Below are 69,550 nucleotides of genomic sequence, written 5' to 3'. Positions count from 1 at the left end.
GGTCTGAGAACACAGAGGGAAACAAACCCAGCCCTCTCGCTACATGCACAAACACACACCACTCCTGTGACCCCCCAAAATATTCAGCTATTTTCCTCCTACATCAAATTCCATCCAGCACCGATACTGTCTTCCTGGCTCCTGGACGTAGCACAGGCCACAGGCCACAGCTTGAACAGCTGGCTCCCAACAGTCCCTGTTTCAGGCCCAGCCCTGCATCCGGGCCTCTGAAATTTCTCTGACTAGCCACTTGCCAGGGGTCCCACTTGATTAATCTCGGCACAGCGAGATTCAGGGCCACATTTTCCCTGCCTATCATTCAAGGGTGTTTGAAAGGGTCCAAATTAGCAGCTGGTGGAGAGGATCCTGGTGAGCGATGGGAGGGGCCTGGATCGCAGAAGCTGCATCCCTGCGGATTTGCGCTTCATCCTTTTCCTGGCTGTGGATAAGCCCTGCACATCTTCCTGCAAGCTTGTGTGCATCCAGCCTCTGGATGCTGTTCTCTGCTGGGAACCGGGCCCTCAAGCTGTGGGGTTGTATAGAGAGTTTGTTGTACGGGTTTAACTGAAGCGTGGCCGTCGTGTGGGAAGGTAACTGAATGGAAGGATCTGCTCTCTTGGGATGGGATGGAGGTGGGGTGCACAGCAAGGCCTGTCCCGTCTCTTCTTGGCCTCTCTGTGCAGCGTGGTCTTCTGAAGAACGTGGGGAAGGACTCTGAAGTGGAGCACCTCAGGAGACAAAGTAGGTCTGCCAGAGGGGTGTTAGGTGGCAATAGGAGGTGAAGCCAGAGACAGGACAGGGGCAAAAGGCTGAGAGCTGGGTCTGCCCTTCCTTGACGGTCACATTCACAGATATGGATCTGAGTCCAGAGGGCACGTGACTCCAGACTCCTGAGTCACGGACAAAGGGCTGGACCAGGAACACATGATCAGAAATAAAAACAGAGTCAGCTTACTGAGAAGGCACTCTTGACAATGGGAGTGTGCTAGGGAGCCGGGGGCAAAGCATGTGCTCAGCAGGTGTGGGCCACCTGCCACACGGACCCTAGTGGGCGTCTACACCGCATCCGCCTCTCCCACAGCTTTTGCACATTTTGTACATCAAAATGTTTTGCACATGTTGTGTTCTAAGATGTAGCTGGGTGAGGAGCTAGGCTTTCTAGTCTCTCTTGGCAAACTGACTTTGCTCATGTTAATACTCATAGGTTTTCAACTTTCCCTCACCCCCACCCCAGTGCTGGGCTTTACAGTCTCCACTCTTCTGTTGAAGCCCATAAGCCATGTGCTTCCCACAGTGTGCCCTCAGTCACCCGCAGTGTGCCCACAGTCATCCACAGTGTGCCCACAGTCATCACCCACAGTGTGCCCATAGTCACCCACAGTGTGCCCACAGTGTGCCTGCAGCCACCACCCACAGTGTGCCTGCAGTCATCTCCCATTGTGTGCCCACAGTCACCCACAGTGTGTCCGCAGTCACACACAGTGTGCCCACAGCCATCACACAGTATGCCCACAGTCATCACCCACAGTGTGCCCACAGTAACCCACAGTGTGCCCACAGTAACCCACAGTGTGCCCACAGTAACCCACAGTGTGCCCGCAGTCACCCACAGTGTGCCCACAGTCATCACCCACAGTGTGCCCACAGTAACCCACAGTGTGCCTGCAGTCACCCACAGTGTGCCCACAGTAACCCACAGTGTGCCTGCAGTCACCCACAGTGTGCCCACAGTAACCCACAGTGTGCCCACAGTCATCACCCACAGTGTGCCCGCAGTCACCCACAGTGTGCCCGCAGTCACCCACAGTGTGCCCGCAGTCACCCACAGTGTGCCCCCAGTCACCCACAGTGTGCCCACAGTCATCACCCACAGTGTGCCCACAGTAACCCACAGTGTGCCCATAGTCACCCACAGTGTGCCCGCAGTCACCCACAGTGTGCCCGCAGTCACCCACAGTGTGCCCGCAGTCACCCACAGTGTGCTTGCAGTCACCCACAGTGTGTCCGCAGTCACCCACAGTGTGCCCACAGTCATCACCCACAGTGTGCCCGCAGTCACCCACAGTGTGCCCATAGTCATCCACAGTGTGTCCGCAGTCACCCACAGTGTGCCCACAGTCATCACCCACAGTGTGCCCGCAGTCACACACAGTGTGCCCACAGTCATCACACACAGTGTGCCCACAGTCACACACAGTGTGCCCACACTGTGACTGATACAACTTCATTACAAAGACAGGGAGAGGCTGGATTTGACCCTTGATTTTTCTTCAATAATTTAAAAGAAAATTGTGTTTCAGGCAACATTTCGGAAGGGAGGGCAGAAAGACTGTGAAAGTCAGAGGATCAGGGAGTTTGCTGTGAGATGTTGTCTCCTAGTGACGTCAGAAGCTGTACCCATAAAAATTCACAGACAAGACTGTCCATTCGTGAGCTGAACAAGGACAAAGCATCGAACACGCCAAGCTGAATGGGGAAAAAAATCCAGGAGGTCTCAATCCTACACAAGGACTCCAGGTACCCGAGGAAAGCTGAGAGCAGGGAAGGCGGTCGGGCCTCCCCACAGAAGAGAGCGCCAAGTGATTGTCCAGTGCCCAGTGGTCAGCGCAGAAAACATACATACAACTAACACTGTATGGACTTCACAGCTTACATCTGTGAATGCGTGAGTATGTACAAATATGTATATGCATGCAAAAACAATGAAAAGGAAGACCATGAAATTGAAGGAGGCCACGAGGGGTAGGTGGGAGAAACATAATTAAATCGCAAACTCAAAAAATAAACCAAAAGTAAAAATAAGAAAGTTACGTTTGGATTATCATTGTCTTTTCTATGAGAAGGAAAGGTTGGCTTCCTAGTGTGGTCTGTCTGACAGGGCTGAGCACATGCTCTCATGTCCGGACCCTGAAACCTTGCCCACAACTTATTGATTTTCTATGTTACCTTGATGCCTAGAGTGCCAGGGCCAGGCCTTGGGCACCTACCGAGGCTTCACACATAGCTCAGGGTGGGGACCTGTCAGCTGTTCAGGAAGTGTTCAGCTGGTGAAATCCTGGCTGAAAGTTGAAAATACAAATTTATTTTCAAAAGGATAAGGAGAGTGGTCAGCGCCTAGTAAGTGCAATGTTACAGGCACCGCTCCGGGTGCACAGGAAAGAGTCCTTTGGCCAGAAAAGAAGTGTTCAGAGGCCTGGGGGAAGTTGAAGGGAGCAGGGTCAGGAATGAATGCCTGGGGCAGCGGTGGGGTGAGGGCTGGGCTGAGTATGACAACAGCCTAGTGTGCTGTACAACTTAGAAAAAGCCTCCTGGTGAAATCTTAAGGAGGGGCCAAGAAGGGAGTGGCCCCGGGAGGGCTTCCTGTGCGCTGGCCGGAGCTGCTGTCCTGCCCAGAGCATTCTGTCACTCTGTCCCCGGAACCCTTTACTATTACCCAACTAACCCTACAGATGGGAACTAGGGTGGCAGCAGCAGGGGCCATGGAGCGTCTCAGCCCTGTGGTTACTCAGGTCGGCCTCACTTGTGGTCACAAGAACACAGAATTCTGCGGCTGCCTGTCTGAGTGCTCACAAGGCTAGCTGCCCACAAGCCAGTTTCATTTCAAGTTGACCTCCTTACACCCTCCCCCGGCCCCCCCCCCCCCCCGCCCCTGGACTTCTTACCCTTCATTTGCGACAAGTAGTAAGTAGGCTTTTTTTCCTGGCTGTGCCCCAGCCTGGGTGGGGACGTTCCTGGGCTTGGCACTCCCTTTTCTGCCCACTTAACTTTCTTCTTTTTCTCTAACTGATGAAGGTCCCAGGGCAGGGTGGATGGCAGCGGTGGTTGGATGACCCAGGGCCACTGGCCTCCCAGGATCATGGGTCCTGGAAGTCACTGGCCAGGTGCAGTTGTTTTCTGGGGGCGGGGGGGGGGGGGGAAGTGAAACACAGGCATTGGGGGCAGAAAGTCATGACCTGTAGCTCTTGCTGATCCCTGCAGTGCATATACCCTCTGCCTGGAGTGATGCTCCGGCTACATACATCATTCATACTGCGTGTAACCCCCACCCCCTTGGGGTGAGGTGGCATCTGGCAGGGACAGTATGGTACAGTCCCTGGGAAGTGAGGATGTTAAGTATCTCTTTCGAAAGATATAACTGATTTTCTTGTACACTTTTCTAACATGTGGTGCAGAGCTGTAATGGTTTAACAGGGGCTCCGCAACACTGCAAAGATTAGCCATTAGTCCTTGTGGGCTGTGAAAACTGGCTTTAGCTAGATGCCCCCTCCAACTAGGCTGGGAGAAAAATGAGAGACTTGCAAGCCCCAAACTCTAGAGGGCGCCACCTTCATGGCTCTGGCTCCTCTTCCTCCTCCAGATGGTGGGCAGCCTCATCTGAGGCTGCAGGCAACTGTCAACACGCCTAAGAGTCTCTGTAGCATCAGGCTTGAAGGAACAGAGCACGGTCCTGGCTCCCTAGCCCCAGCAGACATGCCGTTTCCTGGCTTGGACCCGTGGGCCCTGGGCCTACCCTAGCCCAGCCCCTGGATGCCTGCCTACCCTGGCGGCCCAGAGCCAGGAAGTCCTCGTGATGCAAAGCTCTTCCCCTCGGAGGTGTGAAATTCTGAGGGCTGGGGTTACCACATCACTGAGATCTGTGCTTGCTCAATGCTCCCCTTGAAGTAAGGAAGAGAGGGTGTCTTCGTCAGGGTTCTATTGCTGGGATGAAACAATGACCAAAAAGCAGGTTGGAGAGGAAAGGGTTTATTTGGCTTATACTTCAGATACAAGGCCTCATTGGAGGAAGTCAGGACAGGAACTCAAGCAGGGCTGGAACCTGGAGGCAGAAGCTGATGCAAAGGCTATGGAAGGGTGCTGCTTACTGGCGTGCTCAGCATGGCTTGCTCAGCCCACTTTCTTATAGAACCCCCAAAAGACCACCAGCTCAGGGATGGCTGAACCTTCCCCCACCCCCTCCAGATCATTAATTGAGAAAATGCCTTACAGCTGGATCTCATGGAGGCAGTTTTTCAACTGAGGCACCTTCCTTTCAGATGACTCTTAACTTGTGTCAAGTTGACACAAAAAACTAGCCGGTACAGAGGGCAGCATCTCCTCTGTGTCTTCCCTCTGCACCTGCCTCTCCATGGCTGCAAGGGTATCAGGCTTGGTCTGCATGGATGTGGCTCCGTCTGGAGTCGTTTCCAATTGAGAAGGGTGAAAAGCAGTGAAAAGCAGAGCAGAAGTTATTCACCAAATGCTAAGTGTGTGCTCCCTCCCCCGCCCCCGCCCCTTGCTCTAGCCCTTTCGGACATGCCAGGTAGTGACCCCCAGCAGTGAGAGAACTCCGGTAATGGGTAAATCTCTGGGTGTGTGTTCCCCTATGTCTGCCCATGAACTATGTACTCACTTCCAAAGGTATGGGTCCTGTCCAGGCCTTGAGAAGCCTGGAGAAAGGGTTCAGGCCCCACACATTCCCCAGGTCCCCAACTGCAGCTGATGCCTCCCTTTCTTCTCAAGCACAGTGGCCTCCATGTTCCTTCCTAGAAGAGCCTTCCCACCCGCAAGGCTCTCTCATCTGAACAGAGAGCATTGTGCTCGTTGGCCTGGGTAGGATGCTGCGGTGCTGGGGAGGGGAGGGGAGGATGGAAGGCGTGTCCAAGGCCGAGTGTGGACAGCTAGAAGAGCCCTCAAACTGAGTGCCGGGGAGAGCTAGAGCCAGTGTACCTGGGGCAAACTCTCACTGCAATGTTCTCTCTCGGCAAGCGGTCTGTTTTTTTTTTTTTTTGCTAGGTTTCCAAGGCCCACCAAGTCGGTTCTCAGCAATCAAAACAGAGCGACTGAAAACTGAAAAGAGGATTATGGGATGGAGGTGAAAAATGTCGCAAAGCCTCCCAACCAAGCAAGCCCGCACTGCTCTCTTCTGTGAACCCAGGGTCCCCATGCAGTGCGTGAGGGCTTCCCGGAGGTGAATCCGCAGTAGGTGACTGACTCCTCGGAGGCTGTTGCTGTGGGTGCCTCTTTACGACACCCTCATCTGAGCTCCTTGCCGTCTCTAGTCCTGGTACTTTGAGGGGTCACTTTCCTTTCAAGGTGAATATATTCCTCTCATCTGAAGATCTAGTTTTAGTCATTTGCCCTCTGCTTATCATAATTGAAAAATGTTTCCTGAGAATTAACATAGAATAGTCAATAAACATAATATCCTCATTTTTGGTTCAGTAGTATTGGGTCCTTGTTGTCTCCTCAAAGTTCTCAGCTTGATGAATTAAAGTCTTGGTGCCTCCTAAGTCATCAGCTAATTTTTCGTCTTGGTTGAAAATTTAATCTCTTTTGCTTTGCTTCCTTGAAAGAAATTTAGGAGACCAGGCAAGCCTAGGGCGCCATCTAGTGGTTGATTTTGAGTATGACCAAATTGAATTGGAATAGAGCTTTGTGTTTACAGGTGAAAATTAGTTGATTTAAAAGTTAAAGTGGCCATTGAGATGGCTCAGCAGATAAAAACACATGCTACCCAAGCCTGGCAGCCACTGACCCCATGAAGCCCCACCCTATGAACACACAATAATCATAAATAAGAATAAAACAATCTGAGTTGAAGAGGAGGGTCTGTGCATCAACATATATAGCTGGTAAGGGTTTGCACCTGAATATTCTCAGGTCATATAAAAAATCAACAGAAACATCAAGGATTTTAAAAGGAGACCATGTGAAAAGCAATATCCAGATGAAAATGAGTCTTTGAGAGCAGTGAACTCTTAACTCTTTGTTTGTTTGTTTGTTTGTTTTTCAAGACAGGGTTTCTCTGTTGTAGCCCTGGCTGTCCTGGAACTCACTCTGTAGACCAGGCTGGCCCCGAACTCACAAAGATCTGCCTGCCTCTGCCTCCCAAGTGCTGGGATTAAAGGTGTGTGCCACCACTACTGTCACCCTGCAGCTCTTTACTCTTTGGAGGTTCTTGAGGGGAAGAGATGGAGGATGGTCCAGGCCCTAAAAGCCCTTTGAGCTGTACCCTGTGAAGAAAAAAACTCAGGCTGGACATGGTGACCCACACCTTAATGCCAGCACTTGGGAAGCAGAGGCGGGAGAGGAGGGTCTCTGAGTTTGAGGCCAGCCTGGTCTACACTGTAAGTTCCAGGGCTACACAGAGAAATCTCATCTCAACCAATGACCCCAGAACCACCAGCAGAAGAAAAAAAGAAAAGAAAGAAAGAAAAAAAAACTCATCCAAAACAAAACAAAAACAAATCCATCAGATGATAAGATTTTATACACTAGAGGGCTTGGTTATACCGTATTTTTTAAATCTTCCCCAGGGAAATGCAAATTCAATTCATAGTGAGGTGCCACCATGTGCACCCAGAAAGGGTAAGATTAAGACCAATAATGGCAAGTCGGGCAAAATGTGGGGCATCAGGTGCTTACACACACACATGCTACTTTGAATAACTGTTCCACATAATCCCCTTCAGGTCAATGGTGTAAGATGGAACCCAGCGCCTCCCACCTGCAAGGCAGGGCTTTGAGCACTGAGCTCCACCCATTCCTGCTCCACAAAATACAGAGTGCCTGTGGTGTGTGTGAGGATGGAACCCAGCACCTCCACCTGCAAGGCAAGCCCCATCTACTGTTAGAACCTTATCTGCATAATATTGTATTTTAAAAGTTAATTAGAGACATATCCTACAGCATAGCGACTTGGTTCCTTGGTATATACTCAGCAAAAATTGTGCACACCTGCCAACTAAGAGCCATAGACCAATTCTGACCTACCAATAGTGGGGACAAGCGACCTGCCCATGAAGAACAGGTATCATAGACAAATTATGGTGTCGATGAAATGAAGTAGCCAACAACAGAACAATCAAACAAAAAAATTGAACCTATATACTGCAAAATTATGAGTAAATTCTAAAAGCTTAAGCTAATCTAAAGAAGTCAAATGTGAAACAACGCGACTGTGCTAACATAGAAAGGTCAAAACGGGGTCAAACATTCTACAGTATTGCACGTCAGGATAACAGTGATCTTAGGGGAAGGAGGTTCCTATGCCCCTTGCTGGGAGGTGGGCATCTCTTCCTTTCCTCACCTGAGGTGACCTCACTGTTGATGTGACTTTTCTCTCTCCCTTGAATTGGGAGGGGTCTCAGGGGTGCCATATGTGTGTGAGCCAACTACTTTGGCTATTTTTATCTCCCATTTATAAACTGTGGGATAGTCCTCCAGGACATGGTTGACAGCAAGCCAGAGGATGGTCTGCGGAGACTCCCACGTGGGGTCTCCACACCGGGGTCTTGAGAGCTGCTAACCTTTTCAGACAATGCACGCCCGACAGGGTTAGTATTTGTTTCTCTATTCATTAGAGAATGCGTTCCTCTGGAATGCTTGATCATCGTAACTTCCCTTCACGCATACTGCCCCCCACTGTATAGGTCTTGCTTACTTACTAACAGAAGACTATTTTCCTTACGGATCTGCATTTATATGGAAATCAGCCTCCTATTAATATTTAATATATGCATTTCCAGAGGAGGGGCCTGACATGTAGGTTGCTTCCGTGCGCTTCAGCAAGAGTTCTCATGGATGTCTTGGCTGATCTTGGGTGGTTGGGTGGTTGGTTGGGCTTTTTTTAGACAGTGTTATCTTTGTGTATCCTTGGCTGTCCTTGACTCTCATTGAAGACCAGGCTAGCCTCGAACTCACAGTGATCCACCTGCCTCTGCCTCCCGAGTGCTGGGGTGAAAGGTGAGTGCTACTATATCCAGCTATTTAATACTTCACTCTGCCAAAAATGCCCCACTGCAGAATCCACTGCAGTGTGAAGAAAAAGATAGACATCACCTTTTGTTGCCCATGGGCAGCTCATTGACATTCCTTAGCAGAGTTCATTAAGGGAGACACCTTGGTGTCATTTAACTGTTTTCCATTTATTGGGCAGGACTGTTCTCATGAGGTTTTCTGATGTCGTCAGTTTGTTTTACTGGCTCATCTATCCTGTACCATGTCTTCATAAGGGAGGCACTTTACCTTGCTCGGTTAAAAGCATTAAGAGCCTCTTGCTTTCCCTACCATTAATCAATGCCAAGATGGATGGGTGCCTCTGGACCTGTTTCCCTAGCAGCAAGAGGCACAATTCCGAGAGTAGATGGTGCCTAGCCAGGGGAAACACAGGGCCTGGCCACGCCTGCCTAATGGAGCAGGAGGAGGCGGCCTGGGGGCTGGGAGTGTGAGAAGCAGAAGGCATACTAGTGTTATTAAACACTTGCTCGGGTGCCAGTCACACTACATAGTCCCTCGGGTAACACTCAGCAGCCTGGTGTGGAAACGCTGGAAAGTGAGGCTAGCCCAAGTTACCACAGAGCCTTAGCCAGGTCTAGCCAGGTCATAGCTACTGCTTTTGCTCTTTCTCTTCCTTCATTTAATTTTTAAAAAATTTATATTTATTTACTTTGGTTTTTGAGATAGGGTTTCTCTGTTTAGTCCTGGCTGTCCTGGACTCCCTTTGTAGACCAGGCTGGCCTTGAACTCACAGGGATCTGCCTGCCTCTGCCTCCCCAAGTGCTGGGATTACAGGCATGCGCCGCTATGTCTGGCTTTTTAATTTTTAAAAAATATTTGTATATTTATTGTGGGGGAGGGCATGCACGCACATGCTACTGTGTACTCGTGGAGGTTGGATGTCAGAGAACATCTTGAAAGAGTCTATTCTTTTCCTCCACCGCGTGGCGTCTGGGGGTTTAATTTAGGTCCCCAGGTTTGGTGGCATATACCTTCATCTACCGAGCCACCTCACCAGACCTCCTTCCCTCTCATATTCATGGATTGTGTTTCTTTTCTTCTCTTTCGTGTCTTTTTGGTTATGATTAATTGTTTTTAGAATTTAGACTAGCCAAAATGCAAGGGGCTTGCTTCCACTAAACTTGGGATAAAAGAGTGCCTGAGGATGCCCATAAGAGCGGAAGGTGATCTGGGTGCTGCAGGGCTCCTTTCTTGGCGGTGCCTGTGAAAACGGGCCGCGCGGGCGGAAGTGGTGGTGGGTGCAGATGACTCCATGTTAACTGATAGCAGAGTGGGCTTAGCCTTCTGCTCTTGCTTCCCAGGAAGTCTCCCCAGGAGGGGCTGAGCTTCCAGGCTGCTCTAGTTACTTTCCTGTTGCTGTGATAAAACACTGTGACCATAGCATCTTACAGGAGGGAGGGCTTTATCTGGGGCTTAGCATCTGAGAGGGTTAGAGTCCAGGATGGCAGGCAGGGTAAAGGCAGCAGGCAAGCTGGAGCTAGAGGCTCACATCTTGAACCACAAGCAAGAAACAGAGGGAGCAAACTTTGAAACCTCAAAGCCCAATCCAGTGATGTACTTCTTCCAGAAAGGCCACACCCCTTAAGTCTTCTCAAAGAGCACCAGCTATTGAACTAACTATTCAAATGCCGGAGACTACAAACCACAGAGGCTGAACGTGGGGTACCGAGAAAGGATAGGGCTCTGGAAGATTCCAACACTGACAGGGGCAGTGAGCGCAGAAGCAGGAACGGGCGTAGGCACAGAACCAGTGTGGTGTTTCCCCTGAGGGCCAGGTCACCAGAGTCAAAGTGGGCGGATCCTATTGGGACTCCCGGAAGCAAGCCTGAGAAGGCTCTGCAGGCCCTGATACAGAAGGTCACAGATAATGCTCTTGGGTACAGACAGCAAAGCCCCAGAGCAGCAGTGTGTGTTCGTGCTTGCTTTCAGGCGTATTATGGAGAGAATGGGGAAGGTACACTTTGGGAGAAGTCATTCAAGAAGCTAACACAGGTGGTTACTTTTGAAAGAGAGGCAGTGGGGGCTGGCGGTGAGATATTGCTGCCTGTGTGCGCGTGCGCGCGCACGTGTGATATTGTCTTGATGTTTGAATCATAGGATGTTTTAATAAAGAAAACTAAGATCTACTCAAAGAACTAAAGTATGTATAAGGGCTTTGCCAGTTGGAAGGGTATTGGCGACCTCATAGGGATTTTTTTTTTTTTTAGCAAATTGAGGCAGATAAATTAGGGTTAAAAGGGGGAGCAGGGGAGGAGGGGAGCAGCCAGAGTCGAACTCAGGGCAGGCACCTAGCTTGCTTTGTTCTTCTTTCAGCCTGCACATGGGAGAGACGAACTAGCTGGATCCTATAGTAAAATTTAATTTTAATTAATTTTAGTTTAGTAGCAAAAGGTGGCCAGTGGCCATTGCGTCAGGCCAGAGCGGTCAGTCCTGGAGCACACTCATTACCCCCAGTGAGCTGGTGCCAGGAGGAGACTCCCATGCTTTTCTAAGTTCTGAACTCATTGACTTACCACTTGTGAGCAAAGATGGAATCATTGTGCTCGAATGCAGACCTTATTATGTAGATGCCTGTAGCCAAATGGCCTGTGTGCAGGCTGAGGATGTATTCGTTGCTGAAGTCCGCCAAGAAATAGGAGGAAGGAGCCGGTGCGGCTATGAGTGGGGTAGTTTAGGTAGATAGGTGGGCTTGGGGGGGCGGGGCTGAGGTAACCTGCAAAACTGAGGTACATGGATAGGGTGGTGGTGGTGGAGGGGGGATGGGGGTGGGGGTGGATGGGGGGTGCACGGGAGGACGAGGACACAACTGTGTCAGTAGGGGTTGTTCCTGATGGGGCACAGTGACAACACAGTGCAGAACGCGGAGTCCACATTCTACCACACAGTGATGTGCCACAGCCGTCTCTAGTCACCGCTCCCCTAGAGACAAGTTATTTTCAGGCTATGACTTAGAGGTGTGGGTGTTCTGAACTGAGCGACTTCTTAAGAATTTTAGGTCCGTCCTTCTCCGTAGGACTGATTAGATCTTGCCCCAGGACATGCTCCTCAATCACAGGCTTTTGGTAGGAGAACAACGAGGGAAGGGAGGCTACAGTAGGGTGTAATTTCTGAGCTGACGGAATGTTCTGGGCTAGGACAACGATGAGTGAGTTATTTGTGAAGCACCCCTCCCCCCATCCTACACGCAGGTTTAAGTTAGAGGTTTTTGAGCCTGTTTGTGATCGAGAAGGCCGGGACGCCTGGGAAACCAAATGGAGGGGTGGCTGTGGAATACTCAGTTTATGCAGGGAAGAGGGAGTTGAGGGGAGCGTACGGGGGGTGGGGGAGGGGGGGGAGACGGGGCTGGGATGCATGGCTTTCGTTAGTTCTCATGAGAGTCCTACAAGTCAGGCAACGGTTCCCTTTTCACCAGTGAAAGCACAGGTCTGGACCACGCCCACTGAACAGGTTTTAAACTCAGGGCAAGTTCTTCCCTGCCTAGAAGCTGATGTGGATGAACTGATGTGGACTACCAGGCAGGCTCTTTGTATGCTGACTTGACACAGGCTAGAGTCACCTGAAAGAAGGGGACCTCAACTGGGAAAAGGCTTCCATCGGAGCAGGTGGTAGGTGACCCTGTGGGCCATTTTATTAATTAGTGATTGATGAGAAGGCCCAGCCCATTGTGGGCAGTGCTGCTCCTGGGCCGGTGGTCCTGGCTTCTATAAGAAAAGCAGGCTGAACAAGCCACGATGAGCAAGCCAGTAAGCAGCATCCCTCCATGGCCTCTGCATCAACTCCTGCATCCAGAGTGTCACTCAGTTTGAGTTCCTGCCTGGTCTTCCCTTAATGAACTGTGACTCAGGGTACGTAAGCCAAATAAACCCTTTCCTCTCCAAGTTGCTTTTTGGTCATGGTCTTTCATTGCAGCAATAGTGTCTAGCCCTAACTATGAGACATATAAAGAGTTTCTTTCCACTCTGAAACTAATCCCCCAGGAGAGAATCTACTTGGACTAAAGTAAATTACCTAGAAGTGTCTGTTGGGGCGTGCACAATCTCTCAACCACTCAATGGAGGGCAGAGGAAGAAGATAATTTGGTACTAAGTTCCATGCTAGGTTTTAATGTGTGCTACTTTTGATCACCTCCCAGGCTCCACACAAGGCATGAATTAATCATTCTCTTGTATAGATGAAAGTGGGCGTGGTCTTACCAGTGCTCATTTGCCTGCATGAAAGCAGGCTGGAATTTGAACTCACTTATAGGTTGGATCCGAACCCACTTCACTAGGCTGTCTCCTGAGTGCCTTACCAATAGTGCTGGAGAAAAAAAAACACAGCTCCTTCGGCAACTTTTATTTACAAAAAGCATCAGCTAGGCTCTAGCCCTTCTGCAACTCTAGAAGAGGTAAGCCTGAGCCTGCTGCGCATCCCCCCCCCTTCACCCACCCCTCCCCACACAGCCGCCCACCAGGCAGGGTTTTACTGTTGCTCCGGGGCAGCCCCCTGCACACCAACGACCCTTTGAGAGCATGAATGAGTTGGGACTGCACTAGATAAATGATAAGGCCAGCCCCAGCTCTAATATGCTCCCAAAGGCTGGGAGCGTGGCTGCTGGAGCCAGACTGTCTGGAATGGGGATGTCAGCTCTGCGCTTATCAGCTAGCCCGAGTGAGCACACGCAATCACTCTCTGCCTCAGTTGCCTCAAGCGCACAATGGGGGTAATCAATCATTGGGAATTTTGGTAGACTTACATTGAGTTAATAGCAATATCCGAAACGCTTTTAGGAACACTTCCAAGCATACACAGTGATGCACACTCAAACTTTATTATATTTCTAAACAGCCAGGCCAGAGTGGGGCCCTGCAAAAAAGAATAGCACGGTCATTGATACACACACCTACCAAAGCAGGGATGAAACCAAGTTCTTCATTAATCCACTGAGTTCAAATATACACAGCTAATACTTTAACAGTGGGAGCAGAGGTTAACGAGCTTTGAAATGACCAAAACCCTGAAGTCGGTGTGAGCTGTTACCCAGTTGCAAGAGAAAGCCAATCATCTTGTTAATGAATCTTTTAGATGTTGTCATGAGTGCTGTCGCGAACCAGCTCAGAGTCACCACTGGGCTCAGAGAGGGGTGATCTCATGTTCCAAGGGTAAGGGCTGTGCAACAGTGTGGAGTGTTCTGGAAAAGCACACTGAACTAGAGAATCATGTGTGCTGCTGCAGTGTCTGTAAGATCACACGTACATCAGTCCTGCTTTGTCTGGAAGACACTGCTTCCTTGGAGTCATCCATTGCCTCTGGATCTTAGAGTCTTTTTGTCTCCTCTTTTGCATAGATCCCTGAGCCCTGAGGGGAGGAGTTTGATTTAAAAAAAATACCATTTAGGGATGAGTTTATTACTATAGCTCTGTAGAACAACTTTACATCTAGGATGGCATTACCTCCAGCAGTTCTTTCATTATTGGTTTTTAAAAAAGCTATCCTGTTTCTCTCTCTCTCTCTTTCTCTCTCTCTCCCCCTCCCTCCCTCTTCCCTCCCTCCCTCCCCCTCCCTCCCCCCTCTCTCACCCTCCCTCCCTCTTTCCCTCTCTCTCTCTCTCCCTCCCTCTTCCCTCCCCCTCCCTCCCCCCTCTCTCCCCCTCCCTCCCTCTCTTTCCCTTCCTCTCCCTCCCTCCTTCCCTCCCTCTGTCTCTCTCTGTTTTCATATGAAGCTGAGGAGTGTGTTTTCACTTTCTGTGGATTGTGATGGGGATCGCACTGAACCAGTACCGTAGATTGCTTTTGACAGGATGGCCGTCTTCACTATATTACTCCTGCTGATCCACGAGCACGGGAGATCTTTCCATCCTCTCATAGCTTCTTCAATTTCATCCCTCAATGTCTTAAAGTTTTTTATTATACAAATCTTTCACTTGCTTGCTTAGAGGTTATCCTAACCTGTTTTTTAGAGACTATTGTGAAAAGTACTGTTTCTCTCATTCTTGGTGTGTTTGCCATTTGTATACAAGAAGGTTGCTCATCCCTGTTGAGGTAATCGGGCAGCTTTGCTGAAAATGTTTATCAGATGTAGCCCTGGCTGTCCTGGAATCATTCTGTAGACCAGGCTGGCTTCGAACTCACAGAGATCTGCCTGCCTCTGCCTGTCAACTGCTGGGATTGAAGGCGTGTGCCACCATGCCTGTCTAAGGCCCTTAACTAGTCAGAATTGTTATTTTGAAGTCCTTGTCTTGTGTGTCAGCTAAACTGCTTTTCTCAGGGCCTGTTGCTATAGGGTTGCTGGCTCCTGGAGATGGCATGTTGCCTTGGGTGATGCTGGCTCCTGGAGATGGCATGTTGCCTTGGGTGATGCTGTGTTTTTGCACTGGGATTTAGGCATCTAGAATTATGACGTATGAGGCGTCTCGTGGTGTAGATAGCTGCTCTTGTCTTTATTGGGTGGGGGCTCCGTTCTTTGGTTGCTGTTGCTCTCTGGATACTAGGCTAGTGTGGTGGCTGTGGGGTCACTGGTAGAGAGTGCTTCGTGGGTTGGCAGGTAACACACAGGAATGGAAACAGGCTAGGAGGAAAGGCCTAGAGAGGCAGCAGGAAGGAGCTACGAGGACTTGGGGCGGGGTCTTCACTGAGAGTCAGAGTCCCCAGGGAGTAGAGGGAGGATGGGAGGGAGGGAGGGCTTCTGAAGGGAGGACTAAACGTGAGTCAGGAGAGACTGGAACTGAGGACAGGAATGATAGTGGAAAACCACCTACCTACCTTTTAGCCCCGTGTAGCCACTGGGGGTCCCGGGCAGAAAATGGTCCTGTGGACCTACAGTTAATACAAGGGAATGGATACAAGCTAAAAGGAAAAGCTGAGGAGGGTGGTGGGAAGTGGTTAGGGGAACCCTTGCGTCTGCACCCCGAGAAGGTGGGGGAGAGCCCCCTGCAGGCAGGCGGGGGGGGGGGGAGGAGGAGGAGTCAGGTAGGACAGGTGTTACCCCCTGTGTCATGGATGAAGAAACTGGAGCACGGAGAAGTCGGCGATTTTGCTCAGTTCTCACTGCTGAGGAGGGAATCAAGATGGGACAGGCCGAGGTTGTTTTGAGTGCGGCTGTCACTGTGTGAACTCACGACAGAAATATGTATGTGGTTTGGGGCAACCTTGTAACTAACTCTAAAATCAACTGCATCTTATCCAGTCACCAACCAAGATGAGGTCAGTTCTGACTTCCTGCATAGTTCTGTGACCTTGCAACGATTTATGCTTTTGTTTTTTTCACCGGGCTCCTGCTCCTTGCAGCATTTCTGAGAAGTTTCATTTCCTTCCTGCTTCGGTGATGGTCCCATTGTAGGTCTGGTCCCTTTTGTTTTGTGTAGCTCTCTCTGAAGACATGGGGGGGGGGCGGGGTGCTGCTGTGACCACTGAGGACCGTAGGGTGTTCACTGTAATACGCAGTTACTTCCTCCTATCAAAGACAAGACCAAGCAAGGATACAACATCCCAGTGGCAAAGCAGAGGCTGGTTAGAGAGGGAAGGCCAGGAGATGCCTTGGTGTCGTTGTTGTGAGGCCTGAAGAGAGGAAGACATGGTAACAGGAGCACAGTAGGACCTTTGTTTGATACTGGTCTGCTGTTCCTTCTCCCCCAGTAACCTTTACCAGCAGCAGCAGAAAAGAAGAAAGAAGAAGAGGAAGAGGAAGAGGAGGGGGGAGGAGGAGGAGGAAGAGGAAGAGGAGGAGGAGGAGGAAGAAGCAGCAGCAGCTGCCACCACCAAATACATATGCAATTCTGCAGAGTGCTACTGAACTATTATTTTCCATTATTTTTGTATGTTGCCTTAAACTTGATCATGATTTCTAACTATGTCAGTCGATACCAGGTCCTTTTCAAGTTACGTCTTACTAGTTCCAACTGCTTGTCCTGTGTGACCTACACTTATTTGCAGCTCTCTCTACAGGACTTTGGGAAAGTCACCTACCCTCTCCTGATGAGGACTCTGCCATATTAGTTCGCAGTGCCATTCCAGGGAGCAACTAAGATAGCGTAAAGCACAGAGCACAGCATCTCAAATGCATAAAGATGAGCAAATACTAGCAGTGATGGACTCCCCCAGGCTAACTTTATCAAGTGGGTCATGTTCTGAAGTCATCCCTGACGGAAGACAAGTATGACCTTCTACATGTAGTCGGGGAGGGTATCATCCAAGATGTCCCCAAACACTGTTTCCTATTCAACTTAACACCCCAGAGCACTGCTGTGCTGTTGCACACCAGGTTTGATGGCAGGAAGGTGGTCTTTAGTTAAAGGACCTTGAAATGGAAGTTATTTACATGTAGTTCCCACAATACTAATGAAATGACCTCTTGAGACACCTCAGTTCCAGTATCATGGTGTCTTAGAGATGCAAAATGCTTCCGGAGCCAATTATACCCTATACCTATTGCCAACACACTGTAAATTACATAATACTTTGTCTTAGGGTTTTTAAAGTATCTCCGTCTTTGCGAAATATACTCACACAAAGCCGCAAAGGGAGAATGGAGTGAACTTGTGTTCTGACAATACTGAAATTGGTGATTAAGAGCCTGAAGGAACAAGAACGTCCCCTGCACCTGGCACAGGTGTTTATTATAACGGGTAAGTGAGCAGTTGGCCAGAGAGAATACATCATATCTCCCCCAGGTTCTCTTCGTGCCCCGAATGACTTCCTAGTCACCATCACAATTCGGAGGCGAGCATCCCTGTAATCCTTTAAGTGACTAACAGGTTTCTCTGGGCAGCACATGGAGGCAGGTGGCAGGAAAGGGGTCCCCCTAAGGAAGCTGAGGGGGCAAGGTGGCCTTTCTTTAAGTCTAGGCTTACTCTCAGGAGGCCTTTGGCATTTTCTATTAAAACAAAACTACTTTCTTACAAGAAACAGCTCAATAATACATTTATGGGAAAACCCAACCCACATACGTTTTGATCTTGTTTATTTCGTGTGGTGCTGAGACTTGAGTCCATGCTTTGTGGAAGGTGGGCAAGCATTTTGCCATTGAGCTCTCCCCCCAGCTCTCATTTGTCTATATTGTCAGCAGTTTGTTAAAATGAAAGCTTAAAAAAAAAAAAACCAAATCAAAACCCCACAAACCAATGTGCAGAAACTGGCAAGTAAAAGACCAATGGAATTTGAAAATGAAACCAGAACAAATGTTTGAAAACCATGTCTGCCGGGACAGAAAAACACGGAGCCATTGGTAACCCTGAGGTATCATCTTGGTGTCCCCTGGGCAATACCCACGGGTGAACTGTGCAGTTTGTAATTTTCTGTAAGTCACATGAATTCCGTTGAACCAGGATGCTGCTCAGAAGATTGTATCTTCTGTAGGTTTCTAAATCTCATAAACATGAAGTGTGTGGGTTATGGTCACAAGACTATAGACTTCCCATTGTTCAGTCTTATTACATTTTACTTGCTTTTTGTTATAACAAGCAAGAATTTAAAAGTACAATCTTTTCATTGGAAGTATGCTTCCATGGCTGCAGTGCGCGTGCGCCATGCAGACTGCTCTGTGGAGACTTGTAAAGAACACCACAGGTGGTTGGATGGGAACTCTTGCTACTCAGATATTTCTGCCCTAGACCCAAAGTTGATAAAGAAAAAAGCCAAAGAAGGAAGTGGTGGTAAAGCGTGCTTAAGTGTCACCAGGGACATCAGCTTCCAAGTGGGAGTCTTGAATTGATATATGCCCTTTCAGCCTTTCAGAGGTACAACGATCTATCCCAGGACATGCAAACTTTTCCTGCTGAGTTCCCACAGTAAAAGCTTAGTGTTTATCACAGCTACGCAACTCTGCCACCACAGCACAAGAGCAGCCATGGCTCTGTAGCTGGATGAGTAAACATTTTCCCAGGGACATGATGGCCCCTGGGACTTGGTGTTCACGTATCTCCACGTTGTGAAGTATCACACTGATTCAAGAGATGCAAAATCCCCTTTTAGCTCTTGGGTCAAACAAAAACAGCTGTAGGCACGATCTGGGCAGGGAGGGTTTTCACCACTGGCCCAGAACGGTTGAGTGGTTAGGCTCTGCTCAGGACTTCTCCACAGTGCTCATCAACCTGGCCCATGGTTGCTTCTGTCCCTTTTACAGGTTTCTGTCAATGGAGGGCATTACAAGTGATGGACACGAAGAGAGAAAGCTTCTTTTACTATTTCATGCTGTCTAGGGTTTTTTTTTTAAAGGCTTATTTCTAAGACACTTCAGAGGGCACTGAAGTTTGAGACTACAAAGCTAGATAAGTGTGTTTTAAGGCCTTCTACCATTAACTAATGAAAAGAGCAAAAATTTAGGAGACTGTACATTTTAAGTTTTTAATAAACCACAAGGCAGAAACAACACTTGATTTACTAATCATATAGGAAATTGCATTTCAAAATTGTAAATACAGTACATATACAAAGAATCTGATCTTCATTACACAGATAAACCCCAGCTTCAAAATCTAAAATCAACCGTATGTAAAATACTTGTTTTTTGGAGGGACATACAGGAGAGTATATACAATTTCTTATACTGTGATATGGCTTATTAAATTACATATTTATTTAGAGAGGCAGGTACTTTCCAAATACAAGGTATCTTCTGGGTAGGAAAGGGGGGCATACTGGCACATTTTAACTCTGTGTTACATTTGTCTCAGGATATTCTCGATTGAACTATTTGAAATGACACTGTCATGCATTTTATCTGGCAAAGTCTCCATAAACATGTACCAAACTTAACAAAAATCAGAAAATGGCTGTTGGTCCCCAACACTCCTTTTGTAACCAGGAACTCACCGACTGGCTTGCCTAAATAGAGACACAGAATACTGAGGAGTTCCCACAATTTCTTCTCTCCAGTTTGCACGCTCCCACTAATATCACAAATATATCTAATTGCAAAATCAAATCCGAAGCCTCGGCTCACAGGATCCATTTAAACTCCTGGAGCTGGAGTTTGCAAATGGAGTTCTGACTTTCCCTCAACACAGTAATGAGATGCCGTGGTCCAAAGATGAACCAAGCCAAATGGTGCTGTATGAAGGAGGCACAGTCTGTAGCTTTAACTTTACTACATACAAGGTAGTCAACAGCAAAAGATGCCTAGAGCTGTACTTCAAAAGGGTCAGATTCTGTAGGAACACCGTATGATGGAGACACGCTTCAGGATCAACATCCTCAAGAGTGCTGACTGGCATTTTGAGAAAGTCAAAGTTGTTCACAGTGGCTGCTCAGTTTATTTCTGTCTCACGCTTTCCTCAGCTCACATGCAGAGATCCTGGGCAGGAGACGATCACTGTGTAAAAACCCTTGTCACCTGGAAACGTATTTCTAAGTCCTGGCTGAACATTCTCTCTGAAAACCGAGAAGCTCGTGTCTACCTGATCCTGACTGCGTCCACTCTGGGAAGGACCTCCCAGAGCCAAATACTGACAGGTATTTGGACAGAATACTGAGCGACGTATGTTCAGGAAACGTGTTAGAGGCTCTGGCAGCCAGCTCACAAGTCGAGCCACTATGCATTGTGGCTCAACAGGTAAAAGGCTGAACTTCACAGATGACTGCTGAGTTAATGCCCTCATCTATGGGTTCTGACAAGTTAAAAAGTGAAATCTACCACTTCTTCCCCCTGTGGACCCAGCGATGCACAAAGTCTAGCTCTTGCTATGAAAGTAAAGCACAGAGACCTCAGGCACACTCACTTTAAGCAGAATACGATAGTTAAGATTTACAGACATTTTCAGTGTCTCTGTCTTTTTTTTTTTTAAACAACCTTTTTCAAATTGACTTTTGGGCTGTTTTGTCAAACAACTTAAGACACAAGTCAGTATGAAAATCCAGATATGCCCACATTATGGTAAAGGGGTGTTTACAAGAAATGAGATCAAATGTCAGGGGAAAATGTTGAATATAAAATGCACATTTTCCCCTTTCTTTGCTAGATACCTAAAGGCCACAAATGTCCAGGCAGCCACTTAAATGCCTATCATTTACTCATATGCTTATCCTTCTTTTATTTAGCTTATATTCTAAAAAAGTTTGAAATTCAAAGTTATAATTTCAAATGGACTCACAATAAAAATTTGGCAAAGTAAACTTTTTTTTCAAAGTAAACTTTGAACTTAACAAACACCTACTGAGTTTTATTAGGTGATCTCAGCTGATTTTTGATCCTATCAATTCCCAACAATCTTTTAGGTAAATCCAGATTTTCGTATTTTAGTTTTACACATCGGGAAAGTCTGCAATAAAAAGACAGAATCTACTTCCCACTCTTCATTTGCACATCATTTGGATTTCTAGGATTTCAATTCACAACTTTTTTGGGACATTGTTACTCCACGCTGATTCTCTAAGGAGCCAAGAGCCACATAAAGTGTCTATGCTGAAAAGAGATCATCTCAAAACAACTGCTGGAAATGAAACATGAATATTCATGACTGTCTCTTTTAACACAACTGCTGCCAATTACGTTCCCTTGAGCTTGGAAATATTCATGCTGCTTCCCCAGACACAGCTTTAATGTCCAAATAATGTCCATCCTTAGTGCAGTTCTTTTGTGCACACACACGGTAAAAAAACACACACACAAAATAGTGCTTTACCTTTTGTTTTCTCAAAGAACTTTCTCACTCAACTCCTCTGTATCTTTCTGCTATGGCATTACTATAAAACCTCAAGACTGTACTGGGGGGTTTCTGTAATCCACGGAGAGGCCTAATCACGAAACAGGAATTCTCTCTGGAGTAACAAGGGTCCTCTTCGTGGGAGGCATTGATGAACTCAACTGTAGCCTTCTGAGGTGCTCTGCAAGGTGCACATGGACTACCTGGTATACACACGAGAACAAGGTGCTAACAAATGTTGGCAGTTCTAGAAAGGATGGCAGATGACTGTGGAAACTCTGTTGTCTCTTACTGTCTTTAAGACAATTCTACATAAAGCACAGAAGTGATTTTCAGGGAAGACAGAAATCCAAAACTCCACACCCCACTGCCTGCTTTTCATCATATGGTGAAGTAATTTGAAGTTAAATCTAATCTTTGCCATTCATAGTTATATTAATGTTTTACTAAATAACTTAAGGACCATGACTACATTATGTGAATATTTTTGACAATACTATGAATAAACAAAAACATTAAGATTCAAAACCCAGTAACATCTGGAAAAATCTGCTTATGACACATGACCTTAATAATAACAAGAGTTATTTGTGAAATAAAACAGTTCTGAAACACTTAGGAATACATGCTTATTCCATTTTCTGGATATTATTACTTTCTGAAATCTGTTGAGGGCTAATTTTTTATAAAAGAGAATACAATTCCAGAAACTGGATGTCAAGATTACACAGAGACAAAGATCCCAAATAATTCAACACTGAGTTTGCTAGCACTGACTTCATATAAAAGGCCTGAAAAAAGTAGTTTTAGATGCAAATACTGAATTCTGAGTCTTCCCATACATCTTGTGTACTCTGTCAAATGAATGAAGCATGGTCTTGGATTGTCTTCTATGAGGTATCTGTAGAGTTACAGCTCATTCTGTAAACAGTACTTTGGAACTTCTTCATCTGAAAGTCATGCAGGTATCAGTCAGATCAGAGAGACTGTCTTTGAGAGACTGTGCTAGACACGGGACTCCATTAGGTTTGCATTTATTGCTCTCAAGTCTGTGACTGCAGGATAAATAAGGCTGTCGACCCCAGGCACACAGAATCAGGTACTGGCATTCTGACAGTTTGCACAAGTTCTGTTCACTTCTTGTCTGTAACTCTGGAGCTGAATGGTGCATTTATACATGCCGAATGTGTTCAGTAACAAATGCTTAGCTTTGGACTGTACTTCTTCCCATTTAGATGAGCTTCCAGGAACTGCAATATCAAGGATATATCACATTATTTATTGTGCGCTGCTATGCATTACTAAACGAACACAGGGGAGCGACAGCAGCACACACAGCACATGCTCATCTGACTCTCTGATTCCTCCTTCTCTCAGCCATTCTACTGCACAAGGCAGTTTATAGGCCCAGAAGGGCGTCTCGCTATCTTGGTCTTTCCAGTCCATGCCCAATAGAGATAATGCTAGAAACAATTACAAGCCTCTTGCATAAAGACCTTATTTATACTCCTTAGGAAAGAACTAAATGCACATATTATTTTGATTTTAAAAAGCCACTAATTTTTGAAATAATTTAAACTAAGAATTTGGCTTTTATTATATAAAAGATGACACAGCACATATATATATAATGTCTTTAAAATGCAGTAGATACCAGTTTGCAATATCTTCTCTCAAAGATGTAAAAAATTTAAATGTTATTATTTATTTATTTCGAGTTCTGGGAATTGAACATAAAGCCTCATGCATGGTAGGGCCAGTACTCTACCACTGAGCTACCTTCCCAGCCCTGGCTATCTTTTTGCCTTGCAATCTCTTTTGAAGAGCCTCGCCGCTCCCTTAAATCTTATCAGGTAAGTCTTCACACACATGGCGAGCCCAGAGGCTGGCTGCTAGGACAGACGTCTGAGAACCCACGGACAACGTACTTAGCTGCATGTGAACGATGGCAGTGGATTTTCCGGAAGTGAGAGACCAGATGTTCAGATCTTCCACAGAATATACATCTTCTATTTTCATCAGCGACTCTTTGATATAATCTACATTCAAATGGCTTGGCACACCTATTATTTTGGAATATATAATTTTTAAGTTTACTTTGGTAGGAAAGTTTTAGTTACATTTAAAGAAAACAAATGTTTTTTTTTTTCCAAATTCAGTTTGAATGGCGTTGCTAAGCTATGTTTACACTTTAAGATACATTACATTCTTACAAAAATTTAGGAAATATTCAAGAGATCAACACATACTTTAACATGTCAAGTCTCGCTAAGATGGAGTGACAATTAAGTTAGAACATGAAATTTATCCTTAATAAGCTAGGCTAGAAAAAACTTTTTCTTCCCCTCCCCCACATGGTTTCACTATGTAGCCCTGGCTAGCCTGAACCTCCCTAGGCAGATCAGACTGACCTTGAACTCTCAGAGGCCCACTTTCCTCTGAGTCCAGAGTGCCAGGATTGCAGGTGTGTGCAGCTATGCCAGCTTAGAAACATTTGATAACAATAAGCTACTGTTCAGAACTTTTGTCTTCACACTTTCAGTAACACAATGTCAACAGTATAACACAGACACAAAGTAAATGAGACGAAGGAATTAAATAAACCAAAGGCCTAACTGTGCCAAGAATCAAAAGCTGCACTCCTTTCCTAGCTAGAATGACACTGAATGTCAAACGTTTTCTTGTTTGTCAATGTTGCAACTCACTCAACTTTACCTACTGCAGGGATAACATGCATGACCCACAGACTGCACAGCCTCTTGTTTGCTATGTACAGACGGCATCAGTTAAGATGCAAGACATGGCTCATGTCCAGAGCATCTCTGACTCAGTCTCTACTAGGTAGGGGGTAAATCCACTGTGGGGTACTAATGGGTGCTTACCTTCCAGTATTATCACTACTGTGTCCCATATGATTCGAAATGTTGTGAAAGCCACAAGTAATGAAAATATGTATGTACAGATGGGGTCGGCAATCTTGTACTCTGGCTAAAAGGCAAGAGATGAAAGTTGTATGACTAAACAGAGACAGACATCAAGTCACACTCTAAGGTAAGTCACACTCTAAGGTAAGTCACACTCTAAGGTAAGTCACACTCTAAGGTAAGTCACACTCTACAGTGAGTCACACTCTAAGGTGAGTCACACTCTAAGGTGAGTCACACTCTAAGGTGAGTCACACTCTAAGGTGAGTCACACTCTAAGGTAAGTCACACTCTAAAGTGAATCACACTCTAAGGTAAGTCACACTCTAAGGTAAGTCACACTCTAAGGTGAGTCACACTCTAAGGTAAGTCACACTCTAAGGTGAGTCACACTCTAAGGTAAGTCACACTCTAAGGTGAGTCACACTCTAAGGTGAGTCACACTCTAAGGTAAGTCACACTCTAAGGTAAGTCACACTCTAAGGTGAAGCAAGACACGCGTTTCCTGCTCTTTCTTTTTCTGTATCAGGATTAGAAAATACTTTTGTAACTTGGATACTATAATTGAGAATCGTCTTTACTCTTAATATTGTTCAAATGCCTTGCCTTGTATGTCTTTCTAGAAGTGTAATCACTATGTCTATTCTCTTCTGTGGTCTCTGAATCCTTCACTCAGAAACATAGGATATTGAAGCTGGAAAGAACTCTATCATCCATCTGTATTAAAATACTCATACTGAAGAGGACTGAATTAAAATTTGAGTTTCTGCAAGATGAGGACCTCAGTGCACAGCCTATTATCCAGTGGTTCAGTGACAAGGTTTAACACCGAGTTCTACAGTGAAGGTGCTATCAAAGCAAGTACAGGTTAATCAGCTGGCAAGGTGACCCCATTGTGCTTACTGATCATAAGTGACTACTCCAATTAATCTCAGATTAATGAAAATGAATACAAAGGCATTAGATTAGTGCCCAGTACATTGGTAAGAGACAAGTAATTTTTTAAATACTCAAACTAAGTAATCTGAAGTAGGATGTGCACAGTTTTACCTTGAATCGTATGATGTATGCAGCTATAAGCACACCAACACTCTGTACCAAATCCCCCAAGGCGTGAACAAATGCAGCTCTCACGGCCAGGCTGTCCTGCCCATGGCTGTGCCCACTGGACGCCATGGCTGGGGAAGTTGAAGGCAGGGAGGGGGAATGAGAGTGCGAATGCTGGTGACCAGACTGGTTCAACAGAAACCCCATTCTGTGAAAAATGAAAGAAAAAGCATATTATTTCTCTAAAATTATTGATAAAACACTTATTACTATTCAGACAGTAATGGAGCAATGCAGACCAGACGTTTAATAAGGATTTAAGCACCTTTTACACAGCAAGTATTGTTGTAGGTTCATGGAGCTTATGTTCTGGATGGGACATCAGAGGTGCAAGGCAGATAGACATTGAGACACAGCTGTTAGTGTGAAATGCCTTGGAAACAGCTCTGTATACAGTTCTGTGCAAGTGTGGAAGATGGTGGCCAGGTGCCTGGGTGGGTGGGTGGGGACTCCATTTGAGCAGAAACTTAGAGAAGTCAAGAGCAGATGGTGGATGAGTATTCTAGGCACAACAGCAGGCAAAGACCTAAAATGAAAATGTGCTCCATGCACTTGAAAAAGGATGACACTGTGGCCAAAACAAGGAAAGCAGGAAGTGCTAAGAGATAAACAGGAGGGCTACATAGGGTTTTATTTAAAAGGCAATTGTAGAGACTTTTGATTTTTATTCTGACTTTGAAGAGAAGCCATTAGATAGTGATTTGTAAATTACAGCCACAAGACCATATTTGGCTTTTTTTGTTAAAGATTAAAGTTTTATTAGAGTACAGGTATACATATTTGTTCACACAGTGAATATGGCTGTTTTTGTTTTTGTTGTGTTTTGAAGACAGGGTTTCTCTGTGTAGCCTTGGCTGCCCCAGACTCACTTTATAGATCCAGCTGGCCTTGAACTCACAGCGATCCACCTGCTTCTGCCTCCTGAGTGCTGGGATTAAAGGCGTGTGCCACCACGCCTGATTCTGTTTTTGTTCTTAACATCAATGTTCCATCACTTCAAATGAAATTGTAGCTCTCAAAACCTAAAATACTTACTAGCTAGCCCTTTTGTTGTTTTACAAGTGCAGGAGCCAACCCAGGCGCCTGTGCATGCCAGGGAGTGCGCCGTTACTAAGCTCCACCTATAACCCCCATCTACCCTTTGTAGAAAGTCTGCTAACGTCTGCTCTAAATGATTAAGTATAATCACATTTTGGTAGTTTTGAGGAGGAGAAAAAATGATTTAAAAAACTAGCTAACAGACTGGTGAGATGGCTCAACAGGTAAAGGTGCTTGCTGCTAAGTCTGACAACGTGAGTTTGACCTCTGTAACTTACATGGTCAAAGGAGAGAAATGACTCCCGTAAGTTGCCCTCTGACCTCCACGGGTGCACAATAGCACGTATGTGCCTCCCATGCAAATGAAATACACGCACAACTTCCCTTAAATGTAGCTAACACAAAGCATCAAATACTAAACAACGCACTTGTTTGTACTTAAATTCTCTAGTGTTAAGTTCTGAGACACTTGGGCATGCTCACAATGCTCTATTTTATTATACCTCTAAGTAAATTTGATTTACTAACTACATTTTAGGTATGAAAATATTTTACAGTCTGATACATGTGTGCATAATAATTTTTTAGCTTATAGCATGAGAAAATGTTGTGCTTACATTATATTAACTGCCACGCCGACGGCTGCAGTGATGAGCATGATGTCGCCGTTTATTTCATAGTTCATGTGGATGGTTCTCTGCACAGCTTCATAGAGCAGGAATCCCATGAGGATGTACACCAGCATCACGCTGACCATAGCCGACAACACCTCTGGAAGGGAAGACAGAAAGTGCGTGTAGCTCCAGCACAGCTATTACACGTCACACCGAATAAACACTGTGCAGTCTTTTACTTAATTTTCTTTCCTCTGGAGGTAAAAGCAAGTGTTATTTTTGTTATACAACATTTTTATTACTTAAAGTATTTAACAGCTTGAATGATCTAGATCTTGAACTAATTCATCCTTCTCCTCTATTCATATCTCAAATTAGTGAATAATTACAGACCATTCACAAGATGAAACTGAATGAAACGAGGCTACAGACGACTTTTCTAACAAAATAAGTACACTTAAAAGTGGCTTGTGATACAGCTCAGCATAAAGCCCTGGGTTGATCTCTGGCTTAGTTCAGGTCTGGAGATGTAACCCCACCACTCATGAGGTGAGGTCAAATGGATCAGAATTCAAGGTCATCATCCTCAACTGCACACTTGAGCTTTAGGCCAGCCTAGGGTATAGGAACCTGCTCTTGACAGCACAACAACAAAAGGAATAACCTATATGAAAATGGGTAAGAAAAGGATGTTTTAAAAACAGGTAATAAAGAATAATTAATCATAGGAAGAAACAGACAAATTCTCAATAACAATTACAATAAAAGAGAATCTTATTTTATTACTTTGTATGGGTGTTTTGCCTGCATGGATGTCTGTGTACCATGTGCCTGTCTGGTGCCTGCAGAGGCCAGAAAAGGCCACTGGATCCTGTGACTAGAGTTACAGACAGCTGTGCGCTACTATGTGGGTGCTGGGAATTAAACTCGGGTTCTCTGGAAGAGTAGACAGTGCTCTTAATGCTGAGTCATCTCTCCAGTCCCTAAAAATTCTTGGAAGGAGTTTTTTTGTTTTTTGAGACAAGATTTCTCTGTTCTCGAGAATTCTGTAGACCAGGCTGGCCTGGAACTTGGAGATCTGCCTGCCTCTTCCTCATGAGTGCTGGGATTAAAGGGTGTGCCACCACCAGTTTGAAAGAAGATTTTTATGGAAGTCGCACAAAATCTAGTTTCATATTTTAACATATTTGCTCCTTTACATTCATATAATTAAACGACTCACTTGGCTAAGGAGAGTAACAGGTGTGAACATGGGACTTCTGCTACATCACCTGAGTATTTTGATTTTGTTTTGTTTTGTTTTTAGACAAGATCTAAAAGTTTCCTGGCTGGCTTGGAACTTGCTATGGACTAGGCTGGCCTCAAAGCTGCAGGGGTCCTGTTGCCTCTGCTTTCCCAGTTGGGATTACAGGTGTGTGCCTCTGAGAACAGTACTTTCTTTGAGACAAGGCCTGACTATGTATCCCTAACTCGTGTGGTATGTAGCCTGGGCTGGCCCTGAACACAGGGTTTTCCTTTTCCTTCAGTCTCCTAAGTACTGCGATCACAGGCATGTGCCACCACGCCTAGCTTCCTAAGGTCTTTTATTCAGCTGAAATAGAAACAGATGCAAATGAGCAAGGCATAGCACACATTGCATTTCCCATACAGAGAATAAACAGTTTGCACCTGAATGGCTAGTAAATGCCAAAAGAAAATTTAAATGTCAGAAAACATAAAACATATAAGATTATAAAGTTTGATTGTACTATAAAATATGAAAATTACTGTACATTTGAAAGTGCCTGAAAACGCCAAAGTAGAAGATTCAAAGATCATGTGAAAATACTGGACCCTTTGTTGTTCTTTAGCACAGTGTTGTTTTCTTTTTCTTTATAGCATTTACTACAGTTTGCGATTAGATTTGTGTCTATGTGCATACAATAGTCACTCGTCTCCTCATTCTATCATCACTCATTCAGTAGTAATGACTGGGTGAACAATGATTTGTCTCAACTATGCAGACCACTCACAACAGAAACATGGATGTGTTTGTAGTGTTGCATGAATTGCTCATCTAGTGTAACTGTTAGCTTTGCTAATGGTATGGCGCCAAATAACAAGCACATTTCACTAAAATTACATGGCACTTGTCTTTCCATTGTCAGAAAGAACTAAACAATTATCTAAGGCATACCCCAGAGATCTCTAAAAGTAAGAAAGAACAGAGAAATATCCTGACTTCCAATTCCTTCCACTCCTTCCTGCCTTCTTCTGATAGAAGACAGGAAGAAAACAACAACGGGGTGTGTTGGATTGATCTAGGACTTCCAAATTAGCACCCAAATTTTATCTTAGCCAGAGACCCCCACCCGCACTCAAACTGAGGTTACTGGAGTTTTCAGTGGCCCAGGGTGACTGCAGCATGCCACGCTGATGTCCTGAGCCTGTCTTTGGGTTTCCTCGCTTTTATTTCAAATCGCTTCTCCTCCTGCTTATCACTCCCTACACCACAGTGCCAACTATGGTCACAGGGACCTACAGTTATCCAATGTTGACTACTTCATTCATGTCTTCCTTCTGCCTCAACTTAAAATCCCATTTCTAGCAAGTTCTAGAACTCAATTTTTTCCTATAAAAGTTCAAGTGACGTGATTAAACCCGGATTAAGGTGTGAATAATAAACGGCATGGAAAAAAAATAAGTGGCACGGATATTGTTATAGATAGGAAGAAGCTGCTAAAATGAGTTACAACTAGGTAGAAGGGTTTTTGTTTTGTTTTGGTTTTTTTGATGTTTATATGAAGGAAATTTTAATTAAATGCTTTCTGTTCCTCTATCATCAGGGGGTAAAGCAACAAACTATACAGAGTTAATGCTGTAGCCAAATGCTGCCCAAGACACATATAGTTGGATCTGACCATGATCTCTGCTCAGCAAACATGACCAATACCTGAGTTATTAACACAAGCCGAGGATTTAAACAATCGAATCATGAACAGTGCCTTCCACCCCAAACACAAACAATGCTGATTACCACAATCTTTACATCCGTGCAGCCCCTGAAGATCTAGAAGAAATGGCACACGAACAAAGCCAGTTACTAAGGTAATCTACACAGAGAGAGGCAGCAAAGAAGGTGCTGGGAGCTGACGTCTTCAGAACGACACTGCCCACTTGGAAGAGAATATTTTTTCCTCCTGAGTATTTGTGTGATTTCTTTAATCATGGTTTCATTAAGTCCCAAGTTTTATTAGCTCTCAGAGTAAGGTGGCATGCCCACAATCAAATAAATCCAGACATTTAAAAACAACACATAAACCTGCTGCTGTTGTAGCGCACTGTAAATAAAAGCCAGAATGATTTCACACCATCCACAGCTTTACATGAAGGACGAGAAAAACTGCAGCGATTTAAGAGACTGTGCTGGTGGCCCGGAGAGGAGGGGCGAGTGTTCCTGCTCATCTCCACTGGCCTTCAGCATTCCAATTACAAATGCTGGTCTACCACAGAATGTAGATTATTAACAATTTATCATAAAGATTAGCCAAACATCTTCAAGACCAGATATTCCAGAGTTTATACTGGCTTTTCTGCATACATACATACACACTGCACAGAAGCCTTGAGTTCATTTTAACTTTTTTTCAGAGAATAAATGAAGCATATTAAATAAAGAATGAAGAATCCTTTTGAAGTGCTAGGCACTATCCTGAGTGCTTTCCAAACAGTAATTCACCTACTGTCCTTATACCTTCATGTGGCAGACACTATCATTAGCATTCTTTACAAACAGAAATGGAAGCACGGAGATGCTTACAGATTGGTAGGAAGTGAAACAGCCAGGATTTGAATCAAGCTATTGGTTCCTTTGCTGCCTCTCAGGGGTGCTTTGAAAACACCAATTAAAAGGTTATAATCAATAAACTGTAATTGTGTGTCTGTATGTTGGTATAGCAGGTGAGTGCGGATGACTGCCAAGACCAGAGGCAGCTGTTAACTGCCCTGTGTGGGTGCTGGGAACTGAACTCTTCTCAAAGAGCAGTACATGAAAGGCTGGAGTGACGGCAAAGCAATGAAGAGAGCAGGCTGCTCTTCCAGAGGACTTGGGTTCAATTCCTAGTACCCACATAGAGGCCTGAAACTGTCTGTAACTCTAGCTCTAGAGGGTTTGATGCCCTCTCCGGCCTCCTTGGGTACCAGGTATATAAGTGGTGAACAGATGCGGGCAAAATGTTCATAAACATAGAATTAAGTCTAAAAATCAAAATATATATTTATTTAAAAATAAAATTTAAAAAGAGGAATTCTTAACAGAGACATCTCTCCAGCCCCAGAAAATGTGATCTTTAAGGGGAGACAGAAAACACCTACACAACAAAACTAAAACAACAACTGCAGTTAAACTGTGTTGTTATTCACTGCTTCCAGACAGTGCTGGTTTGGTTCACTGACAAAGTGCCCATTTCTAATATTCTAGTCCTATTTTCTGCTTCCTTAGGTACAATCTCAAGACAGTCATCAGTGTTCTGTGTCCAAAAAAGCCAAAGAATATTATTTTAATCTCAATTCTTTAATATGCATTATCAAGTGCTGAGCTTTTCAAACCAGAAAATTCTTAATTTTCGGGGTTCTATGCAAATATCTATTGATATGGCCCTTCATATAATAGTTCAAATCGTTATTTTATGTACTGTCAGAAAAAGTAACAAGTTTAGAACCAGAGCTATGTAGGTGATAATATAGATTTTAAACACTTCTAATTAAATATTATGAATGTACTTGCTGAATTACATTGGTATAATGCAAGGTCATCATATGATGAAAATGTTTAATATGGGTTTCAGCTGAAAAATTTAAAGTACAAAGAAGTAGAGAATGCTTATTAGTGAGTTACCCAAATGTTTTTTTTTTTGATTCAACAAACTGGGAGTAAGGCTCCTTATGATGACATCTGAAGACATCTGCAGAGTAACTTAACCACATGACCCTGTACAAACTATTTAGGGAGGCCTAGCAGGATGTTTCATGAAAGACAGCTTTTTGGAGAAGTCTCATTATTTATTTTCATTTGTTTTGTTCACACCCATTTTCACCCTAAATATTTCAGTTAATCGGGGTCATAATTCACTGTAGCTTTACCTTAAAATATTATAAGCCAAAAGAAACATGTTACCTACCTAGGCGATGAAAGCCAAAGGTGAATCTTCTGGTTGGTGACTTAGAGGACAGCCACAAAGCAAGCAGAGTGAGTATGATGGCACTGAGGTCCGTTAGCATATGAAGTGCATCTGTCATAATTGCTAGGCTATTTGCAATGTACCCACCTGGGAGAAAGGAAAGGAAGATTAGCTAAAAGATGTAAGCAATCAAACCTAAAATGTACAACACTCTACAAAACGTAATTGTGAACTAAATTTCTATCCTGATATAACTACATCAAAGTATTATAAAATTTCATGCAAAATTGTATGTATGTCATATCCTTCAACTTATACAGAGATGGTTCCAGAAATCCCTCTGGGTATCAAAATCTGTACATGTTCAAGTGTTTCATATAAAATGCTGTATTTGTATACAGATGCTGTACATCTAAGCATACATAGCTTATATTATTTCTAGGTTACCAATAACATCTAATAAAGTACAATTATTCTACTATACTATTAATGGAAATACTACAAGGAAACAAGTCTGTACATACTATTTTTTCAGCTGACTATGGACGTGGCACCTGTGGAACGGAGCCTGTGGTAAGGAGGGCCCACTGCGCAAACGGTGAAAAACCCCATTTCTATCAAGAGGTTTTTCAAAGTGTTTAGTACTTCATAAAATTAACCACTGAGTTTGCAGTAAAAAAAGAGGGATGGCAATCTTGCTCAACATATTAATCCTATGAATATAGTGAGCTAATAACTGCATTATCTGAACACCACAACAAAGCAGGAAGAAGGTATGTTTTTTTGTTATTCAGGAACGGTTGGTTGAACATGAAATGGCATTGAGGAATTCTATAATTCTATGTGCATACTAGTTCAACTCAAATGGTAAAAATTAGCTTATATTAAGATTGTTATAATAAGCTTATATTAAGATTACTATCTTAAATACAATGACAATCTCTGAAGAGAGGAACAGAAGATGATATTTAGAAAATATGTTATAACTGATGGCAAACTATGGTGTGTGTGTGTGTGTGTGTGTGTGTGTGTGTGTGTGTGTGTTAGACCTGGACTGTCTCCATCACACTCATGCTGATGGTTCATCTCCAAGATGAAGTATTAGGAGGTTAGAAATTTAAACTGATCGTTGGGAGGTAATAGTAAATGAGACCCAATTCAACAGGGCCTCAGCTCACCAAGACGATGGCTTTAGAAGAAGGAGGGGTCTGAATGAGGAACATCTTCCTTACCATGTGACCCTCTGTGTTGCTCTGAGACTAGGAAAAGGACCTCAACAAGTGTGGCCTCTTGATCTCGAATTTCCCAGTCTTCAGAAACACAAGCTGAATAAAAATTTCTGCCTTATAAATTACTTCATGTGTGGTATTCAGTTGTGGCAACATGAGACAGTAGGTATTAGGGTCTAGTACAATCTGTGACTTCAGGCTTCTACTAGGAATCTTGGAATATATCCCAATGTATAAGTGGGGGACAACCACATAAGTGTTGTATGTATGTATGTATGTATGTATGTATGTATGTATGCATGCATGCATGCATGTATGTATGTATACTATACTAACACAAATAATGTTTTTTTTTTATTATTAACTTTACTCTATTTTGGGAGAGTACTTTAACTCATTTTCTTTCTATCCACCCCCTTCTCTCCCTCTCTAGCCATCTGTTGAGACACAGTCTCACTATGTAGCCCTACTTGGCCTGGAACGCATTGTGTAGACCAAGGTGGCCTTGAACTCCGAGATCTGCCTCTGCCTCCTAAGACTGGCATTAGGCATGCACTACCATGCCTGACCCTCATTTTCTAGCTTTTTAATGAGTTTTTGTTTGTTTTCAAGTTCCCTTAAGGTTTTTATCTTTTCCCCTTCACCCTGAATTTCTTTGGTAGAACAACGTGTTCTTTTATAGATATATGATCTTATCTCTGAGGATACTAACTAATTATATAACTGGTTCTTAAGACAGGGTTTGTTTTTTTTTAACTATCTTTCCTTATTTTGGTCTTATTTGTACATGCATACTTCCAGAGGCACCTGGCACAGCTGAATCTGGCCTGCTTAGGATGCTGTAGAGCAGTTGTCTTATATGTAGGCCCTGTAGGGGTAGTATCACCATCCCCTGGATTCTAATAAAAATGCAAATATTGGTGGAGCATGTGTTTAACAGCAGCACTTAGGAGGTAGAGGCAGTTACATTTTTTTGAATATGGAGCACCCTGGTTTACATAGTATGTTCCAGGCCAGCCAGGGTTACACAGTAGCAAGACTGTCTAAAAATACATATATGAATACATGCTCAAGCCTTATCCCAAGCCTCCCTCACTAGAACTTCTGAGGGTGGAACTCTGGGTTTTAACAAGTTCTTTACATGGCTGTAACACAAAGCAAAGACTAAGGACCACTAGTGGTCTGGGTTGGTTCTAAACTGAGGTGGTGACATTCTTGAGTGTAGTAAGCCAGTTAGCTTCATCTGTTTATCTGTTTCTTTTCCAGTTTCCAAGACTTTTGCTATTTTTCTTCTCTTTAGTTTTTCTACCTGTATGGATTTATCCCCTTCCCCAGCAGGCCAAATAACATTAATGTAGTTTAAGAGATATTTTGAGACAGGTCAAATTAAATACATCAGAATTCTTTACCTAAGGTCAGTCTGCATAGCTTTATGTGGTTTTAGTTCCAATAAAAACATGTAAAATACTGCTTTTTCTGTTACCAAGTCCAAAGGATATCTAAGTTTTCATTTAAGAAGCTTTCTTATTTCCACTTTGAAATAGTAGTCCTCCTTACCCTATCTGTGACATATATTCCAAGATCCTCACTAGACACCTGGAATCTTGGATAGCACCAAATGCTGTGTGTGTGTGTGTGTGTGTGTGTGTGTGTGTGTGTATGTGTGTGCACATGCACGGGCACATATGTACATGCATGCATGTATGTATGTATAGATTACACATACAAACCCAAGATAAAGTTTAGATTAGCTAGGCACAGTAAGAAACTAACAAAATAACTAATAATAAAATAAGGCAGCTGTAACAATGCACCATGATAAAAGTTACATGTGGATACATTACACAAAGGGATGATTCATATCCTGGGCAGGATGGAGCAGGATTCTGAGCTTTCATTATAATACCTACAGCAGTGAACAGCTTAAGCATGGGTTGTTTAGTCCTTGAAATTTCCATTTAATAACTCTGGATACAGCTGCTGTGATCAACTAAAACTGTAGAAAGTGACATCACTGGTAAGGGAAGGGACTGATGTAGTTTACTTCCTTGGATTGTGGGACACCTGTTTGACTTCCTAAAAGCTGAAGTTCCTCAAGATGTGGGTACTCAGGTAATTCTGCCTATTTTGTGGGCATCATTTACTATCCTGGCCTATCTTCTTGTTTTGTTTTGTTTTTGTTTTTCGAGACAGAGTCTCTGTGTGTTAGCCTTGGCTGTCCTGAGCTAGCTTTGTAGACCAGGCTGGCCTCGAACTCACAGCGATCCGCCTGCCTCTGCCTCCCGAGTGCCACCATGCCCAGTGCTTAAAACAAAACATTTTTAAAGAGGACTAAGATGGGAAACACAAAAACCAGTTTCGATGTTTTGTTTTGTTTCTGGCCTATCTTCTATAGCACAGGCGCGTATTTATTAGCCCATCAGAAACTTGCACTTTAGTGTGCACACTCATACAAACAAACATGTTTAAAGCAGGCTTTGAGTCCATACCCCCATCTTGCTCTGCGTTCTTTTTCCACTTCATCAACAACGTCTCCCTATGGATCTACCTGGTTAGAGTCAGGATCATCCCCCCCCCCCCCACCTGCTCTCTCCTCAACCCCTGTGCCCAAATCTGACAGTTCTGTTCCTACTCCCTGGAGACCGTTTTTTCCGCCAGTACACTTTGCTGCACTTACTCTGGTTTGTTTCTAGCCAGGAGCTCTTGAAATCGGCTTCCACTCTCGTACTGCCATTCCTTTCTTCACAGAACATCCACAGTGATCTTTTAAAAACTCACTCTCCTACTTAAAGCCTTTCACTGGCTTCCGTTGTGCTAGGAACAAACACTGCACTCATTCAGTGTGGTCTGTCCGGACTTGTCTATCTGGTCCTCCCGTCTCCTTCCTTAATGCCTACCCCATGCCAGCCACACTCATCTTTCTAGTTTCTTAAAACAACTCAAGGTTTTGGGACCTTTGCACATGCTGCTTTCTTTGCTTGGATGATTCCTAATATCCTTTTTGTTGGTGGATAGGGACATGCCCCTATCCCATGCAAAAACTATATCCCACTGGTTAATATGTATATTCTTTTTCCTCACAAAGCTTAAAGAACATCTGATTTTAAATTTTAATCCCTTGGCTGTTTATTTAATGTTTGACTCTTATATTAGGACAAGAGCTTCAGATAATAACAACCGTTTTGTTTTCCATTAGATATCTAGAACTTTCAGGACAGTGCACACAATTTAACTTGTAGGTACTCAGAAAGGAGACCTGCCCAATGGAAGGGAGGAAAAGACAGAGCCTATTCAACGTCAGGAGCAAGTCAAAGGCAAATCAAGGCTCAAAGTCAGGTGTCCTTTCTGAAATCTTTAAATTATTTTATTTTTTATTGGATCATACTTCCTACATAAGATAATTTATTTCTAAGTCTCTGGACACATTTTAATAAGCACTTTCTTTAGTGGTATGCTCACTGGTAAGCTGCCCATGCTTAATAACTAATTTTCTCCAATGTTCACACAAACCACCCCAATTAAAGTCAGTGAGTGGGTCACATATCCCAAATAAGGTATGAAAGTGGGAGCCTTGTTGGGAAGAAGGGTTCTAGTGGGAACGAAGGGGGGGATGAAAGAGAGAAAGGGTGTGTAAAATGACTAAAATTTATTAAAACCATGCATAAAATATCAAAGAGTTTAAAAATGTAATTAAAAATTCAACAAAAGCTCATTTACTACGTCCAACTTATAGCATTTACTGTTTGATGTATTAGGGTGTCAGCTTATATTTCAGCAAAGAAAAATTACATAAATAAAAGAGATGTAAATAGAGTTCAAGTGAGAAAATAAGATGACAGAGGCTTATCCCAGAGAGTCAAAAACAAGTCTTTTCAGTGGTGCCTTTTAAAATGAAATATGACTAACACACTGGCCAAGGGATGGTCTGGGAAAAGGAAAAAACATAAATATGGAAGCTCAGGCCAGAGGCTGGGGAGATGGCTCAGTGGTCAGGTGTCTTTGCTCTTCTTGTTCCGGTTCCCAGCACCCACAGCAGGAAGTTCTGCTGCCTCTGGCCTCTAGGTACTTATACTCACTCACCGCACAGACTCACCCTCATCACCCACAGCCTTCCCACACACAGTAATTAAAATTAAATGACTATTTTTGAAAAAGCTGGAAGATGTCATGTGTGGCCTACTGGTGGGCTGAAAGATAATTAAAGACACTAGAAGACATATACAATGTGTGTTTGCTATGTATATATTCATCTTTGTATATGTGGATATGTACATACTGACGTTTGCATGTTGCATGTATTTTTATTACAGTCTGTTTCTTTTTTCTTTTTATGCTTTTTTTTTTTTTCGAAATAGGGTTTCTCTTGTACTCCTGGCTGTCCTGGACTCGCTTTGTAGGCCAGGCTGGCCTCCAACTCACCGAGATCCACCTGCCTCTGCCTCCCTGAGTGCTGGGATTAAAGGCTTATGTCACCACGCCTGGCTACAGTCTATTTCTTATTGCAAAAGTCAACAAAAGTTTGAAAACCTTTGAAGGATCAACTTGTATGAAAGTCCTAAGGGCAGGCTAGAGTGAGCCCTGAGAAAGATGATCATTATAGCCGAGTTCACACTGAGGAAGAATGACATGACATGATTCTTCTATACAGCTTTGCACCAGGTGTTTTAAACCTGGGTTGCCATGTCCCTTCTTGTTATGGCTCATCATAAGAGACAAGAGAGAAACATGTCCTCTGTGAATGTCACTTCATAAACTGCCACTAAGAAGTTAGCAGTTTGTCCTCCATGTGAACACAGCATCCATGGATCCCGTCAGTCATGGATGGAAAACATCTGAAAAAGTAACACTGCCTCACCATTCACCATTCAGACTTGTTCTACGAACCTATCTCTTAACAATGCAGAATAACAGCTATTTATGTAGCATCTATTTTGTATTTTGTAGTCAAAGAAATTCCTAAACGACTTAAGGTACAGAAGGACGTATATGTAGGTTATATGCAAATAACTCCTCCGTTTTACGTAAGGGACCTTTACATAAGGCATCTCTGGATGAGGCACCCTGAGATCCAGGTTTCTAGAGGGGACTCCTGGAACCAATCCACCTTGGATCTGAAAGGACAGCTATAAAGTAATGTGACGGTAAAAGTAAGGTCTAAACTAAGAACCTTAGGGTGAGAAATCATTATCTGAAATAACTAAAAATGAGAAAGAAAACGGAGCTCCTGCAGCCCCGCAGCTGTAGAGGAGACCTCTAGCTCAATTTTGATACTTTTAATAATGAACTTTCAGTTAGTTGGCACTAGTGAGTTTTGTGAAGCTCTTGGCTATATAAGCTCAGAAGGAAAATGGCATAAAAGATCAAATAACCAAAATGTAGAGAGAAAGAAAATCTAGAGGTGTACATAGCTCTCCCATTCCCCAATAAGGTGGCCTCACAATTTAACCCTTTCAGAACCCCTGTGTGTGAAAATAGAATGGTGTTCAGTAAAGTCCCTTAATACTATATAATTCTGATTCTAAACAATGTCAGGCTTATTTTTAGATGTTGAGAGATTAACCTGGCATCTTATCAGAATCTGTAAAGTCAAGACAACAGGCTAAATCCTACAATAAATGGCACACCGTTTAAAGGAGTTACGAGATGTACATGCAAGCAAGCTATCGGTGGACGCTCACGGGAACCGCACTTGGGAATCCTTTTCCCACCCTGCGAATTTCTCTCAATGCCCAACAAACTTCCTGAAAACAAAGTTTCAACCCCAACTTAGGCGTAGCTAACAGCTGGACAAAGCCAAGGGAAAGTGAGTGGGCGACACAACTCACCTACAAGCTCTCCAACCATGAAAAGCAAGTACAGGACGGCAGCAATGGTCAGCCTGGTCTTCACCTTCCTCTGCTTCAGCAGCTCGCGCCTTTTGCTGCAGTTGTCACAGGGGTCTATCTTCAAACTCAGCTGACTGTTGGTCAAAGGTAAGTCCTGGTCCAATAAGGAGTCATCGTCGGCCTGGAGCGCCGGGTGCGCCCCGTTCACAGGCCTTTCCGGGGCTTCCGAGTCATCGTCGGCCACCACGACTCGAAGTTTATTAAAGCGCGAAAGCCCCTCGTCGCTCACCTCGTCCGAGAAGTCGAAGGCGCTGGTGTCATTTAAGAACAGCGGCGCGTCGTCTTTCCTCAGCAGGGATTTGAGGCGCTTCCACGCGCCGGGGCCGGCCATGGCAGCGGAGGGCGGCCGGCGGCTCCGCCTTCACCGGCGCTCGGGCTCCTCGGGGCTGCGCCGCCTGTCCCTGCCCATCGCGAGGGGAACGAGACTCGCTACGGTCACCGCGCCCCGACCGCGCGCCAGCTCCCGACCCGGCGGCTCTCGGGCACCTGCGGGATGCCGCCGCCGCCGTCCCCGCCGCCGCCGCGCATCCCCGCCCGGGCGGCTCGCGCTGTGCGTCCGGGGCCAGAGACCCGAGGCCGAGCTCAAGGCGCTGCTCCCGCCCGCCCCGCGCCGCTCGGAGGCCGGCCGTGGGGTCTGACAGGCCCGGCCCCCTCCGGCCCCTGCGCGAGGCGGCGCGTGCGCCCGCGGGGCGCGAGGGAGGGGTCGGCGCGGACACGCAAGGCTGCCGCTGGGGGGCGCGCAGAGGGGGCGTGGTCGCGCGGCGCCCCCCCTCCGGCCACGCCCTCCCCGACCACGCCTCTCCGGCTCCTGGGTCTCGTGCGCTTTGAGTCCTCCTCCTCCTCCTCCCCTCCCCACCGGTGTGCTGTCACTAAGTCGCTCCTGGGCTGGGTGGGGTGTCACTGCTCGGAATTCCCTCCGCTGGAGATAGGTCTCGGGAATCTCAGGTCCCATCTTGGTTGTGGATGGTCTGTGGAAAATGTCATTTAGTGGTTTTTGCTTGTATTTAAACAGAGTGGGCATCCTGGTACCTTCTGCCAAATTGGCAAAATTTGCTGCTTAGCTTGGTCACAAGGCTAGGACAAGACGATCACGATCAGAGTAGTTCTATGGCTTGCCTTATGCTTACTGTCTCTCAGCAAACGTGTTCTCCCTCTGTGTTGTTCACTGCTATGCTCCTTGGGCCAAATTGTGTCAACTTACTTTCCTTGTCTTTCATCACATTCTCAAAGGTCCTCAGGACACAAGGTTAAACTTAACACTATTGGGAGAATTCGTTTTAACGTGTGAATGCCTGGCTTTTACCGCTCTCTTTCTTGCCTTTTGAGATTGATAAATTCTAATCCAGGGCCTCATGCATATTAGGCAAGACCTCTACCTAACTGAGCTACACATCCAGCCTGCTATGGTGTTCTGCAAGCTCCTACTTTCCCAGTGTTCACAAAGACTGCATTTTTATTTATTTTTATTTTTTATCTTTTGGTTTTTTTCAAGACAAAGTTTCTCTGTGTAGCCTTAGCTGTCTTAGACTCACTTTGTAGCCCAGGCTGGCCATGAACTCACAGAGATCTACCTGCCTCTGCCTCCCAAATGCTGGGACTAAAGGCGTGCCACTGCCTGGCAAGACTGTATTTTTAAAACAGTCTTTGTATCTTACCAAACTGCAGGTCACAGAAATACAATAAAAATCACGTGACGCACTTTGCTCTGAAATTCTGTTGACACCTTAGAATCGTATGTGAGAGCACTGGCTACTTTTGTATTCCAGAGTGATCCCTCATTCCTAAGTTTTCCCCCCAGAGCTTGTAGTCAGGAAGGCAGGTTAGGGTCCCTAACTCAGGAAGGGAAAGCTATCACCTAGAATCTCACTCATCAGGACACGCTGGTCATAGCCCGAGGGAGAGTCCCTTCCTTTCCTAGCCTCCAAATATCTTAGTAGTACGTTGTTCTGTTGTCTTTAATGTCCTGTTTTACTGCTTGCAATGTTTCAAGAGTGCCAGCAGCGTCTCTTGAGTACAGCCTCAAGGTAGGAGGATGTGGCTATGCCAAGAATACCTGGGGAAAAAAAAAGCATGGGTTGGTTGGTGGGGGACATTTACAGCAAGCTGTGTTGAGGAAGGCTGCAGGTATGGGTCCTGTTTTGTTTTTACTCTTGTCTCACTGGATTCTGGAGAAAGTGACGAGGTGACAACAAAACCTGCCCAGTGACTTTAAGCTATATCCACAAATTCCGTGATGACCCTGCTCCTCGGGATGTTGAGTCAAATTCCCTTCCTATTGCTTGCAGACAGCACTTAGTAGCGGCATGTGGCCTGTGAGGATCAGAAATTGGCAGAAGTGACTATGACTTAGCAGACTAGGTCATAAAAGGCATTGTAGCTGCCAAGAGTCATCCTCACTCTTGGCCCCCTTGCCCTGTGAGGAGACTACCACCTCATGATGAGCTAACCCAGCACCACGGCAAGGTGTGTGAAGCAGCTCAGCCCCACCAACAACCACGCGCAGGAGGCATTAGCAGTGGACTCTCCAGCCCTAGTAAATCTTTGGATGGTTTCACGCTGGACAACTGAAGCTTTTTGAGGCATCGAGGCCACATCCAGGTGATACACAGAAACTGCATAAGATAATGAGTGTTTGCTATGTCAGGATACAGTTTTGGGATTTTTTTTTTTACAGCAGTACATAGTAAATACACTATATTCCAAATTTCTTCAGAACCCAGAAATACTCTTTTATTCTTCCTTTTTTTTTCTTCTTACACCACTTGAGCTCTTGCTCCTAACTAAGCCTGCCCTTGTGCCAATAGCATGACTTTTATCTTTGTGCTTCCAAATGGGTCAAATAGACTTCTGTCAACAGGCGTTGGAGCATGACCACATTTACAGCCCTGTTTCCCTGTGTTTGGTGTGTTTACAACAGACAAACAGCTGAAACATGACTTACTTATCAACATGGCCTACAATTCTGCTAGCTGTTACTCAGTATGCATCCTTTTATGTGAGGCTTTATGTCCCCATATAAAAATCACCATGCTGGAGATTTTTTTTCCTGTAATACATGAGAAATTTCACCAACCAGTTGGCCTGTCTTTCAGCTAGGTGACTCATAATATGTAGATTGTTTAGGTAATTCCAGAGGCCTTGCCAGTGCAGCTGAAAGAAACATAGCTGAGACAGACGTAAATCTACATCAAGACCTGTTTTCTACCCCAGGTATCTCTTGGTAGTAAAGCTAAACATTATAGAACAGCTAATATTTACTTATGACCTGCTTATATGCCAGGTGCTATGCAGGGACTGACTTATATTAGTTCAGTTAGCTATTAAACAGTGGCAGGGCCTGGCGTGGTGGCGCATGTCTTTAATCCCAGCACTCAGGAGGCAGAGGCAGGCAGATCGCTGTGAGTTTGAGGCCGGCATGGTCTACAAAGTGAGTCTAGGACAGCCAAAGCTACACAAAGAAACAACAATAACAGCAAAAAACAAACAAACAAACAAATAAATAAAAAGAAAAAATAAAATAAAATAAAATAAACCCAAACAAAACAGTGGTAGCGAGAAGATAGTGATTATAAACATGGCTTTTGGAGTCACATTGCTTATCTTTGAATCTTGGCTTCACCACTCACCACATGTTAGTAGCTGGCAAACTGACCTCTATTTTGCTTGTCTATCAAATGTAGATGATAAACCTACTTAAGAAGGCTGTGATAAGGACTCAAAAAGCATGTCAAACAGAATACCTATTTTCTAGCACATGGTAAGTGGTCAGTCATTGACAACTATTATTTCCATATAGGCAAAGATACAGTCTCAGATTGTTGTATTGATCAAGATCATACAGCTAGGAAATAGAGCAGGAACTCAATTCCAGATAGTTTTTTTTTATAACAAATTTAAAAAATTTTTTACTTTAAAAAAAAATTATTTATTTATTAATTACACAGTGTTTTGCCTGCACGCCAGAAGAGGGCACCAGATCTCATTGTAGATGGTTGTAAGGCACCATGTGCTTGCTGGGAATTGAACTCAGGACCTTTGGAAGAGCAGGCAGTGCTCTTTACCGCTGAGCCATCTCTCCAGCCCTCCAGATGGTTTTTTTGTCCTCAAACTTAATAATTTCTGCACTGCCTTCCTTGTTAGTGTGTGTGTGTGTGTGTGTGTGTGTGTGTGTGTGTGTGTGTGTGTGTGTGTGTGTATACAAATGGAACAGCCTGAAGAAAAATATCTAGAGCTCTGGAAGTGTACAGAGACTCATATTTCATAGAATACTAAGAGCTTTGAGGCCTCTGTATATATCCTGGGGAAATTCCTCCTTGGAAATAAGTATTAAAAGAAGTGGAAAAAATTTTTTAATTTGAAACAGGAAAAGTTTTTAAAAATCAAAACACTTAGTCAACGTGTTCAAGACTACATATTCTGGAATGCTTTTCTCTAGAATGCGTTTCTAGACTGTGTGGCCACAAGAGGTTCCCATAGGATGCTGTGTTGGATTGTGCTCTCCTTTTCAGGACATGGACGCTGTTGGATGCACAGGAACACTGACAACGATGTGGTGGTACACATTTAGTAATACAATAACGCTTTCTGTGGGGGGTGTTCTGCTAACAGAACGGCCAGCTTCCGTTTGAAACCTTCCCCAAGGGAGGAGACAGGAAGGGCCCAAATGAGATGAGAGACTTGTCCAAGCCCAAGAAAGCCCCCTCCTAGGATGAGTAGGAGATATAGGAGGATCCCTAACTGTGGGGCATCTTCCCAGTCAGGCAAATCAACCTGGAAGCCAGATCTGTACGCAGTAGAGGTCATTGCTTAATAACTTTAGTTTTGTTTTCCTATAGTTTTTTTTTTAAAGCAGATATTGCATAGTATTTCTTCTCTGTGCCGTGGTGATTTTTAGGGGAAATAAATAAGATGGGGGTTTAGGGTTCCGCTGTGAAGTCTGGAAGGCAGGAGCTGGGCTGTGAGATGAGGAACGACACGGAAGACAGAGTTGTGTCATTGTAGATAAGAGCTGCCTTGTAACTTGGAGAGCTGGACGCAGCTTCTGATTTTGCTCCCCCCCTCCCAATTCTCTATGAACGCCCCCCCCCCCGCCCCAGTAGCACACTACTGCTGAGCTCTTTTCTTGTGGTGAAAAGTGGGAAATAATATTTCTCCTCTCCGTTTTATAGGGACACAGTAAGATCCAAAGAGATCCCCTTGCTGACTTTGCTACAGGGAGGTTCGAGACCAGGGCACCTGAATGAAATCACAAAGCAAGGGTCTGTTCAGTGCCCGTTGTCAAGAGTCTAGCCTGAACTGTTTTTGTGCCTATAGTATGTAGCACCGCACCTCTAGTAGGAGCCCTGAAAATACTTGTGGCTTGATATGAAAAATATTTTAATTGTTAGTCCTCCACCTGCAGACTTACATCCCCCTCTAAAATAAATGTCTAGCTAGTTGTTTAAAGAGCAAGCATGGCTTAAAAAAAAAAGTAAAAGAAACAGGAAAAACAAAAAAGGCAAGTTTTTGCAGAGAGCTCAATGTTCCTCACAATGATTAGTGATTATTAATTCACAAGGAGTTTATACTTACTCTACCTAAATTTCTAAGAATATTGTAACATTCATGAATTAAACCTGGATGAAAAGCAACTGCCTACAAAGTAACTCTTTTGTGGCCTCTCCCCATTGGCCACTTTGAACAATAGGCCTCTGTATAACCTCTCTCCAGAGTTTATTGTGGGGATTATTTAGATTAAAATCTGCCAAGTGCTTCAAGTTTTTCTCAGAATTCTTTTATAAATAAAAACGGCATTAACTTTTTTTTGAATCTCAAAAAAGTATGTTTAGTCTGGACCTGCCAGGGTAAAATATAACAAGCTCACTTGCTGCTGAATTGCTTGTGTTCCCTAAAGAAAAACAAAACAAAACCGAAGAGTAAAACCGAGCCTAAATTACCTTTAATGGTTTTAAGATGACTACGGGAGCACACTTGACTGAGCAGGAATTACTACCTTAGTCACAAAGAGTTAGGTGTCTAATTTATACTACACAATAGGACCTCATCGCTGTCATGCCAGAGTAATTATATATAAAGTCTATAATTACTGAGGAGCAAAGATTTACTATCCTCTTTGTTATTTACATTTTAATAATTTATATTCTGTTTACTGACAATTAAGATTAAAGGGAGCCTTTTTTTTTTTTTTTGCTTCTTTATACCATGTGAATGCTAAAAAATTTCCCCTGGTACCAACTATTGCTTAATCTTCATTGTGTGCATAGGCACTAGTTACAGATAGAAACCAACATCACACGTGAGAGCCAAAGGCTGGCTGGCTTCTTTGGGGATCCCTGCTCTTTAGCCACCAGCTGTCTGATCAGAACCCTGTCCCCAGTGACCTGCTCACCTCAGGCAGGCTATCCCCACCCTGATCCAGAAGGAACGGCTCTGAATGTTCCAAACTGTAGGCTTCCAGCTGCACAACTCTGGAGTAGGCCTGATCTTGGAAGAAGCTGAATAAGAGCCTCATTGTATTTACAATGGAGTCTGTCTGGCAGGGGGCCAACCTGGCATGCTCCAGGCAGCAGAAATTTCCTGGGACTTGGGACTTTGATTTACAGTTACCTGTTTACCTGGCTGTGAGCATAGATTTTAGAACCTTGATACGGATTGATTCGCTGGGTGGGGAGAGAAAGTAACCTGGGAAAGACACTTTGTGCCTTCTTGAACCCTCAGCACATTGGGTTGGGTGTTCTCAGGGAAATCTGGGCGGAACTCTTGTGGCATTGGAGTACATGTCAGAGGTGTCTTAAGAGTGAGAGCAGTCACACTCAGGCAGGACTTCAGCGGCATCAGAGCTCTAGAGCCATTATCATCAGTCCTTTGGTCAATTAGTTCTTGGAACTTTGCAGGTGGGGAGGCAGCGCCTGGTGGGTCACTGTGGAAAATAGCCCGTGCTAAACAAGCACGCCCCGGAGACTGATTTTCACACGTATCCTGAGGATACGGTGTTCCTGTTCTTTGGAGGCTCTTTTCCAGGAACTAGTGACTGGAGACACCAAGTTGCCTTAGAGCTAAAGCAAGGGTGCCCAAGAGTTTTAAAGAACTTTGTTTCCCATTGTGCAGGCTTCCGTCCTGAGCCAACCTCCATAGCTAGCTTAGCTCCAGTCCACACCCCTGTGGGTCTGCTCAGTCGCTCTTACCCCTCGCCACTTTTCACCCTTCATCCCTCCCTTTCCATTCTCCCCTTTCCTTTGCCCTTCCTCTACTGTCTCCTCTCCTCCTTCAACAACTATTATTTGAACGCCTAACAGATGCCAGTCAGTAGACTCTAGGAAAAGAGAAAGCCCAGACGATAGGCTGTTCCTCAGCCCTGCCATTCATAACCACTATATGTGTGTGTGTGGTTTTAAAAAAAGATTTATTTTTATTTTATATGTATTGGCATCTTGCCTGAGTATATGTATGTGCACCATGTCCATGCCTGGTGGCCTTGGGAGCCAGAAGGGCAGAGAATCTCCCTAGGACTTGGAGTTACAGGCATCTGCAAGCCGCCTTGTATGTGCTGGGAATTGAACTCCAGTCCTCTGGAAGAGCAGTTTTAAAGGTGAAAGCACAAAATAATGCATTCTTTCTTTCCAACTGATTTTCAGTGCTGCATTTTGGGAAACTCTTTGTAGGCGCTCACCTGATGAAACCCGTAGATAACCAGCCGCATCCTTCGTGTCATGATCTCGGCCAGGAACTTGGCTTAATTCTGCTGTAGCTGCCACTTTAGTCGCGAGCTGTCGCCACAAAGCTCACAGTCCTGTCTTCACTTTGTCAATTATTCGGATATATATATCCAAACATATATATATATATATATACGTATATATATATATATATATATATATATATATATATATATATATATATATATATAAAAGTACATTACTATGTATTTGTTCCACAGGAGCTCATTTACCAGTTGTTTGATAACATGGTCAGCTTTGTGGGCTCTTCCTGTAAAAGACCAGATAACCAGATAATGCCTCAGCGTTGCGGAGGAACTGAAGTGTCAGTGAGCAGCTGCTCTACTGCTGTAGCAAGCATGAAGACGTGTGCAGAAGCTAATAAGCCAACGACAGTGACTGCCCTGTAAAGCCTTACTCAGAGTAACGTTTTGCATAGTTTTTATGTATTTTATGTAATTTCACTTGTCACGAAATATGATTCTTATATTTCTTCCAACCATTAAAACAAATGTAAAAACTATTCTTATTTTTGCAGGTTGTAAAAGAAAACAGAAAACAAAAACAAAAACAAACAAACAAACAAACAAACCAGGCAGAACCTGGGTGCGCATCCAGGACTTGACCTAGATCATTACTCTTTAGAATGGTTGCTAGACTATACGCCCACTCTGCCCTCTGCATCATCAGAGCAGTGCCAGTGAGCCCTGTCCCTGCACTGACGTTGGGGATCATGCTTTTTTTATGCAGTTCTGGTAACTCCTTTCCCCCAAATACCCTCTCTCCTTCTGGCTGTCCAAAATATTTCCACTAAGACACCCCGAACCTTTCAAAACAGAGATGCTTGTGTCTCTGCCATCCCTACCATCCCCCTCGGCTCAGGACTGTTCCTGTGGTCCTGGGCAAGTCTGGTTAGGAGACTTGCCTTAGGCTTGGCATGTGCAGTTTTCTCATGTGGAATGTTCTTCATCACAACTTCTTTATCTGTTTAACTCAGGTAAGCTTTGCAGTGACTCTGCCCTACGGGAACCCTCCACTGTACCTGTCCTCGTGAGCTTACAAGTCTGCTCTGCTGCTCGCTGACTTCCTTCCTAAGTCTTTGTGGCATTGCCTGGCTGACGGCTGCCTCTCCCTCGTTAGTAGCTTCTAAGCTCCAAGAAAGCAGGGACTGGCTTTGCTCACCACTATGTATACGCAACACCCAGCACTAGATCTGGCCCATAGCCAGTGCTCGGCAAGCACAGCAGGGCCTCAGCCTGCTGCCGGGGACATTAACACCTCTGAGCATAGTTTCCCCCACACCAGTAGACTGAATGGTCTTGAATGGATTATGAGATATTTTCTGTTTCCATAATTTAAAATAGTTCTGGTAACCAGTGTTAGAGTGTGGTGATTTAAGCGAGATAATGGGCATGTCACCCACACCATGGTCTGAGTCAGCCACTGCTAGGTTACCGTTAGCCCTCTTCCCCATCCTGTCCTTCACTGACGTCAAAGTCATGCTTGCTGGACCCCCAAGTACCATTCTTCCAGGTTGCTAAGCATGCAGAGCCCCACCCTTCTGGTAAGATACCCTGTTTCCACAGAACAGCGCACTTTGACTACCCTCTCTCAGGATCAGTCACCTGGTTCCTTCAACTCTACCCAGAGGATCAATAGGTCCCACCATTGTTTTAATTTTGAGCTATTGCCTTATTGTTTCACAAAACCTTCCAATCTCATGCAACTTTTATGTCAGCCTGTCCCTTGGAAATGTGTCAAAGGTTTTATGAGGTCTCTAGATACATCATACAGAACAGTTTTTATCTACTTACTGTTACTTCCTCAATAATTAAGCTGTCTGATTTTCTCCGGTGACATATCATCTTGACATCCTTTTCTGAAAATGTTTTTTTTTTCCCCCACATGTAGTTAGTCTGCCTGTGTTAAAGTCCACTGTGACTTCCCTTGTTCCCTTTAAAAGTTTTTAAATAATAATGTTGTCATGCGGTAAAGATTTCACTGTTTTAAGCTCACTACGCTAGAAAAACCTTATTTAATTTAGTTAATTTAATCCTGATAATAAAATTTCAGATTAGACACTGTGAGAGTAGGAATTGAAAATGTGAAGTCAAAGTTACTGTGTGAGAGAAGCCAGTTTGCTGAGGAAGTCAGGAAGCATGTCTGCCTCCTGCTGTCAGCTAAGGGACAGAGTATAATACAACACTACACAAGAAAAGCAGACAGGAAGCAGGGGCCTGGGAAAGACCATATTTTGTATGCCTGGATACCCCCGAGACTTGCTCTAGTCTGCCTTCTGTTTCTGCAATACTCAGCAGCAACTTGGGGGCAAAAGGGTTTATTTGGTTTGCATGTCCTGATCACATTCCATCTCTGAGGGAAACTGAGGCAGGACCTCAAGCAGGGCAGGGACTTAGATGCAGGAACTGAAGAAGAGACCGCAGAAGAACATTGCTTACTGCCTTGACTTCCCTGGCTGGCTCAGCCACCTTTCTTTCACAACCCAGGACCACCTGCCCACGGTGGCACTGTCCATAGTGGGCTGGGATCTGTATCATCGATCATTAATCAGGAAACTATCCTACAGACTTGCCTATAGGGCAGTTTTATCAAGTAATCCCCACAACTAGGTTTCCCACCTCCCAGATGACTTTAGTGTCAAGTACACACACACACACACACACACACACACACACACACACACACACACAGCTGTCACAAGGCTCTTTGTTCAGCTCACCATCCCACTTCTATTCCTGGGATTACTTTCTTTCTTTCTTTCTTTCTTTCTTTCTTTCTTTCTTTCTTTCTTTCTTTCTTTTGTTTTTTGAGACAGGGTCTCTCTCTACCCTTGGCTTTCCTGGACTCTTTGTAGACCAGGCTGGCTTTGAATTCACAGTGATCCACCTGCCTCTGCCTCCCGAGTGCTGGGATTAACAAAACTGTCTCTTCTCTTCTATGTCTGTCTTAGAAGACATGGCTTTTTCTATGCCTCTGTGATACCTACTGGAATTTTCATCTAATCTCTGCTATGTTTTGCTCTTATACTCAAATCAAATTGTCCTCAAGCTCCCTTGTGAATCCATTTCTATTTTTTTTTTTTACTACTTAATTATTTTTTTTTTTACTAAGTAGTAAATCCATTAAGACCCAAGACCCCTAAAGAGAGCATCAACTTCCATGTGACAGCACTGTTACTGCTGTTTTGTACAATGGATAGGATTTACACATGATCTGTTCAAAGTTATACAATTGGAAATCTGTCAAATAAAGATCTGTATGAGGTTTGTCTGAGCCTAGTGTCCCCCATGGTTTCACTCCTATATTTACTTCTTACATTAGGTTTGGTGGATAGTGATGTCAGTGTAAATTGTATGTGTGTCAGTTTTTCCTCTTTTCAAATTTAAATGGTTAGCTACGTGTTTTGGCTAATTGTCCTTGAATGTCATGTTGGACTTCCAAAAGAACTGAGGTGTTGCCCTTGAATTTAAGATTATCATCTGTCTATCCACCTACCTGAAAGCTCAATTTTCTTAACAAATATATTTTATCATGAACTTATTGAATGAACATACCTCCCTTACAACCTGACTAGCCTAAATAAGAGGGAAAGGAGATTAAGGAAAACAAGAATGAAAGCTGAGTGTCAGTTCCTAGGAACCATGCAGGGTTTCAGCAGACCATCATTTCCACCAAAGCTGCAGCTGGTACCTGGAGCAACAGGAACCCAGAGCCTCAGCTGGAGCCCAAAGCCTTGAACCCTTCCCTGGAGCAGTTCTCTCTAGGAGCTTCTGGAAGTGGAGTGATGACCAGCCAAACAATACCCCAAGTCTTAACAAAAAGCTCAGCCTCTCAGTCTGTATATATATACTCTCAGTCTGTTCAAGGATGTTTTTCAGCTGGCAACAACCAAGCTCGCCCACAAAGTAGTATGACTTCCAAGTGGAAAAACATCCTTCTCTCTCACATCCAAGTGGTAAACATCCTGCCCTCTTCCCCATCCCACACTTGGGATCAAAACAAAAACATATTTATCTCCCCTTCATTTCCCCCTTTCTATTAAATATAATAAACTATATATAATAAAAATAATTATGAGAATTATCCAGTAAGAGTCACATTTACAAGGACCAGTCCATTTGTATTTAACAATCTTGGAGAAATTATTCCACTATCTAGCCTACCCTACTGAGTCTTATCCTAGTGCCCAAAGTTTTTTTTTTTGTTAAAAATCTCCTTTTTAGAAATTACATTTATCAACCTATAAACCTTTTTTAAAAACTCTTAAATTAAAGCTTATAGTAACACTGTAGCTATCTAGTTTTCAATATCATCAGAGACTCTAGAAGGAAATATTATCTAATATGAAGGAAGTACAGGCAAGAAACTTGCAAAAGTATAGACAGGACAGAGAGAGCTGACTGCCTTGACAGTCATAGGTTCCTCTCCATCATCGGGGCATCCAGTCTTCAGCCCGCTGGCCCAAAACCATCTGACAGACTGCCCTGTGAAGCAGGAATCCTGAAGGACTGGCCCACCTGGTCTCTACAAGTCTGAGCAGCCAATTTCTCAGTTATCAGGCTTGATCATAGTGGATGGTCAAGCTGTCATCAGCAGTAGAGATAAGAACAGTTCCTCAGTCCAGTGGCTATATGCCATACATGTTTCTTGATGCCCTCATAATTAGACTGGAGGTACCGTCTCTCTGTCATAAAAGCCCTTTATTATTAAATGCCACATTCTGTGGATCTCTGAAGTGTTTGAAGACCATCTATCTTCATCCATCTATCTATTTCTTTGAAAACATAAGAAACTAAGGCTTGTTTTGTAATTAAGTAATTTAGTATCTAATAAGATTTATAGGCGACTAACTACCAACTTTTATCTCCGACCATCCTGAACAGGTTATAACAAGTAAGCTTTCACCTTTTCAAATGAGTTGTACATGTATAATACATTAAATAAATGTTGAACAAAATAATCTTAAGTTTCTACCAACATACAATATACAGTTTAAGTTTCCATCAACATACCAAATACAATACATAAAGCAAAAGTTGAAAAAATAGTCTTAAATTTCCATCAATCTACAATACCAATGTGAAATATTTGAATACCAATGTAAAACACTTGAGCCTAGTAGATTCAATAATCTACTTTTTTTTCTATAAATCTACACCCTCCTTTATATCCTTCCCTTCTTCCCTCCTTTTTCCCTAACGTTAGATAAGATAGAAAGATAAGAGAGAAAGAAGGATAGAAGAAAGAAATCCCTAAATGAAACTTTTATTAACTTATGACTAACCCCCCTAGGCAAAAAATGAACATTGATAATCCACTGAAAACAGCCACCCCACCTATTGGGAATGGGGGTGAAGGAGCCAGATGAGGCCTAACACCCGCTCCCCCTTTTTTAGACTAAGCAAGCCGAAGTCTGTAAAATTCCACTGCTGCATGTTATCACAATTGCTCCTCCCTACTACTCCTCCCTACCTAGAGAATAGTTACAAAGGTGCAAAGTCCCAAGGCCAAAACACACAGAGGCATCACTTGTTTTGAGTTAGCCAATCGGTTTAAAGGTTGGCATCACCTGATTTAGGATAGCCAATAGGTTTAAAGGTCAGCTAGCTCCACCAATGACAAACCGTTTGATTGCTGTTGCTTAAGTCAGCTTGCTCATAAAGGTATATAAACTCTGTAAAACTGTTGGTGGGGGTCGACCCCAGTGCGCTGGATCAATAAACCTCTTGCTTTTGCATTGAGCCAGTCTCCATCTCTCATCTGGGGTCTTCTGGAAAGTGAGATTCCATCCCGGGATCTTACAGGGGCATCGTTCTCTCATAATTACTTTTTGCTGTTATCCATCCAATATCCCATGTGAATTATTCATATACCAGACATGTGCAATATGTACTGAACATAAGTCAAAGCTTAATCTCTAGTTTCTGAAAAGATGCCATGAGTTAGAGGAGGAGACATCCGACAGCGGGTGGGAAGATTGGATAGAAGCAATCTCAGAGGGAAAGGAAGGATTTGCTGTGAGGACGTTGCTCTAGGTCTACTGGTACGATAGAATTCAGAATTCAGAATTCAGGGAACTCTCAGATTCATGTGCACCAGGATATCAGTGGTGGGTGGCAGTGGCTTCCTGTCAGGTCTGACATGGCTATGTTCGTGGTTTACTGTGATTCTCAGTTCCCTTCCCTGGAAGCTGGTGCTTTCCTGCTTCTTTAACACTCATTTTCAAAGTCAGTTTTAGAAGGTTTCTGGTGTGGATGTTACCTTTGAATTTTGTGTTCTCTATATAAGTAGCACCCTATTTATCTCAGTAGTCTACTGGAATTGCTAAAGTGGCTTGTGTGTGTGTGTGTGTGTGTGTGTGTGTGTGTGTGTGTTTGCACTTGTGTGTGAGTGTATGTCTACTTATGTGGGCAGTTGTCTTTTCATATTTCTTGTGGCATGGGTTCTCACAGAACTTGGAGCACATGATTCAGCTGGGCTGACCACTGAGTCATGGCCCGGGGATCTGGGCCATCACACTGGCCTGATGTCTCTGTGCCCACCCCTGCCTCAAGGCTGAGCCTATCACACTGGCTTGATTTTTACACCAGTTTTGGAGAGCCAAACTCATGTGCTCATGCTTGTCTGGCAGGCACTGTACTGACTGGGCCACCTCCTCAGCCCTTCAGTTATCTCTAATGAAGTTTTGTCCTACAGTGAAGAAGTGGGTTACTTCACTTCCACCTGCAGTTCTGTGTTCTGCGTATGTTTGTGTGTGCACGGTGTGTGCATGAGCCCCCAAGAATGCATGGGCTTGTGAGAAGGGGACCTGGGTTGTTGCTGCTCAGCATCTTAATGTTTTAAAAACAAGACAGAAATCTTGGTGACCAAGGGCCCTTTATGTGTGGACTTTAATTTGGTAAGTTTATTAGGGATCAAAGCACTTGATTTCGTTGACATTCTCAGATTACATTTACCTCCTTTTAACCTGCCTGCAAGAATATTGTGAAGATCTGTCTGTCTGTCTGTCTGTCTGTCTGTCTGTCTGTCTGTCTGTCTATCTATCTATCTATCTATCTATCTATCTATCTATCTATCTATCTCTAAAGCTGTGTGTGTGTGTGTGTGTGTGTGTGTGTGTGTGTGTGTGTGTGTGTGTGTGTGTGGTTATGGGTAACCATTTTTCCATGTCCTCACAGGGAGAAGAGGCCAGGGAACCCTTAGGGATCTTTCCAACGAGGGCACTAATCGTGTGAGGTCTCCATCTCCGTGGAAGCTCCACTTCCTAATACATTGCCTTAGAGTTTAGGATTTCAGTTATGAACTTTGAAAACACAGTCAGGTCATAGCAAGGATATGAAATGACTTAGGTGTAGGGTTTTCTTTTTAAATGTTTTAGCTTCTAAAATTGGCAGGATTTTAAAGACATTATATCTTATTTGTTACACATTGCATAATAATCATTATGAAGTAGTTAAGTTACCTTAACCAGAACTGCCGCATGGAAAGGTAACTGCATTTAGGATTGCCGGATGCATTTGGGATTCTAGCTAGGGCAGTTTGTTATTGGATCCAAACTTAATGGAACTGAATTCTGGAGTTATTTCTACCATCGGGACCCATTTCTGTGAGAGCAGGTTGGATCGTCTTCCCTCAGACTTGTTTAGGGAGACATTAGGCTTCCCTGAGTTGATCTGGGATGGCTAGCCTCCACCCACAGTGGTCCTCCACCTGTGGGCCAAATGACCCTTTCACAGGGGCCACCCAAGACCATCAGAAAAAGCAGATCATTACATTGCAATTCATAAGAGTAGCAAGATTACAGTTATGAGACAGCAAAAAAAAAAAAAAAAGATTTTATGGTTGGAGGCACCACAACATGAGGATCTGTATTAAAGGGTTGTAGTGTTAGGAAGACTGAGACCAACTGGTCTAGATAGTCCTAGGCCAGCACCCTGAGGATAATACCACTGGCTGACCTAGACCTCTCCTTACTACTCTGTTGCTATCATTACTCTTATTTTTGTAGTGTGCCAGTGCGGACTACAGCATGTTAGTGCCTTACTGCTTTTGTCAGTGAGATTTTAACAGAATACCATAAGCTGGGTCTTTTCTTTTTTTCTTTTTTTTAAAGTTACCTATCTTTTTGTGAGTTCTGGGAATCAAACCCAGAAATTTAAGGCTAGCCTTGGCTATGTAAAGAGTTCAAGGCCAGCCTGGGTTATGTAAGACTCAGCTCAAAACAACAATGAAAAGTATGGGTAATGGACTGGAAGTGATGGGGGAGGAGATTTTGTATCTTTCCCTTTAGATAGCTCTGCGTGGTTTGAGTTTTAAAAACATGCAACCGTTGCTTCTAAATACAAAATTAAATATAAGTGACACTAAATAAAAGTATTTCCCCAGTGAACCATTGCTCAGCTATATGTAATGCTATATAGTTAATGGGAAAATAAGGAGGTTCTATATGAATTGTAAGAAAATCAAGTAGCTGGGCATGGTGGCGCACACCTTTAATCCCAGCAGAGGCAGAGCAGGTGGATCACTGTGAGTTTGAGGCCAGCCTGGTCTACAAAGTGAGTCCAGGACAGCCAAGGCTACACAGAGAAACCCTGTCTCAAAAACAAACAAACAAACAAACAAACAAACAGACAAACCAAAAAAAAAAAGCAAAAAGAAAATGAAAAACAAATAGCAGTCTGGTTGTGGTGGCACATATCTTTAATTCCAGCACTTAGGAGTCAGAGGCAGGTGAATCTCTGTGAGTTCGAGGCCAGCCTGGTCTACAGAGCAATTTCTAGGACAGCCAGGACTACACAGAGAAGCCCTGTCTTCAAAAACAAAATGAAAAAAGAAAGAAGAAAAGTAGGAAGGAAGGAAAGAAGAAAGAAAATCAAGTAGCAGAGTGATATGATTGGGACAACACTCCTTATTTTGAACAACTTGATGGGCATGGTGGTATTGGTGTAGCTGTGTATACATGTATCTCAGAAGGATACATGTGAAAGTGTAAGGGTGGGGACTTTCTCTCTCTCTCTCTCTCTCTCTCTCTCTCTCTCTCTCTCTCTCTCTCTCTTTCTCTCTTCCTCCTCCTTGTTGCTTTTTTTTTTAATCCATGTTTTTGTGGTCATGGCTGTCCTAGAACTCACTCTGTGAACAAGGCTGGCCTCAAACTTAGAGATCTGTGTGCCTCTGTCTCCTGAGTGCTGGGATTAGAGGCGTCACCACCACCTGGCAGATTTGTACTTTCTATGCCTCCATATATTGATTATTTTTAAGGACCATTTATAAACTATAAAGGAACACAGACTATTGCATGGATCTAATGATAATTTCTGAAAACTTTGCCCATTTGTTTCCCTTTTTATCTCATGGAATAGTTTAAGGGTGACTGTAGTGCTTTACCATGGAGTCGGGATGTCCACACTGGTTTGTTAAAGGGTTTCTGTTCCATTGTGTTACAAATGGGAAATCTGTGAGCTGATCAGTCTCCTCTCTTTAACATCCATCTCTCTTTAACATCACCACGTTTTCACCAGAAGTCTGCATCATGTTTCTTTGGGCATTTTTAGAATATATGTTACCAAGAGAAAATGAGTTTGAAACCCTCAGTCTTTGATGATTGCTCTCAGACATCTGCCCTACATTGGAGTCTTGGTTGTGGAGTCTTAACTAACCCTGACACTCACTGCAATCCTTTAATGGCCTTGGCAATAAAGTCACTGACTCTGAGGCCCTGAGTGTTCATCTGCCTGTCAGGAGGCTCACACTGGTCCCCAGCTTAGTATCTAGATCCACTGTGATGAGCTAATGAGCACACATGAAATCCATAAACGCTGGACCGCTACAGGGTTCTTGTTAGTCCAAGTAGCAAAAAGGTACTTAATGTCCACTCATCACAGCTTTCCTGTTTACTTCCTCTCCCCTACTCTGAAGAACCACTCCCCTCAACCCCCACCCCCACCCCAATAAAAAATGGATCTTCTTTCAGGATGACTTTAGAGTGTTTTCAGAATAGTGTACTGAGACAGCACACCCACAAACTTACAGCAGAGCATTTCCCGTTTTACCTCCAGCCTGGTTCTGCCCCTGGCAACATTAGATAGATCTTTTGTGTCCCTTCTCCTTTAATGTTTGGCTTGACTAGAACCATGGCTTATGGTCTATCCAATGCTTCTTAACAGGCCTTCTGATGGGGCTTTACTGATTTTAATGATGATCACAAATTCCTTGCAGCTTCCCTCATGAGGGTGGGGTTGACATTCCCTTCAAATCGGAGGTGAATTCTCTACTGCTCTGACTGGTAGAATAAGGCTGAAGCGCTGCTGCCAAATCACAGAGGACCGTAGCATCGGTCCTGTTCCTGAGAACAGTTACTCTGATGCACCACTTCCACGCAAGACGACCAGCTACGCAGATACATTGTGCTAGAGTGGTCCTGGATAGATGCTCTGGTCTGCTCTCCTCCTTTAGTTTAGGCTGCTAGCCAAGAAGCCAGAAATATGAACGGGGACATCTTGGACCTTCTGGATCCAGGTCAGCACACCCAATATTACGAGTCTTGCTTGCTTGTTTGTTTTCACTGTGAAAGCCCGAGTGTTATTTAATTAGGTTATATGAGAGTCAGAACCTTACATTGAACTTTTTATTTTGACAATCTATCCATTTTATGGTAACGAAATTAGAGTTTGCATTTAGCACATATTAATTGTATAAAGCAAGGGGTTTCATGACATTTTTTTCTGCATGGTTATAATACACCTTGATCATATTAGCTCTTCTTCCTTTCACTTTTCTCCTTTCACATACCTAACAGTCTACCTTTCACATATGAGAGGAAATATGTACTATCTGCCTTTTGTGAGTCTGGCTTATTTTAGTTATAGTGACATGCAGTTCTACTCATTTTCCTGCAAGTTGCATTTATTTCCTGTAAATTATTTCTTATTGACAACCGAATAAAACTCCTTTGTGCATGTGGGTTTTAGGATCTTCACTCAAGCCATTTTTCTAATAGTTTCTAGGTAAAATGTGAGGCTTCTCCTTAATGACACTGATCTCTAACAGTTACAGGCACTCTGTCTGAACCCACCTTGTCACAACTTTAAATGTATTCACATTTATTATTTTCACTATATTTTACTTAACTATATTTTCACATCTTTTTGTTGGTGTTTTTAACAAGGTCTCAAACGTTTGATTTTTACCAATAAAGACTCAGGAGCCAGAGTCTTTAGCTGGGGTGAAAGCCTGCTAGCTCAGAGAGGCAGAGAAAGCACCCAGATGGCCTTCCTTGGAATGCTCCTTTTCCAGGCCTTTTCAAAAAACTCCCAAACTGAATGGTCCTCCCTTCTACTTCCTGTGTGTCTCTCTATCCATCCTCCTGATTTCCTCTTACTCTCTATGGTTGTTTTCCTGTGTTCACTTGCTGTCTGCTGGTTGCTTGTTCTGCCTCTTGACCTAGGCTTAACTTTATTTAATCTTATTTACAGCACTCAAGCAGAAAGCTTTTGGATTAAAGATGTGTGGCTCAGCCACCCCTCAATTACAAACAGGTTTTCCCAGTAAACAACACAATCTTGGGGTTCACAGTGTGATCAAATATCCTATAACATTTTGCTCCCACTTTGTTGCTTTGAATTATGACCACAAACCTAACTAAAAAGCTGCAGTCAACTACTATCTTGTTACTATTTAAAAATTTCAATGCTGTGTCATTTAACCTATTACTTTTGAATTCTGCCTCAGTCGGGGTTTTAGATGCAGGCTGACGATAGCCAGATTCTCAGCCGCGGAATAGCACAAATGGCCTTTAGCCTCTTTCCCTGTGGAGTCCCTGTTTGCATCTCTCTGAAATGCCATCAGTACAGTCTTTGCTTCAGCAATTCTGCTGGCATTCTGTCTGCTATGAGACAGGGCAGAAAAGCAGGACATGAGAAGAAATACTCCCTGAATTCAGTGGAAGCTTTTCGTCAGCAGAGAAGCAAGGATTCTAGTACAGTTGTCAGCTGCTTAAAGGTCTCCCCAGCCATAAACCTGTAATCTCCTAGGACTCTGTACTGGATGGTTTTGTGTGTCAACTCAGCACACGCTAGAGTTAACAGAGAGAAAGGCGTGTCAGTTGAGGAAACGCCTTCATGAGATGTAGGTACTGTAAAACATTTTTTTTTTTCAATTAGTGATCAATGGAGGATGGCCCATCCCACTTTGGGAGGGGATATCACTGAGCTGGTGGTCCCAGGTTCTATAAGAAAGCAGGCTGAGCAAGTCAGAGGAGCAAGCCAGTAGGCAGCACTCCTCCATGGCCTCTGCATCAGCTCCTGCCTCCACGTCCCTGCCCTGTTTGAGTTCCTGTAATAACTTCCTTTGGTGATGAACATCAGTAAGGAAGTGTAAGATGCATAAACTCTTTCCTTTCCAACTTGCTTTTTTGTCATGGTGTTTCAACAATGCAACTGAAACCCTACGACAGACTCCCACTAGAAACTTCATTTATAGGCAACGGATATGCACTAAACCGCTTGTGCAATCCTAATGGCTTCTGGTTCTATCAGATCAGACCATAGTCCACTCAAGGCATCTCTGGAGCCAACGAATGCATCTCTTTGATCAAGAGATGAAAAAGGAGGTGGGGGTTGGGGGGGGGAGGAGGAGAAAAAGGAAAAGGGGGGGTGTTTGTAGCAAGGTTTTCAAATGTATCCTAAGAGTCAACAAAAACTATATACATTGATTGTGCCAAGAAAATTAACTACTTGTTCTCCTTTAAGGAGGCTGCACCCACACTTGGTATACCTTATTTTCTTCTACCGTTCATTGGGAGCACATATCCTTATCTGGGCATGTCTTACTTTCTTCAGAGCACCTTTCTTTGCTCAAGTTTATGTTAAAATATGTTTAATAAAACCTCCAACTCTGTTTTATCAACTGACTCGGCCCAGAGTTTTTGCTGTTGTTGTTGTTTCTGTTGAATCCATGAACCCTGGTTTGGCCTTGGTCAAGGTCTCTAAAATTCTAGGGGAAACCCTTAGGTTTCTGAGAATGTGACTCACAACTAGGGCTGTGACTCTGTTCCCTCACCAGTGACATGCCACATTCCCACCAGAATGGCCCACCATTCATTTTTAGCTCTGCAGTTCCAAATTTCTCTGTATTTCTCCTATAAGCCAGCCCTGAAGTCCTCCCAGGCCATGTGTTCAGGTTTACCACAGCACTGGCCCCATTCTTGGTACCAATTTTCTGGACCAGCCATCTTTCTTACTGCTGTGACAATAGCCCAGCAGAACAATTTAAGGAAAGGGGACTCATTTTTGGCCACAGTTTCGCAGGAAAGCATGGCAGTTGAAGGGGCTGTTATTGCTGGCAACTGCTGTCGCAGCTTGTTTACATCTTTGTAGACAGCTTGCCAGCGACCTTGGCTTTGTGGGTATCACCCTCAAAGAGTGACTGAAGAGACCCCCTTTTGCTAGCTAGATCACAGCTGCTAAAGGTCCCAAAATAGCACCACCATCTGGGGACACATGAACCTGTGGGGGGACAGTAACATATAAGCCCTTAGCAGGGCCACTTCCAGGCTTCCTGTCTATTGCTAGTCCACTGGCCAGATGAAGAACTGAAAATACGCATAGCTGGCCCCAGGTCCCTAAACGGCTGGACAGAACTGACTTCCCAGAACTTTCTGACTTCTATGGGAATGTTGAGAGAGAAGTATTTTTGGGTGGGGGGTGAGTCTTGGAAATAGCACCTGTGACAGAAGCATCTACCATTTGCCTTAACTGCGGTGGGAATTTTTGAATGCCTCTGCTCCTGCCGTGCATAGGTCCTCAGCTAGGAGAGTGAGACTAATTATTACCGACTCGTTCCACTAATCCCTAGACTTCTTACTGTTTCATTTTAGTAGATTACCTTGGAGGCTCTGCCAGCATTTTAAGATTATGAAAAAAAAATCACTGGGTTCTTAGTGCTTAAAGCTTCTTAAAGATTAAACATAAGATAATAAATACCTTGAGTTATAAATTCATATTGTAAAATAGGACTTTATTGGATAAAGTTAATATAGAGTATTGATACTGATGTGTCCAGGAGATTACATGGTCATGTCTTTCTACTTTTTATTTTATTAAGTTTATTCACTTAAATATACCACATTTGATTGACACTGAAAAGCCAAAAGATAAATAGGACAGATTTAACTTTTAATTGTCACATATACAATCACATATTCCCAGGGTGACCATGAAAAGGGCATTAATGTTTGTGAAGTTACTTTACTTAAAAACAAGGACAATGGCACTCTTGTGCTCACAGCTAGGGTATCCACAGGGTCCAAGTGAGACTTAGCTGTGTAGTAAAGTGACTGCCATATGCTGCTCAACAAGTATGTGTCTTTAAAAAGACTCACTAATCATCCTGATAGGCCAGTTAAAAATGACAAGTTCCAAAGAGAAAGCCTAGTTTGGTCTCTATATAGGGATATCTGAGCTATCTTGCTTATTTCCTTCATAGTAGGGACACGGAATTAACCACATTCTTCAAAAAATAATACAATAGTCTTAGGTAGTTATCACTTCTCTTAGGCTAATAACTAGGACCCGAATCCCTGTGTTAAGGGAGAGTTATGTGTTTAATTTGTTAGGAAACTTCCCTTCTAGACCCTCATTAGCAAAGCTTAAGAGACGCCTCCCCATCTAACCAACTTATAGCAGATGAATCTGCTTTGCAGCTGAACCAAAATGCTTGAGGCTGGGTGCTTTATAAAGAAGAGGCTCCTTAGTTCAGAACAGCTCTGCAGGCTGAAGGGCTCAGACTGGGCAGCCCCTTCAGTCCAGCTTCTGCAGCTGATGGCATCAAAACAGGTCATATCATGGCAGAAAGCCTGAGGGATTCGGGTGCCAGGCCTGTTGGACTTTGTTGCTGTTTGTCGTTTTGTTTTTGTTTTCCTTTTTAATAGGACAAATAAAAAATACCCTTTTAAGGATGGAATGATAACTATTAAATCTGATTATCTTTTGGCAGGCTCTTGAACACTGCCCCACCAGACACCACATACTGGGTGACAGACACTAAGCCCCATCTAAGCTGTAGCTCGGATTGTCAGGGTCCTGTTGTTGCGATACAGGAGCAACTTGAAATGATAAAGTGGACGACGTAACAGGTCCACTAATAAACTCGCTTAGAAAGTGCTGTGTTCACACAGTAGGATCCAGCTGAAGGAGCTGAAGGCCAATATGGCTGGAAGGTAAGGAATGTACTCACCTGCCTTATTAGAAACTGTAGGAAAGAAAAGTTTGCAGCACAGTGGAACTTAGGTTGCTGAGAAAGTTCCTGCCTCATGTTTGCTCGGCAAGATGGACCTCCAGTTAGACTCCATTCTTGTAACCAAAGGAGGCAACCGAGACAAGCAGCCGGTCTGTCAATCCCATGTCAAAGAACAAAGGGAATCTCAAGTGGTCATCGCACAAATGCATGAGTTTATTTTTAGAGTCCCCATTACTCTGTTACTCTGTGTGCCTGTCCTTGAACACAGCTTTGACATGGTGACTCACCGAAGCTCTGATTTGTGTTTTCCTGGTGACTCATGGCTGCTTAGCAAGGCTTCTTCCTGCCTATTCTAGTCAGCCTCTCACCCCACCCCACCTCCAGGCATGTTTTCACACCATATTGGTCTTAATTGTTCTAGAACTCTATGCAAAATTAATGACACAGCATCCACTTGCTTGTTGGGCATTCTTCATTCAGCATATTTTTTTCATCCATCCATGCATGGTGTGTACTATAGGTTATTTCTTCAGGGTTTTTTTATTTTTTATTTATTTATTTATTTTTTTTTTTGGTTTTTCGAGACAGGGTTTCTCTGTGTAGCCTTGGCTGTCCTGGACTCGCTCTGTAGACCAGGCTGGCCTCGAACTCACAGCGATCCGCCTGCCTCTGCCTCCCGAGTGCTAGGATTAAAGGCGTGCGCCACCACGCCCGGCTTTCAGGGTTTTTTTAAAAACAAAAAACCCACATTCTAACATCTCAATTTCTTTTTCACGTAATTATAGTGTGAAAAGTCCTAACCTGTTGTTTACATTTCTCATCCAGTTGATTATTCTGTGTGGTTATGGACAGACTTTTTTTTTTTGCCTGTTCCTAGTTTTTTGTCATTTCTGTATAATTACTTTTTTTTATTATTATTATTCCTTGATGGCTGTACCAGACAGAGTCAAAGGTCATTGTCTTCTGTTTTTCTTTACTTTAAAAAACAAAAATAATCCCAGCACTCGGGAGGCAGAAGCAGGTGGTTCGCTGTGAGTTTGAGGCCAGCCTGGTCTACAAAGAGAGTTTAGGACATCCAAGGCTACACAGAGAAACCCTGTCTCGAAAACAAACAAACCAAAACCAAAAACACAACAAACACAACAACAACAACAGCTTTATTTTAAAGAACTTAAAATTAAAACTACCATGGAAGCTAGATTAGGGAAGGCATTCAAATACTTGTCCAGTCCCAACCAAGCTTCTGTCTTTTTTTCTAAATGATTTTATTTATTTGTCTCTATTTTGTGTGTATGGGTGCTTTGTCTGCATGCAAGTGTACTATGAGGCCAGAAGATGGTGTGGGATCTCCTAGAACTGTAGGTACTAAAAATTGAACCTGGGTCCCCTGCAAATCAACAAATGCTCTTAACCACTGAGCCATTTTTCTAATCCCAATTTTCTTTTTTTCTATGCTCATATACACTGCTATCATTTTATATCTGATTTAAGTGTATATTTATGCAAACGTCCTGTTTATCCAAACCCTAAATTTTTTTTCTTGTTTTGAGAAATTAAAATATGTGGAATACTTGTGGGTTCCTGGAAAACTTGCCAGAACTATCCATAATGGTAGGGAAACATTTTCGACAAAAAAGGATGTTTGTTCCTTCTTTGTGCTGCTGTTTACTTGCTATAGTTGACTTTGCAGATGAAGATGGAAACATTGCTTGTGGAAATACACATTTACTTCTCTGGCTATAAGAAAGAATGTCAATATAGAAAGAAGCCAAAGCGAAGTTGGGCCTTTTCGCGTAATCTGCAGATGCTGAAGTCTGTTTTCTCTTCCTCATTCCACCTCCATCCCCCAAGCCCTCATCCCCCAACCCCCAGCCCCCACCCACCTCACCCCTGCTATAGTAACTACAGCTGCTGAGGGACAGCGGGAGTTTGTGGTACAACCAGTTTCCCCACCTTTACACTGAACTCTCAGGCTTTTTCCCTCACCCTTGAAATAATGCTTGCTTTGGGCAACTGTCAAATTAACATCTCTCCTAGGCTCCCTTCATTGCCCCAGCTTCTTCCTTTACTACTCTGTGCAGGTGCCCAGAGAGTCCAACCCCAACCAAATGAGCGTTCAGTCAGAGAATCAGAAACACAAGCAAGTGTCTTCTGGGAGACAACTGCACAGGGGATGGCACTGGTGCTAGAATTCTTCCCCAGAGGAAGAAAGAAGTCTGTGTCTGCTCCCCGTCTTGTGGTGGGAACCCTGAGGAGTCTGTTAGGCAAAGGGGTCATGGGCAGAAGGGATTGGCAACCTTCTGTTCTCAGCTCAGTAACCACTGCTCTCTCCTTTAATCTTTCCCATCTATATATACTCTACCTGAACCCCACAAATTCAGGTTTGAACACCTGGTCCCCTGCTGGGGGCACTGTTTTGGGAAGTTATTTAACCTGTGAGAGGTGAGTCATGGGCTGGGAGGGGTGGTGGCTTGTTAGGGCTGGGTCGTTGAGGGGTAGAATCTGGCCCTACTTCCTGTTCTGTTTCCTGCTTCTTTTTACTTCCCCACACACGTCCAATGCTTCAGAGCCATGCCTGCCATGTTGTCCGCCATGTCTGCCCCACAATAATGGACTAACATTTCTGAAACCCTGAGGCAAAATACTACCCTCCCCCTCCCCCACACACCACCATTTTTCTCTTCTGTCCATCATTTTGTCATAGCAATGAGAAAAAGCTAAATGGTACAAAGAAGAAAAAGAAATTAAGGGTGAAACAATAACTAAAACATCTAAGGATGTGAGAACTGCAATAAAGTAGGGAGAAACTAAAACCCATTAACTACTCAAAAGTTCAAGGCTGCCTAGAGGCATAGTGTTGCCTTTCGTTGTCCCTTTGTTCTCCTGGGTCACCAACCTTTCTTATTCTTTTATCTCTAGGAATTCCTTCATCACAGAACCAACATACGTCTGACCCGTGCCGCTCGGTACACATACTTAATTAAGGACAGCCCCATTTTCCCATCTTCATTCTGTCTTCTATAAGGGTTCTTAGAGAAATAAAATTATTCATCTGTCAAATATTTATCTGGAGGATCAGCAGAAGTACATGCAAATTAACAGATTAAGTTCTTTATCTAAAGACTTTGACTTCTAGGTAGGGAACAGAACGAACCAGATGTGAACAGTGTGTTCAGAAGAACAGACTTAAGAAAGCTGCAGGGAGCTCTTCAGCTGGAAGCTGAACACTCAGCAGGATCTTAGTGGAAGGGAGAAAGTTTCAGGCTAAATAAACTCCGGTAAACAGTGCAAGGATTCTTGAAGATGGGGAAATAATTCAGAAGTGGTTTGTGAATTTGGATGTGGGATGTCCTTGGAAGATGGTTAGATAGAAAGCTGGTAATTACTTTGCCTGGACCAAAATGGTTACACTTAAAACTGGCTAAGATGGTAATTCTTTTGTGAATTTTACCACAATAAGAACATAAGAGTAAATTGTTTCCTTGTGCCTTGCAATCAGTCAGACTATTTTCCTTCCAGCCCAGGCAAGTACTGACCTGCTCTCTGTCACTGTAGATGGTTTGCCAGGTTCAGGGAAGGCTGTAAATGGAAGCATAGAAAAATGAATTATCAGGAATTTGAAAACATCCCATGTTCTGTGTGTCCAGTGACTGGTCTGTGTGGCCAGTGACTGGTCTGTGTGGCCAGTGACTGGTCTGTGTGGCCAGTGACTGGCCCTCTCAATACCGTAGTCCATTCCACGGTGTGAACTTGTCTACTTGTTGTCTTCTGGGTCAATAATTCAGTTGTTTTGAAGTAGGTCTCTGTTTGAGAAATATATTTAAATTTTGTAACAATTAGGCTGCCAACTTATTTACTGCAAAGGTGAAGTGAAGAGAGAGAAAGACAGAGACAGAGACACACAGAAAGAGACAGAGAGGAGACACAGAGAGAGAGAGAGAGAGAGAAGGGGGGGAGGGAGGGAGGGAGGGAGAGAGAGAGAGAAAGAGAGAGAGAGAGAGAGAGAGGAGAGAGAAGAGACAGAGGAGAGAGAGAAGGAGAACATATCAAGGTAAGTGACACTGGAGCATCCTCCAGTCTCAGGAAATAAATCTAGCCTTAAAATTTAGTCAATGCCCCAAATCTGGTATGACAGTGAGGACTGTTGGCTCCGCCCTTTGTCCTTCCTGTACATCTGCCTTCCCTCACCCTCTTGCTCCCGACCCTCCAAACACAAGAGAGAACTGTTCCTTTAGAAGATTTAGGATGAGAAAGAGAACAGATAACTTGGAATAACGATAGATTCTGACACGGTTGAGTTATTTGTTACTTCCAACACAAGCCAAGAATGTGAATCCCAGTGTGAGGTCTGTGTGAGTCTGAAGATGCCCTAGTTGGACAAGACCTTCCTCCTGCTGGGGAAGAACTGGGCTCTGTCCTGCGGGGTGGAGAGGGTGTCCCGTGACGAAGCCTCCAGTGACGAGGAAGGCACAGTTTATTATTTGTCTCTTTTTCCTCTTCTCTTTCCCACTAGCAGCCATTTCGTCCATACCATGCTTGCTTTGTCTTGATTACCTTTTTCCTTTTACAATTTGCTAGTGTACTCCCCGCACTGAAAATTAACGTGCGTGTTTGTAGCTCGTTAAAGAGCATAGTTACAGAGGATAAAGCCAGACTGCTAATTGTCTTCCAACACCCACCTTCCCCTCCTTCCCGGTGCTTTACATGTGCACATGGCCATCGTGGAAAGGCTGCATCTCTGGGCTTCTGCAGTTATGGAATGGAACTAAGTTCTGGAAAGTGGTGGCGCTTAAGCAACTCCAGGTCACCGCACGCACATCCATCCCCTTTATCCACCTCTTCTCTTCTATCATGCTGGAAATGTGGACACACTGGGTCCCTCTCAGACCCAGACACCCAAGACCAACACCCAAGGGATAACAGAGCTACAAGTCACGAGGAGCCAATATCGCTGTGTAGAGGGAAGGATTTTGTTTGAGCCACTATTAATTTGGTATTTGTTCAGACAATAATAATAATAATAATAATAATAATAATAATAATAATAATAATAAATAATAATAATAATAGCAGCTATTTTATCCCAATCATCCTTGCCTTTTCTTTCTTACCTTTCTCTTTTCACAATTTATATATATTTATATTTAGTGTATAAATATAATAATAATAAATATGATAATGATGGTGGTGGTGATATGTGAAATGGCTTAGGTAAATAAGCACGCTCCGGGCAGGGAAAGACTCTGTGAAGGCACAAAGACATGGAAGGACATGGCGTATCCAGACAATAACCAGCACAAAAGGCAGACTGTTGTGGATGCAGAGGAAGAAAAGCCCTGTTAAGTAGCAACGAGAGTCTGGTGGCCCTTGAATCCAGCTCAAGGAATCTGGTTTTGGATAAGTTGAGTTTGGGGTGCTTACGGAAGAGACTGTCAGGCGGTGGCAGTCTGGGGAGGAGGTGAGAGCTGAAGATGTAGGTCTGCCCATCATACAGATCATCCAAGGAGCAAGGTGCAATAAGGAAGAAAATGCGGAGTCGAAGTGTTGGAGGAAGGTCCAGAAGGATATGGACTACTTCCTCAGAGACCTGAAGAGGGTGCAGCTACAGGAAAGGGGTGTGGAGGAAACCTTGCAAGTGCTTCTGGGAGGCAGGGAGGTCATAAGTAACTTGGGTTTACTTCCTAGGGACAAGTTTATTCTTTCATGACCTGCTAACCATTTCCCTAGGGTTTGCTTTAGAAGCAAATCCCCCCAAGCATATAGCACTTCTGCCATCTCTTTTTTTGCATGGCTTTTGTGAGCTTCTCTTTCTCTTGGCTTGTGACTCTGTTTACTGACTGAGCTAGAATGTTGGGGTGAGTAGCGACCAGTCACAGTGCGCTGAGGTGTGCTGCTAGGAGCTCCCCATTGGCACAGAGGTACTAACTTGTGTAGCTTTGTGCCTGTCTGCTGCTGACTCACATAGCTGAGATCCTCTCGGAAGGGATGTAGGTGTACAAATGCTGGATTCTCACATTTATTTGAGACAATGTGAAGGGTCTTTAGAGCTCTAGAACTTTCCTCAGGACCAGCCAGTGTCTCTCATGCAACTCCTAGGGAACTCAGCTCTCTACCACCACGCCCCACTTCCTTCAGTTCCTTACAGGTATGTTCCTGGAAATATCTGTCAACAAACCTGCAGGAAGTGCTGGCCTCAGAATCTGTTCCCAAGGGATTCCATCTTAGGACCATCGGTATCACGCTACGCTAGCAGCCCTCAGGCAGCCCTCACCGCTGCTAGCAGACAGCATACTAATAGTGTAATTGTTAAAATACATGCTGCTGGCAAGCTGGGACTTAACACCTACGGAAGAAAAAGGTCTTTGAGATGCTCAGAGGATGTAGTAGCTAAACAAACAGATGAATGGATCTTGATTAAGCTTTTGAAGCATTGTTGGGGCAAAAAAAAAAAAAAAAAAAAAAAAAAAAAAAAAGACAATTAACCTTCAAGACCAAGGGCCTCCCTGGCAGCATGAACTTAGAATCTGGGATTCAGGGGCTGGGAGAATTTGGTGTGCCCGTACTTCATGCCCATGCCTTATTGCTAGTAGACAGGGTCTAGAACCTTCCCAGAGACTCTCGTGTCTTGTAATCTCTACCCTATGCAACCCCTATGATGTCACCACATTGTGCGTGTGTGCTTGAGTGTGTGTGTGTGTGTGTGTGTGTGTGTGTGTGTGTGTGTGTGTGTGTGATAGATTAGGTTACATCAGCAGGAAACACGTCTGGAATCAGTTAGGTCTAAGTTCATCTAGGGTGATAGGGTGATCTTCCTGTGTAGATCTGGCTTAAACAAATGCTTCTTTGAATTAGACAGACTTGTTTCGGGGAGAACCTATGCGGAGTTGCAAGAGTGACTGACTGGGAAAGTGCGGGCTTCCAGCCTCCTGGAAGGAAAAGATTTCCCCCACACCTGGCTGGTCATGAAAACAGTGTCCAAGGAGAGCCTCCAAGAGACATGGGTCCCTGTGACACTTTTTAGCCTTGTGAGATACTTAGCAGGAAATAATGACAGTGTTTGGGATTCGTAGGCCACAGACGCTATGAGAAGATAAACTTGTGTTGTTTAAGCCACAGAGTTAGTGGTAATGTGTCACAGGGCAATCTAGTAGTAAACTAGTATCCTATCGTCCGCCTGCTGAACCTTGTCAGCAGAGGGCGCCAGAGAAGCGCTGCAGGAGGAAGGGGTTT

General features: G+C 44.0%; 1 protein-coding gene across 1 annotated transcript; it reads right to left on the bottom strand.

Annotated features, from left to right (window-relative positions):
* Positions 1-19,083: 19,083 nt before the first annotated feature.
* SLC30A4 (solute carrier family 30 member 4) lies at positions 19,084-40,059 on the bottom strand. Its single transcript, XM_084776921.1, has 7 exons — positions 39,291-40,059; positions 32,237-32,383; positions 27,081-27,234; positions 25,369-25,573; positions 24,277-24,382; positions 23,323-23,457; positions 19,084-22,644 (listed from the first exon to the last, which is right to left on the bottom strand). Exons 1-7 carry the CDS (start codon positions 39,679-39,681, stop codon positions 22,490-22,492), a joined length of 1,293 nt encoding a protein of 430 aa, XP_084633047.1. The 5' UTR covers positions 39,682-40,059; the 3' UTR covers positions 19,084-22,489.
* Positions 40,060-69,550: the final 29,491 nt, after the last annotated feature.

This window comes from Acomys minous, assembly GCF_964271855.1.
Source record: "Acomys minous genome assembly, chromosome: 3".
In the NCBI taxonomy this organism is placed as follows: domain Eukaryota; kingdom Metazoa; phylum Chordata; class Mammalia; order Rodentia; family Muridae; genus Acomys; species Acomys minous.
The sequence above is the reverse complement of the archived record's forward strand: the minus strand, read 5'-3'. Positions and strand labels throughout refer to the sequence as shown.

Coding starts and splice junctions, on each gene's coding strand:
- SLC30A4 (XM_084776921.1), bottom strand. CDS start 39,681: ATGGCCGGCCCCGGCGCGTGGAAGCGCCTCAAATCCCTGCTGAGGAAA. Junction 32,384..39,290: donor CATGGTTGGAGAGCTTGTAG/GTGAGTTGTGTC, acceptor CCTTTCTCCCAG/GTGGGTACATTGCAAATAGC. Junction 22,645..23,322: donor CATCGTTCACATGCAGCTAA/GTACGTTGTCCG, acceptor TTGATATTGCAG/TTCCTGGAAGCTCATCTAAA.